The sequence below is a fragment of the Triticum aestivum genome, chromosome 5D, assembly GCF_018294505.1.
Source record: "Triticum aestivum cultivar Chinese Spring chromosome 5D, IWGSC CS RefSeq v2.1, whole genome shotgun sequence".
Taxonomy (NCBI): Eukaryota; Viridiplantae; Streptophyta; class Magnoliopsida; order Poales; family Poaceae; genus Triticum; species Triticum aestivum.
The window spans coordinates 249,083,957-249,156,045 of NC_057808.1; the positions used below are offsets into that span (position 1 = coordinate 249,083,957).

Below are 72,089 nucleotides of genomic sequence, written 5' to 3' on the forward strand. Positions count from 1 at the left end.
GTGATATGATGTGCTACAGTGCCGTCCACTTGCTCCATTTTTATGTAAGCAAGAGTCTACACTCTTACGTGGGAGGAGTGCGAAACACGGCGGATCTGATTTTGATCAAGGGATAAATGTTCCCTGCGAAATAATAGAGCACTGTTAGCGATTATAGCATGATAGTTAGGGCAACTCCAGCGCTGGCCCTCAAATTTACACCGGCATCCGTCCGAGGACACTGATGGATGCCATCCAATGCTGCCCGCATATCTTTCGACAACTATATGAACTAACCGGACGAAATTCGTGCAAACAAAGCAAATTTCAAATTGACCGGATGAAATTCATTACATTTCGAGAACTTTTCCTATAAACTGGATGAAATTCATTACATATTTCGCACAAACCGTACTAAAACCTACTGTAAACCTAATCTAAACGATCGCCGGGCCCCGACCACCATGTCCGGCCATGAACCCGAGAAAGCCGGCCATTGCCTTTGCCTCCTCCTTATCCGCCTCGATAACCTCCTCCTCCAGAGCACAAGATTTCTGCCTCCACGTCACCGTCAAGCGGCTAATCGGCCGCGATTTTTATCCCACCAAGCTTGGTGTCGACTGAGTGGAGGAGCAGTGGCCTCCTGGGACCAGAGCGGTGGCGACCTACCGTGTACTACTCTTCCTCGCTGCCGGCTGCGCCCGCGCACACGCGCCGGTTTCATGTTTGTGGCGGCGGAGGGCGGCCAGGGGGGCCGCGATCTCCTTCGTCTACTCCTGCGAGAGTACGTCCAAGAGAGCTTTGGAGCGCGCCCGGAGCGGAGCCATCGATGTCCTTCGTCTGCTCCTGCGACAGTACGTCCAAGAGAGCTTTGGAGTGCCCGGAGGCCATGGTTGGAGTGGTGCCAACAGAAGGTAGGGACCGGAGGAGAATGAGTGTGGGTCTTTGGCTATGGCTGGGAGCTGGGCTCAAGTTAATATAGCGGGCGAATGGCAATGAGCCATGGAAGACGGATGGACGGCTGGCACTGTAGTAGGTTCGTCGGCAGCCGTGGTGTCATTAACGCGGAGCAGTCGCTTGCACCGGGATGCCGCGCGGGTGGCCCTCTCTCGGCCGCCACGCTGCTGCAATGCCGGCGCCAATGAGAGGTCGCGTCGGGCGTGAATGCGGGTGCTGCTTCAGTGACTTAACCGCAGGTGCGTTGTCTCACTAACATGTGGGCCCAACGGGCATCAGGCCCGCATGTCAGTGACACACCAACTGCACCTGTAGTTAAGGCCGGTGAATGCGGCATTGACGTTCTAGAGAGACGGTGATCGTTTCAGGCGGAAAGCGCGCGCTAGCGATGGAAGGGGTTTTAGTAGGCCAGGGTGGTCAGACGCTGGCGTGGTGGTAAAATGTGAACTCATGGATGACGAGCCTTTGAAGCGTATGCGGCACGTGTTGACAACCAGTCGTCCATGCAACCGCTCTTGTCGCCAGCTAGCATTCCACGACCACCATTAGACACCACACAACCATACATAACTTACGAATAATGGACGAATCGATCAGACACACACTCGTGTGCAGCGGCACTATGATCGGTTGCTCACAATAGTACATACTCCGCACCATAGTACCCTCTCTAGCTAGGTTGTTTTATAGATTGTCGTTGTGATGGATGATATACATGAGCAAGGCACCGAGTCACGAGTATGACCGTTGGTGTTGAGCCAGGTGAATACATGCTCGGTGTTCGCGGAGGCCTCCAGCAAACGTCTAAACAGTAATGTCACATACGCATAATTTTGGTTTCTATTTCTTTCTCCACCGACAGGTAGGCCCGCATAGATAGATAGATAGATAGATAGATAGATAAAGAACACGAGCTGATGAGGTGCATGCGGACTGTTTGACTGGTCAACCAGACAAATACGGAGCTATACGCTGAGCCACTGACCGTATAATCACCATATCTTGTATACAATGATCAAAGTGAGCTATCAAGACAAGTTCAATGACTGCCAATGCATTTTACTCGGTAATAAATGACCAGGATTGAAGGGGAATCCAAATTTCCTTCGTCTTCTGTCCTTGAGCTCTTGACAAACCAATGCACTTTACGGTTGTCTGGCCACTCCACCCCAGAGTTGTCACCAAGCGTCGTTCATGCCACCGCGCCGCACACTAACCGGTAAGGAAGCGATGGCATCCCGCCGCGCCGAGTTCCTCGCCGCCCACGACCGCACACAGAATGGTAGGCAAGTGGTGGCATCCCACCGTGCCGAGTTCATCGCCGCTCGCGACCTCACACCTATGTGGGCGGAATTTGAAGCTGCCAAGGCCGAATGGGCGGTAGAGCAAGAGGCGGCCAAAGCCGCATAGAGGGAGCGAAAAAGTCAGAAAGCACTCAAGAAAAGAGAGGCCCGCCGCCACAAGAAAGAAGAGGATGCACGCGCTGCTGCGGAGAGGTCGGCAGAGATCCAAGCACGGTGGCGTGTCGCCGACAAAGCCGGGAAGGAGAACGACAGCGTCTGGCCAGCATGTGAGAAGTACTAGTACTAGTAGTTAGTGTGTGTGTCTATGTCGCCCGTACGTTTGTTTAATTAATTACGAGCATGTAACAGTACTACTAGTTACTACTGTAGTTTTTAGAGCAAGTTACCAGTACATTAGCCTAGACTCAATGGAAAAATTCCTATCCTATGCATCAAATGGCATCTCTTTCTCTATAGGAATTGAGATGCATGTCATCTCACTTCCTATGATTTTGATATTCCTATAAAATTCCTATGCTATGAACCAAAGGAGGCCTCTACTGGAGTAACTACTGTAGCTAGCAGTATTGCTGGTACAGTAGTTTTCTTCAAGAAGCGGAATTCAACGAAGTCATGATGGTTCCTTCGTCCGAGCAACTTCACATTGGGTAAGGTTGGGCCTGTGATTTGACGGCTCATTAGTAATTACCGCGGCGCGACGACCGGGGTGACTCTCCCTTGGAGTTCTGCGGGCATGGCAAGTGGACCAGGATGGTCGACGTCCCACAGTTGGCGAGCGGAAGTATTCTTTCCGATATCGAGGAGCAAGGAAACCGCGCGGTATAGTATCACTGGTGATTTATATTTATTTTTTATGTCTAATGAATGCTAGCGTTTCAACTCTTACGACGAAGGAGTGCCAAACACACGTCACGTGCTGGATGTCGCACACGTCAGCGAAAGGAGTGGGACATGAACAGCGTGGTAGAGCGTCTCCACTTCTGGGTCGGAGACCACACGTAGTAGTACTAGTGTACTAGTGGTATGAACGATACAAAGTGCGACCCGGAGAGAAAGACATGTCTAATTGGAAGGTCTCGGGGCATACACGTAAACAAATATAAAACCTAATATGTGCCTCCAATTAATATAGTAGTAGTAGAGTACTTAGTCACGTACTCCATAACATCACCAGGCGTTGCACGTACAACATTTAGTGGTAGTAAGAGACAAATGCCTATATGCCACGCATGTTCATACTATTTGTGCCTTTCTACTTCACTTACTGCGCTACGTTACACAGGTTTGCACGTCCACTCCTGCGTACATGTCCGTCTCGTAGTTCCAGTCCCACGTTTTCTTCATATAGATGAAATGATCCTTTCATGACACGTGCACCTTGATGCTAGATGTGTCGCGTGTTGGCAAAAGGATGAACAAAGCTCATGTAAAAAAATAGAGTGGAAGAACATAGATTCCCGACGACCGAGAGTGGAAGAACAAAGCTCGGGGTGGAGCGTCGGCACTCATAATATTTTATATTATTCAGCGATATAAAATCAACCAATCATCTCCACAGTGGACTGGAGAGTACGAAACACGGCAGCCCAGTGTAGTTACATCATACTAGTACATGGCTAACCCACGCTATCACCATATTTCTTGGCTTCCGTGCGACACCTATCTCTAGTAATCTAGCAGCCCGTATCGCTTCTCCCTCCTCGTCTCTCTCAAAGTGCGGCGGGCTGGCGTTTTTGCCGTCTATTGAGGTCGGTTAACTCATCACATGTTAGCGTGCCAAGAGCATTCTAAAAAAAATTCCTTTCACATTCTGTTTTCAAAAAGAAAAAATCATTTCACGTACGAATTTGGCTGTATGCTTTGAGCAACTTGCATGTCCTATACTGCTCCTGTTTGGATACTCTAACTTAGCTAGGGGTTAGACTAACTCATGACTAACCTTGAACTACCTGTAGCCAAAGAGGTGTTTGGGTGACAGGGTTAGATTGACAATAAATGCACTTGATGGAGAGAGAGAAGTGATTTTTCAGTGGTCCCAATGAGAACTATCTCCAGTTAGCACCTCTTGGGTGGGATAGTTTTTTTTGGTGGGTTCTGTGCAACTTGCTCCAATTTAAACCCTCATGCTTGGATACTTTAGGGCTATTTGAGCCCCAACTAGCTCTCTAACCCATGGATCCGAACATGGCCTATGGCCAGCCTCGACGCGGAGTAGTCGGTGCACCGGGAAGCGGCGCTCTCTCGGCCGTCGCGCCGCTTCAAAGCCGGCGCCAGTGAGAGGTCGTCTCCGCTCTGACCGGGCATTAATGCGGCACTGACGCTCCAGGGCGATGCTGACCGTTTCACGCGGGAAGCGCGCGCTGGCAAGGGAGTATAGGTTTTGAATCGTTTCATGTGTAGTACTGGTAGTTTGCAAAACTACTCAATTATTGCACTCAGTTTCCTAAGAAATTGTGGTAAAAACGCTACTCCACAGCCCGCTTCCCTTCTCCTTCCTCTTCCACCGCCCGCACACGTCCGCGGGAAGCGACCGGTCAACCCTTCTATAGGAGTGCTAGCACAAAAAGATGCATGCATGACCACTAAAATTTCCAGATTAAAGAGCCGCTCCGGCGGGAGTATGGCGTATGTTGTTATCTACGGCCAGGCCATGGCTACCAGGCGACGGCGACCAGAGAAGAGGCGGCGGGAGGGGAATGAATGCAGCTACTGTTTGGGTCCGCCGTCCGGCTTAAATAAATGCGCAGCATCACGTGTACCCGCGGGTGCACAAATTGTAACATACGTGTCTGCTTAGGTGGGCGTCACGTAACTGGTGTGTGTGTGTGTGAGATTCTGAGAGACAGAGTGCGTGTGTGCGACTCTACTCTTCGGACATGTACTCAACCTTTTGCATCGGGATATAAGTATAATGGTATTTACTTTAGCTAGTGATTTGCGTGGCCATGTTAACGTGGTTGTGTAAGAAAAATGTCATTTCCTGCTCGTGATTTGTGTTATATAATTACAAGCAAGATGCTTGTGCATTGCACGGAACATCAATATGCATTTTTTTACAAAACACATGTTGTGATTTACCCATGCAGGAGTAATCCCATGTGTAAAAACTAATGATATTTCGAGAATTTTATCGGAAAACTGGTATCTCGAGAATGTCATCGAAAAAATGAAAGATGAGAGATAAGGTGAGGAGGAGTGGAGCATGGTGGTGACTGGTGGTCGGAATGGGCGGAGGCATGGGGATGGACGGCGCCGGCAGGCGGCAGCGGCCACCATGCTAGATTGTTCCGGAGACTTCCTTTTTTAATTGCTCAGCAATGAGGTGTGGGAGATAAGGATGTGGAGAGAGGTGCGGCTATCTTTTGTAAAATTATCATAGTTTGCTTTCTATCTGTCAGATATAGATCAGGCGGTCTATATTACAAGATGGCAGGCACACCATCATCGCCAACTCGGTTTTTTATAAGGGTACAGATGATAAGTTTGCTAACTACTAAAGTGAAGTGGAATTTGTCCATGTTATACAAGTAAATTAAGATGATTGTTTATCATACGGGTAAGGGTGGATGAAGGGTGGTAGGAACAAATGCTCCGCCTAGAGCATGTGTGTGTGAGATGGAGTCTCAGTGTGTGTGTGTGTGTGGGAGAGAAAGAGAGAGAGATGGAGTCTTAGTGTGTGTGTGTCTGTGTGTGTGCGTGTGTGTGTGTGATGGAGTCTTACTGTGTGTGTGTGCGTGTTTGTGTGTGTGTGAGTGGGTGGGTGGGTGCATGCGTGCGTGTGTGTGTGTGTGTGTTTTTGTTTGTGTGTGTGTCGCGGGGTCCTCGGTGGCGGATGTAATTTAAGTGTGCATGGCTTCATCATAGAGAGGTGATGTGTATGGCAGAGGCCACCAATGATGGGGTGCGAGAGAGAAAATGCCCGTAGAGAGGGAAGAGAAGGTGTGTGCGCGTGAGAGTAGTCGACATCGAGAGAACGTGTTTGTTCGAGAGACACCGAGGAAGATTACTATATATCGATGGTGCATGTAGGCGGGAATTAAACGAAGGGATGGTCTTATTGGTTTCGGGGATATAGGGGAAGAGTGAGAGGGGGGTAGCTACAAGGAGATTATTAAGTGTGAGTGTGTGTTTTACCCATCCAGGCGGAAGTTATGTGCACACAAGAAGAGAACGATTCGATGTGGCATTAGGGTTGAGGGTAATTAACTACGTATGGAGACATAGAGACCTTCAACGTGCATGTGTGAGAGGTATACATGTATACGTGGGATGTGTGTGTGTGTGTGCGCGCGCGCGCATGGTCGAGATAAAAGAAAGAAGACATAAGTCATAAGCTAAGATCAACGACATGGGAGAGACGGATCGGTATGACAATATGCATGCATGCGAGAATGCTGGGAAGAAGGCCCGACAATTGAGCATGTGTTTTTGTCTTTAAGAGATAGTGGCGTGGGCTGGAGCATGCATCTATGGTGAGCAGAGGGAGTGAGGCACAATGATTGTGCAAAAGAGATCAACCTATAAATGAAAGAAGGTTGATGGAGAAACAGATAAATAGAAAGATAAAGATGCTAGCTAGTTTGCGTTAGAGATAGGAGTCGAGTGGATCACAAGGCTGAGTTATGGGTGGGGGTGTGAGAGAGATGAAGAAAGGGTGCATGTGACTCACATACAAACAAATATCGGAGAGAAATGAGATCCCGAGAGACGGAGTTTTGTGTCTGCGAGAGAGAAAGATATTTCAAAACGAGAGTGATAGCTAGATAAACATATGAGGGAACGCAAGATATCTCTAGGGAGAGAGAGTGTGTGTGAGCGACATACAAGAGAACAGTGGAGAAATATGAGACCCTGGGAGATAGAGTTTGTGTTTCTGTGTGAGAAAGATATATTTAAGAGGAAGAGTCGTAGGTTCTCATACCTAAGGAGCGAAAGACATCTCTGTATGAGGGGTGTGCGAGTGGCACATAGGGGATTAGTAGAGAGAAATGAGACCCCGGAAGACAAAGTTTTGTGTTTGTGTGAGAGAAAGAGATTCCACATGGAGAATCATAGTTAGAGACACATAGCAGGGAGCGAGATATACTTAGAGAGAGATAGAGTGATGAAGGTCGAGGGAGAGAGTACCGTCAGTGTGTTATGAAGATAAAAGATCATTGTCGACATACATGTAGCACGAGAGATACCCGAGAGACGATGAACGCGTATAGGTCTAGAGAGATAGTCCTATATAAGCATGAGTGATAGTTATATGAGACGAATATCTGGATTAAATGGGATTCAAATATTTAAACTGGAGATCACAACATCGGTAATATCATAATGCAAATTGGTGTATCAAACATGCATATTCATTTGAATTTGGGGACACGTGTAATGTTATATAGTTTATCAATATTGGTGATCCATAGATTCTTTAATTAGATACAAAGGATGGTTTATATGCAATTAATGTCTAAACGGGATTACACTATACGTTGCGTGTGTGAAACACATTATACATGTTTGAGAAGTAAAAAAAACCGCATGAAACACACATTAATTGGAGACAATTAGCGAGGAATGCATACATTAGATTTCAACATAAAGTGGTTTCAAATATTTGAAAATCCAAATTGATGGATACAACCTTATGAATCTGAGATCATGCCATTTGTAAACCATATTTATGTATAAAGGGTGTTGTGCTTTTGAAAGTATATATAAAAAAATGATGTATATAGAATTTTATTCCAATCGAAAATGGATCCCGCCCGAAAAAAATAGAATACAAACGGGATTCGAATTGAGTTGGCACGGTAAACATGCACTCTGCAAAATTTGAACGAAGCGGGGAAAGTCGCAGTAACCGCCCGAAACCAAAATCTGCGAGATGGAAATTACTACTGCCTATCCCTACCACGCAAAGCCTATCTGCTCGATTTCTATAGGTTTCGATAGGGGTAGGTTTGTAATTTCACTCAAACGTGACATAACCGCCTCTCACCCGGATTCATACACGGTGGCCGCCAAAACACAGTGTGTCCTCGGCCAAAATCGACTCCCTCCCCGATTCATACACGGTGGGCGCCAAAAACAAACTCTCGTCGGCAAATATTCGGTGTATGCGAGATTACCATCCTATCCCCAACCGACTAATATTGATGTGATGTAGGAAATTTGAAACGGGGGCTAAATTTGTAAATTTCCTCGCATTTGAGACAAGTGCGCCCTGAAGACATGGTTCCCCCTTCCTTTCCACCTCCATTTCCCCATTCGTACTCCGTGGGCGCCAAAACACCCTCTCCACCCCAGCCTCCTCCGTCCGCCACCCCATCCATCGCTGTCCTCCTCCACCATGCCGGAGTTGATACCCCGATGCCGCCGTTAATTACAAGAGATCGACCTCTCTCATCCACGGCTTCGGACCGGGATCCTTGCATCCCGTCCTCTCGCTTCATCCTCGCCGTCGTCCACCTTGCCGGCGCTGCTCCAACGACCGTCTCGTCCACCGCGCCCCGCCGCCACCGTCTACCCTCCTAGATCTGCTTCCACGCTGCCGACAGCCATCGCTACTGCAGCAACGTCAAATTCTCAGCAGATGCATACACGGCGCCGCACCAGAGGCGGTACTCTTTCGTATCTGCTCAACTTATTTATCGCAGCAAGAAAATAGATCGCCACTGCTTTACTCTGATTTCTTGTCCATCACTTACTTGCTAGTTGAGAACAAACATTGGTTGCGAAGTTGCCTTTGTCCGGTTTGCACCTTCAGATCCGCCATGGCATGCTCAACACTATACTCCCAATGCTTATGGTTTTCCCCTTTTATATTCCACACTAGTTAACTCACAGTAGACTAAATTTCAAAATTGGGTTAGTCAATTTTTCAGAGCTCGCCGGAGTTCGCCGGTGCGAACAAAGGGGCTCGGGTGGGGACTTTGGTTGTGGGGGGGCGGTGGTGGGGCCTCGCCGAACGAAGAAAACTCGACGCGGGTAGGGGCGGGGGTGGGGGTGGGGGTGGCAGAGGAACACATGCGGTGGGGGCCGGTGGTCCGGTCGGCGGCCCGTGCGGTGTTCTATATGGGAAGAATCAGAGACGAGGAAGAAGAAGGGTTAGGAGACGTAGGATCTTCATCCAACCGCCTGAAATGGTCGACCGACCCAAATGACAATAGTCACATGACTTGCATGCAGACATGCCTTCATATTCAGTACCATCATCGTACCTGCTTAGCACTGCTCCTGAATCCATCAAGCTAAACAACGTGACACTCATAATTCCAAACTTGTTGCTCAAGTACGAATCTGATATGATGCTGATATTACTAAAACGGATAACATTTAATTGGTCAGCTAATGTTCCTACTTTACTTTTGAAAAAGCACGTGCACCACATATGGAGAGACAGCAGGGAGTTGCTTTCTTAATGCGCTCTGGTTCATCATGTGTGGGCACTGCGCAACGAACATTTTATTATCCAAAATCTTCTTGCTCTTCTTTAGCATGTTCCTCTTCCATTCTTCTTTAATAAGTACTCTCTACATTCCTAAATACAAGTCTTTGTATAGATTCCACCATGGACTACATATGGAGCAAAATGAGTGAATCTACACTCTAAAATGTATCTGGATACATCTGTATGTGATCCATAGTGGAAATCTCTACCAAGACTTATATTTTGGAACGGAGGGAGTATGATAGTAGTAAAGTATGTTCCTTGTAGTGAAGATGAGCAGGGACATTTGCAGTGTAGAGGTCTATACGGTCAGTTGGTATGGACACTTTGAACTCTTCGGGCCTCTTTGATTCATAGGATTTTGTAAACATGGGAATAGGATTTGTAGTGGCCTGCCCACTTGAATCCTATAAGAATAGCAAGGAAATGCGGGGAGCTGTGTCGCCTTTGAGAGTTACACTGATATTAACAGTACCGCACCTTCAGTTGAAGAGAGCTGGTATCCGAAGCCTTTCTAGCCGTACCGGCAATACTAGCACATATATTCCAGCAAGTTCCACTTTGCTGATTTTACTCTGATGCTTACGGTTTTCCCATTATATCTAAACTATGATCTGTGTAGCTGCTTTGTGTCGCACTAGCAGCAGTCCACTCTTGAAGCTAAACACCGCAATGACTTACAAAATTGGCACCAAGGCATTGAGTGCCATTCTGGATGCAATGAAACTCATACGCTCCCCACCTGTTGACTCTTGTTCAGAATATGATGCTAATGACTCTTGTTCAAAATTGCCACATATAGAGAGACAGCATGGAATTGCATTTCTTTGGGCGCTATGATTCATCATGAGTGGGCAACCAACATTGTATGCAATTAAGTGGAACCTCAAGAATATGCTTCCTCTTCTGTTCTTTAACTTGTTCCTCTTTTGTTATTCTGTATTTAGTACGTACAATATGTTCCTTGTCAGGAAGGGGAGCAGGGACATCTGCAGTCAACAGCTGATAGAGCTGGCATATACTTGATCGATAGGCTTTCAATTACTAGTGGCAATACAACACCGTATTTTCAAGCCAGTTCCACTTTCCCGATTTATATATTGTGGTTATGGTGTACCCCTTTTATGTACACTATGATTTGCCTAGTTGTTATGTGCTCTTGTTATCATGGTTTGGCAATAAACTCTCTATACAGTATATTTTGAACCTACCATCTGCCAACTATCCTTACTTCTGGAGCCTATTTTTTGTGTACTTGTGCCAGATTATATAAATGCACGCACCATATTACAGCACACATGAGCTCTCTCATCAGAATCCAGTGATAGCACACAAGTGTTTACAGGGGCGCCCCTATATTAGAATATCCTTTGCATTACAAAGATAATCTCACAACTATTTATGTTTTCATGGTTCTCAGATATTATATGTAATTACAGTGAATATCAGAATCTGTGCATCAGAAGAATATTGTGGAACACTGCAATGACTTACAAAATTGGCACCAAGGCATTGAGTGTCATTCTGGATGCAATGAAACTCATACACTCCCCACCTGTAGATTCTTGTTCAGAATATGATCCTAATGACTATTCTAACCTCGAGGAGTCAAAGGCAGATGGCCTGTCATGTTCACCCATCAAGGTGCCTGCTCTAATTTGGCAAGGTTTTATTGATTGCGCGTATCTTGCATATGTTACCTTGCATTTCTTCTACTTTGTTGCACCGCCATCTGCTTAGTTTACTCATCATATATGACGAGATGCCATGCCCATCCATTATCAATACATATTCCATCTGTCATCATACCATGTTTTTCCACTCAAATGATGTTCGTGTGCATCAGACATCAAAAAGGAAGAGGGTGATTGCCGAACCTGAAGGAGCACCAGCAAAGTCCTTGAAAAACGTGGTTGTGCCGGAGAAATCAGACAGCACCCCACTTATATTGGTTGTACAACCAGTGACACAAAACGTAGGACCGACTCCAGCAGACTGTACCCATACTTCACTGGCCACACCACTAGCCCCACCACACAGGACCTGCACTCCAGCAAAAGGTATGCCGATTTCAGTTGCCATAGCACCAGCCGTACCACAGAAAAATCCCACTCCAGCAAAAAGTACAGCAAGTCCACCGGCCGAAGACCTATCCCAACTGTAGAGACGGCCAATTCCTGTAGATTGGAACCCCATTCTAGTTATTCCCAGTTTAAAAGACAATGCTTTCAATGTTGTTAGGGACTACGTGCATATATTCACATCATTGGAAGACTATAGTGAAGACAAACACCATTTTCACATCTTCCTGTCCCACTTACGTGTAAGTGCTATTATTCAAGGTGATTATTTTCCTGTTTTTTGCTGATTGAACACATCAATGATTTACATTACATTGTTGTAAGTAGGTGAGGGTGAATCTGGATAGTCATGACGAGCAAAGCTTGCTTGCGCTTTTCAAGGAAGCATTGCAGCAGTATTGGTGTTACCTGAGGAAATCACACTTTGATGGCAAGTCTATAAACGAATTTCTGGTGAAGTCTCCTGTGCTAAATTTAGAAGACATTGAATGGAAAAACCTTGTTATGCACTGGTCCCGTTCCGAGGATGAGATACCGTGTATGATATCGCATGACAATTTGAACTTCTACTTTTCCACATGTGCCTTACGGATCTTTTTTGCAAGAAATCTACTCAAAAAAGAATTCGGGTTTGACAAGAACGACAGGATATCGCAAATATGTTACCCGCTGCTTTGCTCTTGTTAGTACCTGTTGTCCTGTATCACTGTACTTGCATACATACCTGGTTCATTATGTGACAGCAGTATGCATGATAGCTTGCTTATCAATTGTTCGCTCCAAATTATCTGATCTGTATGAATGGTTACATTAGTGAAGAATATATCCAATGCCAATGAAATTTTTTAGCTCTGCATTGTTCTTGTAAGTACCCGCTGTCCTTTATCAGTGTACTTATATTGACAGGTAGTTGTTCATGTACCATCACTCTGCAGCTTATTTTCCTTTGCCCTCCATTTTCTACACATAAGATCTATATTTACTCTTACCATATGGTTGGATAACACCGATGGTACTGAAGAAGTTTAGCTCTGCATTGCTCTTGGTTGTACCTTTTGCCTGTATCGCTGTACTTACATTTATAGCTACTTGGTTATGTAGCATCACTCCTCATCTTATCTTAAATATTCTCCATTTTTTCTTATATTGTCACATCTATATTTACTCTTAACAAAATGTATAATAAAGGCAATGCTTATGAAGAAGATTCTATGGTAAACTTCTTGAATTGCCCCCCCCCCCATCAGCATGGACAAGGGCTTTATAGAGCCTGCCTTCACCAATAATGTAAGTTTGTCCTTCTCAAGCCTTCAAACTTTGTTGTGTATATTTGGTTAGGCATGACTGCAACAGCTGTTTATTTTTGGTGTTTGCATCAAATTGCATGTTTAAAGTTTATTATGTACTCCAGTTCATAAGCAAAAGTTTGTCCTTCTCAATTTAAGTTTTCAGTTGTACAACCAAGTTCCTTCTTCATACCATGTAAATTAAACTATACAGAGAAAGTGATCTTATTTTGCCAATCTGAAATGGGATAAATTGACAGCACACTAACCATCTATACTTATGTGTTCTTGATGTGTAATCCAGTGGTGTCGTGAAGCTGCCAACTCCTTCACAATGTCATTTCCTGCCATGTCTTGACCTGAACAATACCATATTGTGTTAATGCTATTTTAAACTGTGTCACTTTATTTGTCAGTAAGAAATGTGATGAATTGTCAGCACTGATACTTATATGTGCAAAACCTGTCATCTATTTGCTTGTTTATATTTCAGAGTGAGGAGGATATAAGTGTCCAACAAGTGCAGTCTCACCAACTTGCTCACCTGCTTGCGCTACAACTCCCGAGCAGGGCTAACCTTTCTTGAACTCTATTGAAGTGCTGTCGGTTTTGTATATTATTTTGTCGGCGTGTTTAGTTGCACTGGTGGCGATCTTTGATGCCCAATGTATGTAATCTGCTGTCTTCTTGTGCTTTATTATCATAGTGGCGAACTTTGATGCCCAGTGGATGTAATATGCTGTAATTTCTTTATTGTATATTCTAGGTTTTTTTCTTATTCATGATGCTGCAGTTATTTTACTGTATATATATATATCCTGTCTTCGCAGTAAACCGGCCAAACCGTAAAATTACGGTACATAATCGGGCCGTCATGCAATTCACCATGTATGATCCGCATCATGGGCCCCGTCATCTTGGTCCGTTAACAGGCCTAAATGTAAACTGGCCCACTAGTAGATTCGGGAAATTAATCGGCCGAGTAAACCGTCGGCCCTATTTTCCCAAGAAAACTCAATGGGCCTTTAGGAGGCTGAAAAGTAGGTTGGGCTTGAAATGTGCCGAACAGCTCACGGGCCGGCAGCAGGCCGAAATAGACCCCGGCCCATGAATGTGCCAATCAAATCATGGGCTTATAACAGTCCAAAATTGTCTCGGTCCTTGTTTGGCCCAATCAGATTATCGGCTGCGAGCAGGCCGGATGCAAACCGGGCCGTAATTAGGCCCAACTATATGACGGGCTTTTAACAGGCCAAAATTAATATAGGGCTGAAATGTTAAACGGGCCCTTAACAGGCCGAAACTAATATTAGGACAAATTACTAAATGGGCCTTTAGCAAGTGGGCCCAAAAGCATAGCGTCCAGTTGACAGGCCGAATCTGATATGGGCCATAATTTAGCCCAATCCTCTTAAAGGGCCGGACCTGATCTGGGTCGTAATTTGGCACAGAACGTGGTAGGCTTTTAACGGGCCGGATCTCATATGGGCCATTATTAGGCCCGGAACGTGGCAGGCCATTAATGGACCGGATCAAATATGGGCCGCCATTTGGCCCAAAACATGGCAGCCAGTTAATGGGCCGGCCTACTAGGGTCCTCAAAATCTTGTGGGCCTACAGCTGGGCCGACCCATTAATGTCAGTGAAATCTCGTGGGCCTTTAGCTGGGCCGACCCATTATGGTCCACAAAAATCTTGTGGGCCTTCACCTGGGCCGGCCCATTATGGCCCGCAAAAATCTTGTGGGCCTTTACCTGGGCCGGCCCATTATGGCCCGCAAAATCTTGTGGGCCTTTAGCTGGGCCGGCCTATTACGGTCCGCAAAATCTTGTGGACCTTTAGTTGGGCCGGCCCATTATGGTACGCAAAATCTTGTGGGCCTTTAGTTGGGCCGGCCCATTTAAACTTTATGGGCCACTTTTGGGCCGGTCCACGTGTTAACATATCATAGGCGCATCTCACCCATTGGATAAGTGACACCTGTGCCAACAAGGAGCTGACACGTGTTTCCTCCAGCCAATGATGATTTTACACGTGGAAAATCCCCATTGGTCAGGGCTGTTAACGGGTTATTGGATCAAAAACCGGACCCGATAGCTTAACGGCGTTCCGTTACGTTGGATGCCACGTGTCGGTCACCCTTGACGAAAGCACTTCTGTGACGCGTGATTTATCGTCATGGAAGTGAACACTTCCGTGATGATAATTTTGGTAATGTCATGGAACACTTCTACGACAGCACAGGTATGACTATCTTGATTCTGTCATAAATTTGTCATGGGTGTACATGCATGACAGAAAACGTGACCTACTGTGACAAACACGTATCATCACGGAAGTGTATTTTTTTGTAGTGGTAATGGTGTGTCCGAACGTCGTAACCGCACTTTATTAGATATGGTGCGATCTATGATGTCTCTTACTGATTTACCGCTATCATTTTGGGGTTATGCTTTAGAGACGACTGCATTCACGTTAAATAGGGCACCATCTAAATCTATCGAGATGACACCTTATGAATTGTGGTTTGGCAAGAAACCCAAGTTGTCGTTTCTTAAAGTTTGGGGCTGCGATGCTTATGTGAAAAAGCTTCAACCTGATAAGCTCGAACCCAAATCGGAGAAATGTGTCTTCATAGGATACCCAAAAGAGACTGTTGTGTACACCTTCTATCACAGATCCGAAGGCAAGATATTCGTTGCTAAGAATGGATCCTTTCTAGAGAAGGAGTTTCTCTCAAAAGAAGTGAGTGGGAGGAAAGTAGAACTTGATGAGGTAACTATACCTGCTCCCTTATTGGAAAGTAGTTCATCACAGAAATCAATTCATGTGATTACTACACCAATTAGTGAGGAAGCTAATGATGATGATCATATAACTTCAGATCAAGTTACTACCAAACCTCGTAGGTCAACCAGAGTAAGATCCACACCAGAGTGGTACGGTAATCCTGTTCTGGAGGTCATGTTACTTGACCATGACGAACCTACGAACTATGAGGAAGCGATGATGAGCCCAGATTCCGTGAAATGGATTGAGGCCATGAAATCTGAGATGGGATCCATGTATGAGAACAAAGTGTGGACTTTGGTTGACTTGCCCGATGATCGGCAAGCCATAGAGGATAAATGGATCTTCAAGAAGAAGACTGACGCTGACGGTAATGTTACTGTCTACAAAGCTCGACTTGTTGTGAAAGGTTTTTGACAAGTTCAAGGAGTTCACTACGATGAGACCTTATCACCCGTAGTGATGCTTAAGTCCGTCCGAATCATGTTAGCAATTGCCGCATTTTATGATTATGAAATTTGGCAAATGGATGTCAAAACTGCATTCCTGAATGGATTTCTGGAAGAAGAGTTGTATATGATGCAACCAGAAGGTTTTATCAATCCAAAGGATGCTAACAAAGTGTGCAAACTCCAGCGATCCATTTATGGACTAGTGCAAGCATCTCGGAGTTGGAATAAACGTTTGATAGTGTGATCAAAGCATATGGTTTTATACAGACTTTTGGAGAAGCCTGTATTTACAAGAAAGTGAGCGGGAGCTCTGTAGCATTTCTAATATTATATGTGGATGACATGTTGTTGATTGGAAATGATATAGAATTTCTGGATAGCATAAAAGGATACTTGAACAAGAGTTTTTCAATGAAAGACCTCGGTGAAGCTGCTTATATATTGGGCATCAAGATCTATAGAGATAGATCAAGACGCTTAATTGGACTTTCACAAAGCACATACCTTGCTAAAGTTTTGAAGAAGTTCAAAATGGACCAAGCAAAGAAAGGGTTCTTGCCTGTGTTACAAGGTGTGAAGTTGAGTCAGACTCAATGCCCGACCACTGCAGAAGATAGAGACAAAATGAAAGTCATTCCCTATTCTTCAGCCATAGGTTCTATCATGTATGCAATGTTGTGTACCAGACCTAATGTGTGCCTTGCTATTAGTTTAGCAGGGAGGTACCAAAGTAATCCAGGAGTGGATCACTGGACAGCGGTCAAGAACATCCTGAAATACCTGAAAAGGACTAAGGATATGTTTCTCATTTATGGAGGTGACAAAGAGCTCGTCGTAAATGGTTACCTCGATGCAAGCTTTGACATTGATCCGGATGACTCTAAGTCACAAACCGGATACGTATTTATATTGAACGGTGGAGTTGTTAGTTGGTGCAGTTCCAAGCAAAGTGTCGTGGCGGGATCTACGTGTGAAGCAAAGTACATAGCTGCTTCGGAAGCAGCAAATGAAGGAGTCTGGATGAAGGAGTTCATATCCGATCTAGGTGTCATACCTATTGCATCGGGTCCAATGAAAATCTTTTGTGACAATACTGGTGCAATTGCCTTTGCAAAGGAATCCAGATTTCACAAGAGAACCAAGCACATCAAGAGACGCTTCAATTCCATCCGCGATCAAGTCAAGGAGGGAGACATAGATATTTGCAAGATACATACGGATCTGAATGTTGCAGACCCATTGACTAAGCCTCTCTCACGAGCAAAACATGATCAGCACCAAGACTCCATGGGTGTTAGAATCATTACTGTGTAATCTAGATTATTGACTCTAGTGCAAGTGGGAGACTGAAGGAAATATGCCCTAGAGGCAATAATAAAGTTGTTATTTATATTTCCTTATATCATGATAAATGTTTATTATTCATGCTAGAATTGTATTAACCAGAAACTTAGTACATGTCTGAATACATAGACAAACACAGTGTCACTAGTATGCCTCTACTTGCCTGGCCTGTTAATCAAAGATGGTTAAGTTTCCTAACCATGGACATGAGTTGTCATTTGATGAATGGGATCACATCATTAGAGAATGGTGTGATTGACAAGAGCCATCCGTTAGCTTAGCACTATGATCGTTTAGTTTGTTGCTATTGCTTTCATCATGACTTATACATGTTCCTATGACTATGAGATTATGCAACTCCCGAATATCGGAGGAACACTTAGTGTGCTATCAAACGTCACAACGTAACTGAGTGATTATAAAGATGCTCTACAGGTGTCTCCGATGGTGTTTGTTGAGTTGGCATAGATCGAGATTAGGATTTGTCACTCCGATTGTCGGAGAGGTATCTCTGGGCCCTCTCGGTAATGCACATCACTATAAGCCTTGCAAGCAATGTAACTAATGAGTTAGTTGTGGGATGATGCATTACGGAACGAGTAAAGAGACTTGCCGGTAACGAGATTCAACTAGTTATGATGATACCGACGATCGAATCTCGGGCAAGTAACATAGCGATGACAAAGGGAACAACGTATGATGTCATGCGGTTTGACCGATAAAGATCTTCGTAGAATATGTAGGCACCAATATGAGCATCCAGGTTCCACTATTGGTTATTGACCGGAGATGAGTCTCGGTCATGTCTACATAATTCTCGAACCCATAGGGTCCGCACGCTTAACGTTCGATGATGATATGTATTATGAGTTTATGTGTTTTGATGTACCGAAGGTTGTTCGGAGTCCCGGATGTGATCACAGACATGACGAGGAGTCTCGAAATGGTCGAGACATAAAGATCGATATATTGGAAGGCTATGTTTGGACACTAGAAAGGTTTCAGATGAGTTCGGGCATTTTCTGGAGTACCAGGAGGTTACCGGAACCCCCCCAGGGGCTTAATGGGCCTATATGGGCTTTAGTGGAAGAGAGAGGAGAAGGCCAAGAGGAGGGGCGCCCCCCCCAAGCCCAATTCGAATTGGGAGGAGGGCCGACCCCCCTTCGCTTCTCTCCCTCTTCCCCTTCCTTCCCCCTCCTAGTTGGACTAGGAAAGGGGGGAACCTACTCCTAGTTGGAGTAGAATTCCCCCCTTGGGGCGCACCCCTTGAGGCAGGTCAGCCCCCTCCTCCGCTCCTTTATATACGGGCGAGGGGGCACCCCATAGACACACAAGTTGATCTTAGCCGTGTGCGGTGCCCCCTCCACAGATTTCCACCTCGGTCATATTGTCGTAGTGCTTAGGCGAAGCCCTGCGTCGGTAACTTCATCGTCACCGTCACCACACCGTCGTGCTGACGAAACTCTCCCTCGGCCTCAGCTGGATCTAGAGTTCGTGGGACGTCACCGAGCTGAACGTGTGCAGATCGCGGAGATGCCGTGCGTTCGGTACTTGATCAATTGGATCGCGAAGACGTTCGACTACATCAACCGCGTTACTTAACGCTTCCGCTTTCGGTCTACAAGGGTACGTGGACACACTCTCCCCACTCGTTGCTATGCATCTCCTAGACAGATCTTGCGTGATCGTAGGAAATTTTTTTGAAATACTGCATTCCCCAACAGAATCATCCTAGGTTTTCATGACTATCTTGAAGTATATGTCTCTTTTAGACATTTGATGTCACTTGCCTTGCCTAAAATCCTCTCTATGTTCTTGGCTAAACAACTTAATCATGGGCATGTCAATATTTTGATCTACCACTTGGACTTGTCCTATGGTCATGTTCGAAAATTTTCATCCCATTGTTTAAATTGCCTTATCTCTGTTCATACTTTTTGACTCCTTCTCATCGGTACCCTTATCATGTATCTATTTCAGTCGATCGCCGGCAAGGTTCCACCGACTCCGATGAGCATGCTCGACCTAAGAAGAAGAAGACCACCACTAAGAAGAAGCGTCGGGCACCATCCCCAAGTCCGTCGGCCTCTGATCCGGATGATGAGGACTATGTTGGGGAGGAAGAGGATGACATTCCGCCAAGGCATTCTGTTGGTCAATCCAAGCATGGCACTAGGAGGGCCCCTGTGCCTCAAGTCCGTGGTGCTGCAATGCCCGTGGTCCATGGTCGTCGTATCTCAATGGAGCTTCCTTTCAGCGGGGACCGCCCCACACACGACTTCACCATCATGGGGGCCCGTCCATATCTTGAGTTCTGCCGGGATACCAACCCATATGAGATGGTGGCTGATGCCGAGGATCCTCGTTTCCATACTCGTATGCAACAAGATCTTTACTCGAGTTTCGTCCATGGTCATGGACTTGCCCCTCATAAATACCTGGATCTTCAGTTCATGCGTGATCATCCTGCCATGTTCCCTGACGACACGGTCAAGATCATTGATGATATGACTCTAGGTCAAGCAATGACCTTCAAGTGTGATTGGAATGAAGCTGCCATCCTTCAGTTCTATGCCACCTGCTTCTTTGGGCCAGACTACACTCTCACATGGATGACTGATAACACTGTGTTGAGCATCACCTATGACCGTTTTGTTCAGATTTTGGGCTTCTCCGGTGTTGGTCATCACATGAACAGTATGGATCCTCGCTATAGGCCCAAAGGGATTGATGCTTGCGTGGCTCTTCTTAAGCCCATCTCTGAGCTCACTCCAGAGAATGTGAATATCCACCCAATGAGTCATCCATTTTCCGATCTCCCTACTACATTCTCTATTAGTGTGTGCTTCGCACTCTCTATCCTAAGAAGGGAGATCGCTCCAGGGCTCACAACTACTGCATTGGTCTGATGGTTCGTATGCATGATGCACCTACTGAGCCTCTTGACACCGCCCACTATATTTGGCATGAGATCCGTCTCTCCAGCTTTATTCAGACGCATCAATTCCCACATGCTCCATTCATTCAGGCCATCATTGATCACACTACATTTGAGGTTGCTAAGACCGTTGTGCATTCCATTTGGAAGCCTCCTGTTCATATGCGCATGGCCGCTCCTGCACCGGCTGCTGCACCTCGACCACCTAGGAAATCTGCTGGTGTCTCAGCCCACGGGTTCCTCCGTGCCTTCTTCCTCGACTGCTCCTCATGGTCGTCTTGCCTCGTTCTTAGGCAAGGCTTAGTCTGCTATCATGAAGGCAATCACTTTCAACTGTCAGCAGAATCATGATGTTCAGAAGCGCCTCATCATCTCCAAGAATCAGCTCAAGCAGCACCTTCGTGATCGTGGGAGTCCTGTGAGTGATGACGATCCAATTCCCGCAGCTCCGTCCTCTTCCACCTTTGGTTTCCCGTCTAGTGACAAGTACGCCGAGTTCTTTGATGGTGATGATGACATCCGCCAGGAGTGACAGAGTCCGTCTAGTTCTTCACCCCTTTTTTACTTGTTGTCGTCAAAGGGGGAGAAGTAGTATCTTAGTATGGTCATGCTATATGTTGGCTATTTGTGTTAGCTATTATTCAAACTTGTTATGTTGCTACTTATGGTACTATGTTGTTATCGTTTGAGACTATGTTGTTATCTTTGTGGCTATGAAATGATTGAGTCTATGGTTGTTATGGTGGTTTCATATGTGTGTATCTCACTTTTATATCTTTTTGAGCTACATATGCTACCATGAGAGTTTGTGTTGTACATCCTAACATATTCATCTCTTGCACACAATGAGGGGGAGATAAAAGCAAATAGGAACATAAACATATTTTGTATTTTGCTCTCATGATTGTCAATGCTAAATTTATTTGTTGCATCTATGATACTACATGTATGATTGTCATCAACAAACAAAAAGGGGGAGATTGAAAGTGCAATCATGCCCTTACGTCATGTTTCCATGTTGATGACAATATACATGTAGGAACTAACTATGTTTGTCGAGTAAATCTCAGGTGTTAGTCCCCGGTTCATCAAGGTGTGTGGATCAAGAGCATACGAAGTGATTTTACTCAAGGATGAAGTATCAAAATGATTACATATTTGTTTTCTTGAATATAGGATCCCACACTATTAAGAGGGGATCGAGGGTTAGTTAAAGACTTGCTCTTGCCACAAACCTCCTTGCCAAATGCTTTGGATCCATCTTTATATTGTCTGACATGTTCTGTCTCTGGGCTGCCGGATGTCCGGGCTTCACGCCGGATGTCCGGGCCTCATGCTGGATATCCGGACCTAGCTATCCAGAGAGCACTTTGTCCTGGTGCTGTTTGCCGGATATCCGGCCCTCTATGCCGGATTTCTGGGCTCTCCTTGCACCCCGGATTTCTAGGCTTCCCTGCGGGACGTCCGGCCTGTGCTATCCAGAGAGCTTTTCAACATGGTGAACTTGCCGAATGTCCGGCCATGTGCCGGATGTCCGGGGTTTCCTGGTATGCCAGATGTCCAGGCTTGGCCCCCGGATGTCCGGCCCCTCTGTTTTTATCTCTGCTTCTGCTCTGTTCTTCAACTACCCCGCCAGGCCGGATGTCCGGCCCTCTTGCCCGGATGTCCGGCCTGCCCGTTCACTTGCACTACAACAGCCACATTTGTGCTCACACTATATATAGCCCTCCTCCCCCACGGGAGAGGGTTGAGCATTCACTTTGAACAAACCCTAGAACACATTTCACTCTCTCTCTCTCACTCTTCCACACCAAATCTTAGATCCCTAAGGGATTTGAGAGCATTTGAGAGAAGTTGTCCGACCAAGTGATAGATCCACTCCTTCCCCTTCTTTGCACCAAAGGAATTCGTGATTTGAGCAAGTCTTGAGCTTTTCCCCATCGTTCTTGTTGCTCTTGGAGGTTGGAGACTCCTAGGCGGTAGGAGTATTTCGGAGAGGAATCGATCATTGTGATTACCCCCGGAAAAGTTTGTGAGGGTTTGGAGACCACCCCAAGGTCTACCACTAGTGGTTGAGAAACGCCTTCGTGGTGTTGTCTCAAAGGGAGAATAGGGTGAGCCTTCATGGCGTTGGTGTGCCATCGTGGTAACATCCACCTCTCTAACGGTGACGTAGCTTCCCTCCAAGGAAGTGAAGATCGGCATACATCCTCGTCTCTCGGAGTTGCGGTTATCCCTAACCCTAACTCACTACTTGTGGTTACTTGTCTCTTAGCACTTACTTATATCATATTGTGCTTGCTTACTCACCTAGTTGTGTTACTCGTTTATCTTGCTTAGCTCCTAGCCTTACTTGCAATTGTTAGGCTCACTTTCATATTCCGCATTATTGCCTAAAATTGCTAAGTAACAATTAAAATTTGTAATTGTACCTATTCACCCCCCCTAGTTCCATCTCGATCCTTTCACATGGATATAAAAAGATAGATCTGATCATAAACTCAAAGTTCATCCGATCCCAACAAACACACCGCAAAAGGAGTTACATCATATGGATCTCCAAGAGACCATTGTATTGAGAACCAAACGAGGGAGAGGAAGCCATCTAGCTACTAACTACGAATCCGAAGGTCTACAAAGAACTACTCACGCATCATCTGAGAGGCCCAATGGAAGTGGTGAACCACTCCGTGATGGTGACTAGATTGGATCTTGTGGTTCTGGACTCTACGGCGGCTGGAGATGATTTTCGTCGGCTCCCCTAGGGTTTCTGGAATATTGGGGTATTTATAGAGTAAAGAGGCGGTCCGGGGGGCACCCGAGGTGGGCACAACCCACCAGGGCGCGCCTGGGCCTCCAGGCGCGCCCTGGTGGGTTGTGCTCCCCTCGGAGCAGCCCCCAGGTGCTTCTTCGGCCCATTGGTTGTCTTCTGGTCCAAAAAAATCTCCAAAAAGTTTCACTGCGTTAGGACCCCGTTTGGTATTGATTTCCTGCGGTGTAAAAAACATGTAGAAAACAGCAACTGGCACTTGGCACTATGTCAATAGGTTAGTACCAAAAATGATATAAAATGACTATAAAATGATTATAAAACATCCAAGATTGATAATATAACAGCATGGAACAATCAAAAATTATAGATACGTTGGAGACGTATCAACCGACGATCGAATCTCGGGCAAGTAACATACCAATGGATAAAGGGAATAACGTATGTTGTCATAACGGTTCAACCGATAAAGATCTTCGTAGAATATGTAGGAGCCAATATGAGCATCCAGGTTCCGCTATTGGTTATTGACCGGAGAGGTGTCTCGGTCATGTCTACATAGTTCTCGAACCCATAGGTCCGCACGCTTAACGTTTGATGACGATTTAGTATTGTATGAGTTATGTGATTTGGTGATCGAATGTTGTTAGGAGTCCCAGATGAGATCACGGACATGACGAGGAGTCTCGAAATGGTCGAGAGGTAAAGATTGATATATAGGACGATGGTATTCGGACACCGGAAGTGTTCCGGAGGGTATCGGTAGGGTCACCGGAAGGTGTTTCGGGTACCCCCGGCAATCCTATGGGCCATATGGGCCTTGTGAAGGAACACACCAGCCCACAAGGGGTTGGTGCGCCCTATAAGTCTATAGGAGGAGGATAAGGAAAGGGGGAAAGGGAAAGGAAAGTGTGGATTACGATTCCCACTTCCATCCCTCACCCCCCTCTTTCCTTCCCCTTCATGCATACATGGAAAGGGGGGCGCAGGGCAAGGCAGTGCCCCTAGGGGGCGGCGGACAACCCTAGGGCGCCCTTGGCTGCCTCTTCTCCCCCTCCCACCTATATATATGTGTAGAGGGGGCGCCTAGAATACACGCTAACAATTGTTAGCCGTTTGTGGCGCCCCTCTCCACAGTTTACGCCTCCGGTCATATCTTTGTAGTGCTTAGGCAAAGCCCTGCGCGGATCACTTCACCATCACCGTCACCACGCTCTCATGCTGACGGAACTCATCTAGTTCCTCGAAACTTTGCTGGATCTAGAGTTTGAGGGACGTCATGGAGCTAAACGTGTGCAGAACTCGGAGGTGTCGTACGTTCGGTGCTTGATCGGTCAGATCTAGAAGAAGTTCGACTATATCAACCGCGTTGTCAAATGCTTCCGCTTTCGGTCTATGAGGATACGTGGACACACTCTTCCCCTCTCGTTGCTATGCATCTCCTAGATAGATCTTGCGTGAGCGTAGGAATTTTTTTGAAATTGCATGCTACGTTTCCCAACAGCCCTACCCCTTGGTTTATATAGATACCATGGCTCTAGAGTTACATGTAAGTCGGCTACCTATATGGTAATCGTATCGTAGACGACCTCTAAGTCTTGGAGTATGCAGCAAGTCTTCCGGAATATTCCTTCCATGTGCCATGGGCCTACTGGTGAAGCGCCGGGGGGGGTCCTCAGCTCGGCCCACCTAGCGGGGAGACGTCATGATGAGTGAGCCCTAGTTCGGGACACCATCAACGTCAACCACGATCAAGGCACAGCCGGACGACTGAGAGAGTTGGGAGACACCCGACAACGACCTAATATAGCTCGGGGTCAAGTGTCGCGTAGAAGAGGCACTGCCGCCATCGACCACCGCTCTAGGCTTTGCACTTGTGGCGCCGATCGGCGGTGGCGAGGAAGGAAGGAGGCCTATGGAGGCGGTGGTTGATGCGCCACCCGAATCGAGCGACGCGGGGGCCTCGCTCGTTTGATGTCCGTTCGTGGTCCTTTGAGTAACTTTTTATTAGAAACACAGTATAGAAGCAACACTCACATACAACGGGACTAGGAAGGGCCATGGCTTCTCCAAACATGATGAATTCTTTTGAAGACCCAAGAATCAATTTATAATGAGTATGTGAAGTGCAGCATTTTAGCAAGCAAACAGTGTGAAATAAACCTTAAATTTGTAATTTGAACCTGAATTGTACCATGTTTTCAAATTTATAAAGATGGATATGACATGTAGGCCCAGTGAGAGAAGCATGTGATCCTGATCGACCTTTTCCCAATTCGACAACTAAATGTTTAGCAGAAATCAACCAAGGATAGACCGTGATCTGAAAGTACAGGGTGACAATATTAGGGATTTTGACTTTAGAGTTTGATTCAGACTCAAGGAATTATTTCAGACATTTTGACTTTATCACAAAATGAAAACATGTATTGCCCACAAAATATCCCACCGAAAATTGAGATGCATTTTCTAAAACGTACTCGTAGCTACTTAAGCCCTCCTATACAATCTTTGGCTGATTAAGCATTGCCCTATTCAACTATATGACCTGATGCTGGACAATGGGGCAGCCGGCTCTATTTTCAGTATGGATTGTCTGGTGTATTAGCTATTGTAACAATTAAATTAGAATCTAGTACCTGATGCTGGACATAACATTGCCCATGGTTCTCAATGAAAATTCGTGAGCCTTAAACTCGAACAACGCACATATTTTGTTTAAACAGCTCGACTGCAATAGATAACTTCATCGCAAACAATCATACAAAGATAATCATCTGCTATTTGCGGACAATTTACACACAGTTTAGCCTGCCAAATTGTTTGCGAACTACAACAACATTGGACACGATTGACACCAAGATAATTGTCCATGATGCATCTTATTTCGCAAAAAATAGATTTTATACACGGGGTGCGAACCTTACAAGAATTGCACACGATTATGCTTTGTGGGCCGGTTTTTTTCGAGAGTACGCCAAAGGCGTACCTTACTTTTATAGAAGAGAAGAGCAACGAACAATGTACAAGAGAGTTAAAGATGGAAGCGGACTTCCATCGAGGACGCACACCCTACCACACCCTACAAATTAACCTATGCCTACACTCTCACAAAATGTGCCATAGCCTCCTCCTCCCAAGCCTGCCAGCCTCCACTCTTTGAGCTCCGCAATGATGGCAAGGGCCAAATCTGACGCCGTCATCTGTTGATTAGTCCGATGGAACACTCTAGCGTTGCATTGCTTCCATAAATCCCAAGTGGTCGCAATGATCACCGTGTCGAAACCACGCTTGGAGCCCTTCCTGAATTGAGCTCTCCTTGCCAGCCACCACTCCAGCAAACACTCCTCCGTCTCTGGGATGCCGCCCTGTAAGCTCAATGCCTCGAAGATGTAGTGCCACACTTCTCTAGCGTAAACGCACTGAGCAAGAATGTGTTCCGCGTTGTCCTCCTCTTGAAGGCATGTGTAGCAGGCAGAAGGGGCGTCCTGGAGGCCATGCCTCGCTCTTCTATCAGACGTCCAAATCCGGTGTTGTACTGCCAACCACACGAAAATTTTGCACTTGAGGAGGGCCCAACTCTTCCAAATGCATGAGGCGTAAGGGACCCTCTCAGCACCCAAACAGAGCCTATAATACGTGGACTTGGAAGTGTATCTGCCAGAAGGGTCCACCGGCCAGGAAAAGGAGTCTTCACTGGAAGGGTCACGATTGACCGTACTGATCGCAAGGTTGAGGTGTAAAAGTTGCATGTGGCCACCAAAGTTAACCTCGCCGGCAATGTCAAGCAGCCATCTCGCATTCTCTAAGCCTTCCTCAACTGTGCGGCGGTTGATCATTCTTGTGTCCACCAAAGCATGGATGTAGGGTGCAATATCTTTAACCGCGAAGCCATGGATCCATCTATCTCTCCAGAACAGAACTTTATTGCCCAACCCAACCGCAATATGCACCATACTGTCAAAGACCGCACGAGCCTCCTTGTCCACAACCATGGGTAGCCCTTGCCACGGCCTCTCGGGATCCGTCCACCTCAACAACTCCCACCTCACTCTCAAAGCCAAGCCTTGCAGCTGAAGGTTGCGCACGCCCAAACCTCCAAGACAAGTAGGTTTACAAACCGAATTCCAAGACACCAAGCACTGACCCCCATTCACTTTCTCTTTGCCGGCCCAAAAGAAAGAGCGCATCCATTGATCTAACTCTTCGAACACCCAGGATGGGGCCTCCGTGACCATGAAGTGATGGATGGGCTTGGCTGTGATCACGGATTTGACCAGCACGAGATGTCCAGGGCGGTGCAACAGCCCCCTTTGCCAGGCCGGGGCAAACATTTTGGCTTGATCGGTCATGGGCTGCCACTCTGCCCTCAAGAGTTGTCTAATAGCCAATTGAAGGCCAAGATACTTGCATGGAAAACTGCCCAACCAGCATTGCAAAAGAGACTCGACCCGGTCCCGATCGGTGTTGCTTCCGTGAATCATGATTGCTAGTGACTTCTGATAGTTGACCCGTAAGCCAGAGGCGGCACCGAATGCGTGTAGCATGGATCTGACGAACGTGAGGTCCAGCACCCGGGGCTTAACGAACAATGCCACGTCATCTGCGTAGATCAACACTGATTGGTGAGCAGCGATGCCAGTGAAGCTACTAAAGACTCCAAAGCTCTCGGCCTTGATCATGATTCTCGACAGCACGTCCATGGTGATCACGAAGAGCAAAGGCGAGACCGGGTCCCCCCGCCTAAGGCCCTTAGCATGAGTGAAACTTCTTCCGAGAACCCCATTGACAATCACCCTGGTACTAGCCGTCCTGAGCAGAATCGAGATCCATGTACACCACTTATGGCCAAAGCCTTTGCTCCTCATCACCTCGAACAAGAACGACCAGTTTAGCGAGTCGAAAGCCCTTGAAATATAGAGCTTTAGGAACACACTAGCCTCCTTACGAACGTGGATCTTCCTGACCACTTGCCTAACCAGAAGATAGTTATCGTGCAAGTGTCTACCACATATGAAGGCGGACTGATTCGCCGTGACTATCTCTTTCATTCTTCTTCGGGCTCTATTCACAAGCAACTTAGCAAAAACCTTGGCCACACTATGAGGGAGGCTGATGGGGTGGTAGTCCCCCACTTCCTTGGTGTCCAGCTTCTTCGGAATCAACACAATGTGAGCGCGGTTAAGCTTACCATAGCCTCGCCCTTCTCCCACGTAAAGCTTTAGGAGCACCACCATCACGTTGTTCTTGATCATGGGCCAAGCTTTTTGATAGAAAGCAGCGCTAAACCCATCCCGCCCTGGCGCCCGTTTCGGATGCAGCTCCATGATAGTTTTCCACACCTCATCCTCTGTGAAGATCGCATCAAGATCCAAGAGATCATGCACAGCCATGTCAAGGCAATCCATGTCGACATCTGCTTCCCTAGCAACGGCGTGACCCAACAACTGCTCATATGCTTCGGTAAAGATCTCCTCCTTTCTTTCGTGCTGGGATATCAATTCTCCATTTATGTCTAATATGAGGGATGAAATTTTTTGACCTCCTTCCATTTGCCACAGCTTGGAAGAGTTTAGTATTTGCATCGCCCTCACGGATCCATCTCAGACGGGAATGTTGTCTTTCAATGGTACGTTGAAGGGAGGCAAGCCCCAAAACCGAATGCTTGAGGGTTCTCCTCAACCATCTCTCCCTCCAATTCAGCACCCGGACCTCCATGGCTCTATCCAGCCTAAGTATGATGAAGTTTGCCACAGCCATCTGAGCTTTGATGTTCACAGTCTTCCTTTGGCCCCAGGCTTGAAGGGCGGATGCGGTGTTCCTAAGTAACATGTCAAGCCTCTTGAAGGGGTCGACGATAACATCCTCACACACCCACGCATCTTTAACAGCCTGCTCAAATCCTTCCAGCCGAGTCCAGAACATCTCAAAATGAAACCTACGCTTCGGGCAGAAAGGGGCCGAAGTGGAAAGATCGAGCGGCGCGTGATCCGAGATGTTAGTGGAGAGGGCTTGGAGCAGCACATCCAGGAAACTGAGATCCCAATCGACAGAGACAAGCACCCGATCGATCTTGGTCATAACCACTTGTTCTCTCTCATTGGACCACGTGAATCGCCTACCATGCATATATATCTCTTTGAGCTCGTTGTTATCCACAAACGATTTGAACTTCCTCGTCATGCTCCTATTAAGGTTCGAATTGCTTTTCTCCTCGGCTCTAATGATCGTGTTAAAGACTCCAAGCACCATCCAGGGGCCCGGAGACACGTCCCTTCTTAGCTGGAGATCCACGAGGAACTGAGTTTTTAGCTCATCCCCTTGAGGTCCGTACACTGCCGACAACCACCATTCGAAGCCATCTTTGTTACGCACCAAGCCCGAGAGGAAGTTAGTATCCCGAGTGATGTTGTGGATAACCAAGAACGAACTATCCCATCCCAAAAGAATACCCCCCTAGTGTTCGAAGCAGGCAAGTAGGCGAAACCATCAAAAGATGGTCCGATGCATTGCATTACCAAATAAGAATCAAAAGCTTCAAGCTTGGTTTCTTGAAGACATACAAAATTTGCCGCGACCACAAACTCCCTAACTGCGTTTCTTTTGGTGGGGTTGTTGAGCCCTCTCATGTTCCAACAAAGAACTTGAGGGTTCCAATCCATGATAACCAAAGGCACACCCACACCAACGACGACAAGCAACTCAAGCCGTGCCCAACAACACCGTAGTGCCGGAGCTCATCTCAGGAGCCGGTGGTACCTCCTTACCAAACAGTGCCGCGATCACCCTCACATGTTGTTCCCTCAAAGGAGAGTTGAAGAGCTCGGCCAACTCCGTGATCATGTCGTCATTGCCATCCAAATCCTTCGGAACCAGCCCTAGCGCTCGCATAAGCACGTTCTCAGCCTGCGTGGCCTTGGACTTCCCAGCCGAAGCCCTCTTGGCGCTGCATATCGTCCTTCAGGGGGTGAAAGTCTCGGCTTCCGGCCTCAGAGAGGACTGCACCTCAAGAAGAAGCGGAGGGGCCAACTTTCTAACCAGAGCGTTACAGAACCACTTAAGCTTCCCGAAAGCAATCACCTCATGGGGTGTCATGCCCCCATCTCCCTCCAGAATCAGTGTTTGCATGGCCTGTTAACGTTCAGAATCACCTGAACCATCGCGCGATCCTGAGAGTGCGCCACTTGTAACTGCATGTCCACACATGCAGGGGAAGCCGCCCCAATCATTTGGCGGGTCCTCCTGCTGCACCGAGATCGCCACCGAATTTGTCTTCATGCCCGAGCCAATCAGCAGCTCCAGAATCAACGGCTCGTCCACCAAAGCCTCCGCACCAGAGCCCACTGCATCCACTAGCGAGCCATGCGCCAATCCAGAAACCGCGGGCGGGTCCACCACGATCTCTCAAGGGGGCATGACAGGCACGGAAGCCGAGCCAGGGGGATGGACACATCGGGTGGCCCCACGAGTCTCACAGACCACGCCAGGGTGGGGTCCAACAGATCCTGATCCACCTCGGGGCCCGCCTGCTGCGTCTGTGGAGAACCGCGCACCAGCAACCCAGACTGACCCACCATTCCACACTTCATCGTATCCGCCTCCTTGGACCCCACTAACGGAGCCTGGCTAGTGGGCACTGCTACGTCTTGAGCTTGCGTTGGTTTTCCTTAAAGAGGAAAGGGTGATGCAGCAATAGTAGCGTAAGTATTTCCCTCAGTTTTTTAGAACCAAGGTATCAATCCAGTAGGAGGCTCCTCAGAAGTCCCACGCACCTACACAAACAAACAAAGAACTCGCAACCAACGCAATAAAGGGGTTGTCAATCCCTTCACGGCCACTTGCGAAAGTGAGATCTGATAGAGATAATATGATAAGATAAATATATTTTTGGTATTTTATAATATAGATTGGAAAAGTAAAGATGCAAATAAAAGTAGATGGCAAACTTATATGATAGAAGATAGACCCGGGGGCCATAGGTTTCACTAGTGGCTTCTCTCAAGATAGCATAAGTATTTCGGTGGATGAACAAATTACTGTCAAGCAATTGATAGAAAAGCGAATAATTATGAGATTATCTAGGCATGATCATGTATATAGGCATCACGTCCGTGACAAGTAGACCGACTCCTGCCTGAATCTACTACTATTACTCCACACATCGACCGCTATCCAGCATGCATCTAGAGTATTAAGTTCAGAAAGAACATAGTAACGCATTAAGAAAGATGACATGAAGTAGAGGGATAAACTCATGCAATATGATATAAACCAATGTTTTAAATAGCCGGCTATAGCTCCGCTATAGCCCGCAATATAGCCTTTTCAGCAGGGTGCCGCTAAATGGTCCCATGTACAAATAGCCCGCTATAGCCTGCTATAGCCCGCTATAGCTCCGCTATAGCTAATTTTGAGGTCCGCCGCTATTTGACAATAGCCCGCTATTTAAAACATTGATACAAAGCCCATCTTTTTATCCTCGATGGCAACAATACAATACGTGCCTTGCTGCCCCTGCTGTCACTGGGAAAGGACACCGCAAGATTGAACCCAAAGCTAAGCACTTCTCCCATTGCAAGAAAGATCAATCTAGTAGGCCAAACCAAACTGATAATTCGAAGAGACTTGCAAAGATAACTTAATCACACATAAAAGAATTCAGAGGAGATTCAAATATTTCTCATAGATAAACTTGATCATAAACCCACAATTCATCGGATCTCGACAAACACACCGCAAAAAGAGTTACATCGAATAGATCTCCAAGAAGATCGAGGAGAACTTTGTATTGAGATTCAAAGAGAGAGAAGAAGCCATCTAGCTAATAACTATGGACCCGAAGGTCTGTGGTAAACTACTCACAACTCATCAGAGGGGCTATGGTGTTGATGTAGAAGCCCTCCGTGGTCGATTCCCCCTCCGGCGGAGCGCTGGCGAAGGCTCCAAGATGGGATCTCGCGGATACAGAAGGTTACGGTGGTGGAAATAGTTTTTCGTGGTCGCCTCTGATGGTTTCGGGGTACGTGGGTATATATAGGAGGAAGAAGTAGGTCGGTGAACGCCCGAGGGGCCCACGAGATAGGGGGCGCGCCCACCAGGGAAGGGCGCGCCCTCCACCCTCGTGGCCTCCTCGATCGCTTCTTGACGTGCACTCCAAGTCCTCTGGATCACGTTCATTCCAAAAATCACACTCCCGAAGGTTTCATTCCGTTTGGACTCCGTTTGATATTCCTTTTCTTTGAAATACTGAAATAGGCAAAAAAAACAGCAATACGGGTTGGGCCTCCGGTTAGTAGGTTAGTCCCAAAAAATGATATAAATGTGTAAAGTAAAGCCCATAAACATCCAAAACAGGTAATATAATAGCATAGAACAATCAAAAATTATAGATACGTTGGAGACGTATCAAGCATCCCCAAGCTTAATTCCTGCTCGTCCTCGAGTAGGTAAATGATAAAAATAGAATTTTTGATCTGGAAGGCTACCTAGCATAATTCTCAATGTAATTTTATTTATTGTGGCATGAATGTTCAGATCCAAATGATTCAAAATAAAAGTTCATATTGACATAAGAAATAGTAATACTTCAAGCATACTAATCAAAGTAATCATGTCTTCTCAAAATAGCATGGCTAAAGAAAGTTATCCCTACAAAATCATATAGTCTGGCTATGCTCTATCTTCATCACACAAAGTATTTAATCATGCACAACCCCGATGACAAGCCAAGCAATTGTTTCATACTTTAGTAATCACAAACTTTTTCAATCTTTCACGCAATACATGAGCGTGAGCCATGGACATAACACTTATGTGGAATAGAATGGTGGTTGTGGAGAAGACAAAAAAGGAAGATAGTCTCACATCAACTAGGCGTATCAACGGGCTATGGAGATGCCCATTAATAGATATCAATGTGAATGAGTAGGGATTGCCATGCAACGGATGCACTAGAGCTATAAATGTATGAAAGCTCAACAAAAGAAACTAAGTGGGTGTGCATCCAACTCGCTTGCTCACGAAGACCTAGGGCATTTTGAGGAAGCCCATCATTGGAATATACAAGCCAAGTTCTATAATGAAAATTCCCACTAGTATATGAAAGTGACAACATAGGAGACTCTCTATCATGAAGATCATGGTGCTACTTTGAAGCACAAGTGTGGTAAAAAAGGATAGTAGCATTGTCCCTTCTCTCTTTATCTCTCATTTTCATTTTTTTAATTTTTTATTTGGGCCTTCTCCCTTTTTTTCTTTGGCCTCTTTTCCTTTTTTTCAGTCCGGAATCTCATCCCAACTTGTGGGGGAATCATAGTCTCCATCATCCTTTCCTCACTTGGGACAATCCTCTAATAATGAAAAATCATCACACTCTTATTTGTTAACAACTCATGAATTACAACTCGATACTTAAAACAAAATATGACTCTATGTGAATGACTCCGGCGGTGTACCGGGATGTGCAATGAATCAAGAGTGACATGTATAAAAGAATTATGAATGGTGGCCTTGCCACAAATACAATGTCAACTACATGATCATGCAAGGCAATATGACAATGATGATGTATGTCATAATAAACGGGATGGTGGAAAGTTGCATGGCAGTATATCTCGGAATGGCTATGGAAATGCCATGATAGGTAGGTATGGTGGCTGTTTTGCAGAAGATATAAGGAGGTTTATGTGTGATAGAGCGTATCATATCACGGGGTTTGGATGCACCGGCGAAGTTTGCACCAAATCTCAAGGTGAGAAAGGGCAATGCACGGTACCGTAGAGGCTAGCAAATTGCGGAAAGGTAAGAGTGCGTATAATCCATGGACTCACATTAGTCATAAAGAACTCATATACTTATTGCAAAAGTTTATTAGCCCTCGAAGCAAAGTACTACTACGCATGCTCCTAGGGGAAGGGTTGGTAGGAGTTAACCATCACACGATCCCGACCTCCACACATAAGGAAAGCAATAAAAGAACACCTTATGCTTCAAATTTGTCACACAACGTTAACCATACGTGCATGCTACGGGACTTGCCAACCTTAACACAAGTATTTCTCAGTTTCACAATTACTCAACTAGCACAACTCTAACATTACCACCTTTATATCTCAAAACAATTATCAAGTATCAACTTTTCATGATATTCAATGAACTCAATATGGAGGTGTTTATTGTATCCATCTTAGATGCCTATTATATTAGGACTAATTTCACGATTAAAGCAAATTACCATGCTATTTAAGACTCTCAAAATAATATAAGTGAAGCATGAGAGATCAATAATTTCTATAAAATAAAACCACCACCGTGCTCTAAAAACATATAAGTGAAGCACTAGAGCAAAAACTATATAGCTCAAAAGATATAAGTGAAGCACATAGAGTATTCTAATAAATTCCGATTCATGTGTGTCTCTCTCAAAAGGTGTGTACAGCAAGGATGATTGTGGTAAACTAAAAAGCAAAGACTCAAATCATACAAGATGCTCCAAGCAAAACACATATCATGTGGTGAATAAAAATATAGCCCCAAGTAAAGTTACCGATAGACGAAGACGAAAGAGGGGATGCCTTCCGGGGCATCCCCAAGCTTAAGCTTTTGGTTGTCCTTGAATTTTACCTTGGGGTGCCTTGGGCGTCCCCAAGCTTAGGCTCTTGCCACTCCTTGTTCCATAATCCATCAAATCTTTACCCAAAACTTGAAAACTTCACAACACAAAACTCAACAGAAAATCTCATGAGCTCCGTTAGCGAAATAAAACAAATTACCACTTTAAGGTACTGTAATGAACTCATTCTTTATTTATATTGGTGTTAAACCTAATTTATTCCAACTTCTCTATGGTTCATAAGCTCCATTACTAGCCATAGATTCATCAAAATAAGCAAACAACACACGAAAAACAGAATCTGTCAAAAACAGAACAGTCTGTAATAATCTGTATCTAACGCAAACTTCTGTAACTTAAAAATTCTACCAAAATAGGAAATCCTAGATAATTTGTTTATTGATCTACTGCAATTGTAATCAGTATTTTATCACGTTCTGGTGATTTTTAACAATTGTTTTCGTGAACAGAAAGTTTCTGGAATTTTCAGCAAGATCAAATAACTATCATCCAAGAAGATCCTATAGGTTTCACTTAGCACAAACACTAATTAAAACATAACAACAAATCTAAACAAAGGCTAGATCAAATATTTATTACTAAAAAGGAACAAAAAGCAAGAAACAAAAATAAAATTGGGTTGCCTCCCAACAAGCGCTATCATTTAATGCCCCTAGCTAGGCATAAAAGCGAAGATAGATCTGAGTATTGTCATCTTTGGTATGCAATCCATAAGTGGCTCTCATAATAGATTCATAAGGTAATTTAATCTTGTTTCTAGGGAAGTGTTCCATGCCTTTCCTTAACGGAAATTGGAATCTAATATTCCCTTCCTTCATATCAATAATTGCACCAATCGTTCTAAGGAAAGGTCTACCAAGAATAATAGGACACGAAGGATTGCAATCTATGTCAAGAACAATGAAATCTATGGGCACATAGTTCCTATTTGCAACAATAAGAACATCATTCATTCTTCCCATAGGTTTCTTAATAGTGGAATCCGCAAGATGCAAGTTTAGAGAACAATCATCAAATTCACGGAAACCTAGCAAATCACACAAAATTTTTGGAATCGTGGAAACACTAGCACCCAAATCGCACAAAGCATAGCATTCATGATATTTAATTTTAATTTTAATAGTAGGTTCCCACTCATCATAAAGTTTTCTAGGGATAGAAACTTCTAATTCAAGTTTTTCTTCGTAAGATTGCATTAAAGAATCAACGATATGTTTGATAAAGGCCTTATTTTGACTATAAGCATGAGGAGAATTTAGCATGGATTGCAACAAGGAAATACAATCTATTAAAGAACAATTATCATAATTAAATTCCTTCAAATCCAAAATAGTGGGTTCCATACTATCTAAAGTTTTGACCTCTTCAATCCCACTTTTACCAATTTTTGCATCAAGATCTAAAAACTCCGAATTATTGGGACGCCTTTTAACTAAAGTTGACTCATCTCCAGTCCCATCATTATCAAGATTCATATTGCAAAACAAAGATTTAATAGGAGACACATCAATAACTTTTAGATCTTCATCTTTATTCTCATAAAAACTAGAAGAACACGCCTTTACAAAGCAATCTTTCTTAGCACGCATCCTAGCGGTTCTTTCTTTGCACTCATCAATGGAAATTCTCATGGCTTTGAGAGACTCATTGATATCATGTTTAGGTGGAATAGATCTAAGTTTCAAAGAATCAACATCAAGAGAAATTGTACCCACGTTCCTAGCCAATTCATTAACCTTAAGCAATTTTTCTTCAAGCAAAGCATTGAAATTCTTTTGAGAAATCATAAACTATTTAACACTAGTCTCAAATTCAGAGGGCATCTTATTAAAAGTTCCATAAGAGTTGTTGTAGGAATTAGCATAATTATTAGAGGAATTACTAGGGAACGACCTAGGATTAAAGTTTCCTCTATACGCGTTGTTACCAAAATTATTCCTTCCAACAAAATTAACATCCATAGAATCATTATTATTCTCAATAAAAGTAGACAAAGGCATATCATTAGGATCAGAAGAAACACTCTTATTAGCAAACAATTTCATAAATTCATCCATCTTTCCACTCAAAACATTAATCTCTTCAATTGCATGCACCTTTTTACTAGTAGATCTTTCAGTGTGCCATTGAGAATAATTAACCATAATATTATCTAGGAGTTTAGTAGCTTCTCCTAAAGTGATTTCCATAAAAGTGCCTCCCGCGGCCGAATCTAAAAGATTTCTAGAAGCAAAATTCAATCCGGCATAAATTTTTTGTATAATCATCCATAAATTCAAACCATGTGTAGGGCAATTACGTATCATTAATTTCATTCTCTCCCAAGCTTGTGCAACGTGTTCATGATCAAGTTGCTTAAAATTCATAATATCGTTTCTGAGAGAGATAATCTTAGCGGGAGGAAAATACTTAGAGATAAAAGCATCCTTGCACTTATTCCAAGAGTCAATACTATTTTTAGGCAAAGACGAAAACCAAGTTTTAGCACGATCTCTAAGTGAAAACGGAAATAGCTTCAATTTAACTATATCATTGTCCACATCTTTCTTCTTTTGCATATCACATAAATCAACAAAGCTATTTAGATGGGTAGCGGCATCTTCACTAGGAAGGCCGGCGAATTGATCTTTCATGATAAGATTCAACAAAGCAGCATTAATCTCACAAGATTCAGCATCGGTAAGAGGAGCAATCGGAGTGCTAAGAAAATCATTATTGTTGGTATTGGAGATGTCACACAATTTAGTATTGTCTTGAGCCATCGTGACAAACAAGCAATCCAACACACAAGCACACAAGAAGCAAACGAAAAGAGACGAACGAAAAGAGCGGGCGAATAAAAAGGCAAGGGTGAAGTGGGAGAGAGGAAAACGAGAGATAAATGGCAAATAATGTAATGCGAGGGATAAGAGTTTGTGATGGGTACTTGGTATGTCTTGACTTGTGCGTAGACTCCCCGACAACGGCGCCAGAAATCCTTCTTGCTACCTCTTGAGCACTGCGTTGGTTTTCCCTTGAAGAGGAAAGGGTGATGCAGCGAAGTAGCGTAAGTATATCCCTCAGTTTTTGAGAACCAAGGTATCAATCCAGTAGGAGACCACACGCAAGTCCCTTGTACCTACACAAACAAATAAGAACCTTGCAACCAACGCGATAAAGGGGTTGTCAATCCCTTCACGGCCACTTGCAAAAGTGAGATCTGATAGAGATGATAAGATAATATTTTTGGTATTCTTATGATATAGACTGAAAGTAAAGAATGCAAAATAAACGGCGCCAGAAACAGCTAGTTGACGGGAGATTATTATGATGGAAAATAGACCCCGGGGCCATAGGTTTCACTAGTGGCTTCTCTCAAGATAGCATAAGTATTATGGTGGGTGAACAAATTACTGTCGAGCAATTGATAGAATTGAGCATAGTTATGAGAATATCTAGGCATGATCATGTATATAGGCATCACGTCCGCGACAAGTACACCGACTCCTGCCTGCATCTACTACTATTACTCCACACATCGGCCGCTATCCAGCATGCATCTAGAGTATTAAGTTCATAAGAACGGAGTAACGCATTAAGCAAGTTGACGTGATGTAGAGGGATAAACTCAAGCAATATGATATAAACCCCATCTTTTTATCCTCGATGGCAACAACACAATACGTGTCGTTTCCCCTTCTGTCACTGGGATCGAGCACCGCATGATTGAACCCAAAGCTAAGCACTTCTCCCATTGCAAGAAAGATCAATCTAGTAGGCCAAACCAAACCAATAATTCAAAGAGACTTGCAAAGATAACAAATCATACATAAAAGAATTCAGAGGAGATTCAAATATTGTTCATAGATAATCTGGATCATAAACCCACAATTCATCGGATCTCGACAAACACACCGCAAAAGAAGATTACATCGAATAGATCTCCAAGAGAATTGAGGAGAACTTTGTATTGAGATCCAAAGAGAGAGAAGAAGCCATCTAGCTAATAAGTATGGACCCGAAGGTCTGAGGTAAACTACTCACACATCATCGGAGAGGCTATGGTGTTGAGGTAGAAGCCCTCCGTGATCAATGCCCCCTCCGGCGGAGCGCCGGAAAAGGCCCCAAGATGGGATCTCACGGGTACAGAAGGTTGTGGCGGTGGAAATAGGGTTTCATGGTGCTCTTCGATGTTTCCAGGGTATATGAGTATATATAGGCGAAAGAAGTCGGTCAGGAGAGCCACGAGGGGCCCACAAGGGTGGTGGGCGCGCCCAGGGGGCAGGCGTGCCTCCCTGCCTCGTGGCCTCCTCGGTTGTTTCTTGACGTCCACTCCAAGTCCTCTGGATCACGTTTGTTCCAAAAATCACGCTCCCGAAGGTTTGATTCCATTTGGACTCCGTTTGATATTCCTTTTTTGCGAAACACTGAGATAGGCAAAAAACAGCAATTTGGGCTGGGCCTCCGGTTAATAGATTAGTCCCAAAAATAATATAAAAGTGTATAGTAAAGCCCATTAAACATTCAAAACGGAATACATAATAGCATGGAACAATAAAAAATTATAGATACGTTGGAGACGTATCACCCTCCTCCGACTCCCTCGGGGTAAGAAACTGCCCGCTAGCATGCTGACTAGGCAGCAGCACCACATCCTGCCGTTGCGGTCCCCGTGGCAAGACGCAAGTCGAGGCACGCGGTGGCGAGGCAGCTGTGGTGGCGCCCTCCCGATTCAAAATACCGTCGCTATCTCGAGCGGTCACCTCGTCCCGGCCAGTCGCCACACCCAAACGGTCAAAAGCAGATAATCGAGCTATCAGCCTGTCCTGAACCAAGGCCGCTGGCCCACCTGACACGCCCACATGTAGCACCGGATCCAATGGAGGAAGCTGCCAGGCCGCCGGCTCCCGGCCACTCGCCACGACTGCGGCGAACGTCCGGCCACCTGCCGCATCCGCACGTCCGCGCGATTTATCCCCGCGCACGTCTCTCGCCCCAAACTGCCAGTCGCACTGGCGCGTGGTGGCGCCTCCACCCATGTCCAAATCTGAGCCGGGAAGCCCGCTCTGCCCACTGCCCGAGGAGGCGCCGGTGAGGATCCAGGGCTCCTCCCCGTCGGGGAAGGTGGTGCCCGCGGCCAGATGATTCAACACCCTGTACTGCAGAGTCTTTGGCTGGAAAACCTCCCGATGCTCCTCCGGCTCCGGCACCGCCAACCATTTGCGAGTAGGAATCGCCTCCGGGTCCGCTGTCCAGGCAAGCAGCTTGAAAGAGGCCAGGTCAGACCGCGACGAAGTCTCCAACGCGATAGACTCGATGAAGCACGAACCACCCAGAAGACTTTCCACCACCTCGAGCTCCCATGCGTGGGGGGGATGCCTTCCAACTCCAAGCTGACCCTGGTCCGGAGCGCCGCGAACACCGCCTGGTTCTGTCGAATCCACCTCCTGAACGCAAGCCTGATCCCTCTGAACTCTAGCACCGGCTGCAAACCCACACTGGCTCGATCCTCCTGCCTCGCAAACACCACCAAGAAATCCTCCGGCATGAACGGGCACTCTATCCGGTGAGATACCCCGCTTCTCGTGCAGCGCCTGCAGAACCAACTCTGGCGAGAGCTCCGACCTGTCTCCACCGAAGTACACGACCATGGTGTTCTGAAGACGCCCCTCAAGCTCCACCATAGCCCTCGAACGCCTGACAACACAGAGCTCAGCCGGCGCCATCTCCAAATCAGGAGCGACCTCCAAACGAGGATCCGGCGGGAAGGGCCAGACCGCCGGCGCCGCGACGCCCGGAAGTGACGATGAAGGAGGTGGCAGCGCACGCGGCGCCGACTGGCTCGGCCTTGACGGACCCGAGCGCGCTCCCACGCGCGATCCTGAAGCGCCTCTGGCCACCTTGGCAGCGGCGTCGCGCCTGAGCTCCTCCACCGGCGACGGACTGCGCGGCCTCTTGCACTGGCTGGCGACATGACCGGACAACCTGCATCGGAGGCACACCACCTTGTTCGTGCAGTCCTTCAGGAAATGCCCCTTCTCGAGGCACTTGAAACATCTGTCCCGCATCTCCGGCGAGACCTCCTTGCGGCCGGGCAAAGGGCGCCGGGGAATCTCCACCGACGGCCGCTCCTCGAGGCGGCGCTTCCAAAGCGTCCTCTTTGAGGCAGGCGCTTCCTACCATGGCGAGATCCGCCGCGACGGGCCGCCCGCGAGACCCTCCTCCGGCCGAGCTGCGGGGACCCCGTCCCCAGCCGAGCTCTCCGACGCCGACGCCGACGAGAGGCCAAGACCAGAGACGACCGGCCGCTCACCCTGGAAGGCCGAGGTGACGGAACAAGGACTGGATCCCATGGCGCGCGCGGGGGGGGGGGGGGGGGGGGGTGCGCGAGGAGAAGAGGAGCGCACCGCGCGAGGAAGAGCAGGGCGGGTGGCCGCCGGAGCGGCTAGCGGCGGTGTGGTGGACGCCGGCGTCGGAGTGACGCACGGCGGGGCGGCGGGATTGCTCTCGCTCTCTCTCCAAAACTCTTTTCCCCAGTCGATTTTTGTGGGCCATTTGAAAACCCCAGAACATCATAGACATTTTCTCACTGGTTAGCGATGGATCCTCCCTATCCCCAACCACTCGAGCACATGGTTCCGGAAAACTATGTGCGATTGAGGGTCCAAACCGTATGAATAGCCCTAAATTGTAGTAGTGACTCCTACTAAGTTGATGCATCTCCATCAAAACGTAGAATAGCTCGTGTCCGTTTTGGTGAGGAAGAGTCCACATCTTGACGAAAAATGTGTCCATTTTGACATGGAAATACCGATTGTCGTGATCCACCGTCAGTTTCACACCACCCTTTCTGCAAAAGCCTTCATGATATACAGTTATATTGTGCTCCATGGAGTTGTGGTGGTGGTTGACTTTTGATTTATATGTTGGTTGGCTCCCATGCTTTTTGTAAAAAAAAATCCTTAATATGAATCAGATATGAAGTACTTTAGGGTGTTTTCCTATTAAAAAAATGCTCTATTCTCACACACTGCAATATTTATGGGAGAACACATTTACATATGTGATGATATTACTGTTTCAATGCCCATATGGGATAAATAATGCAATAATACAATTCTGTATGTCATGCACTGATGCACAAATGGACAACAAAGTAGTGTATACTTAAATTAGATGGCCAAATCTTATTTATTTTAATGGTTTGTGCAAATTATACGTTTGCACCAAATTCCTTTTGATGTACACACACCAGAATACAATTCTGACTCCCCTACGTGCGCGGTTGGGGTTTCCTTCCTCTTAGGCAATTGCGATCGTCTTCGAGTCCAACCTACATGTGTTCGGCCTGAGGTCCGGGATCCCCCTCGTCCTTCTTGGCCGGTCCTCCTGACCTCCGCCGAATGGAGATCCCCTCTGATGCTCACGCCGTCACGAGCGGCGCGGCGTGGCGACCGCCAAGGTGAATCTTGGTGACTTTTTTGATCAACTTGATCTTAATGACGAAGAGTTCGATGATGTTGTGGTGGATGAGGATGACCCAGAGATCAGCGATAGTGTTTGGTGCTTGGCTCTAGCTAGGGCTCATACTCAGAAAATCTTCGGCCAATCTGTGTTCTATAGAGACACGAGAGCGGCTTGGAATCCGGTGCAAAGTATAAGGTTCCGCCCTGTCGGACCTAACTTATTTGCAACTTATCGAGTTATTTTCCATTGTAACGATGCCTTGGAAGAGGAGATTCATGCATTGATGCCAGGAATGGTCCTGGCTATCCAACATACAACACTTTCAATTATGGTTCAGTCAGATTCTTCTAAAGCACTATCAGTTCTATCAAACAATGCATTGGTTCGTTCGGTATATGGGCATTTAGTTTAAGAAATTAAAGAGTTGATGTGTAATAGGGAGTTTTGTTCACAGAAGATTCACCGTAGTTAGAATAGAGTTGCGGATTGGTTGGCCAACTATAGCCGCTGCGGATTTATCCTTGCTGTCGGTTTCACCTTGTATTGAGGATTTGTGGCCTCTGAACTGTAACACTACTACAATGCAATAAAACTCCCTTTACCCCACAAAAGAAAAACATACACCAGAATACAAATACCCATGATTATGTTTTTCATTTTTTTTTGCAACTTGTTAGAAAAAGAGATAAGGCAAAAAAAAAAAAGGAATGCGAATCAATCCATGTTGGAGTTAAACATTTTTGTCCTTTGCTTCAGGTAGTTGACAGGCGTGTGAGTGCTCCCCTAGCTTTTTTCTCCCTCCCTTCCTCCAATGGCCACCACCGCATCCAAGTACCCCCAGCACTACGACGACGATGAGGATGACGACGACGAATTCGAGGACGACGACGACGATGACGATCCCTCCCGCCCGCTTCCCGCCGGCAGCGCGGAGGATCGCCTCGAGGCCGTTCTTCGCCGCCTCACGGCGGACGAGGTCCGGATCCGGGTGCACGACGTCACGATCCGGGGCTGCGCCCGCACGCGCCGGGCCGCCGCGGAGGCAGCGGTGGGGCAGGACCTCGCGCGCGCCGCTACCGTGCCGGAGCTCCTGCGTGCCGCCGCAGCGGCCGGCGAGCGGCTCCGTCGCCTCGGCGCCTTCGAATCCGTCTCCATCACCCTAGACACCGCGCCACCGGGGGTCCCTGCGGACGCGAGAGGCGGCGCCGTCGTCGTCCTTGTCGACGTCACCGAGGCTAGGGGCCGCGCTGCCGGCGGGCTCGGCGTCTTCGCCAACACGGAGGTCCACACCGATCTCAACGAAAATGTCTTCCTTCTGTTGAACTGGGCTGACTTGCACGATTGCTTGATTTATTAACGTCAGACCAATACCGCCTTAATTCAATTTAGGGACGAGAGTCTAATTTAGCCAATTGAGGCATTCAGCTAAAACATTAGAGAATGGAGTACTTGAAACTGATTTGTATTTAGCTTCTTTTCTCCCACAATGATTAGATAATGCTTTCCCTTCGTATTGTAGCCTTTATCTAGAAGGTATCTGCAGTGTCTTGGGTGATGGATAGGAATGAGACAAATTGAGGTGTATGTGTGAATGTGTTTTGTTTCAAAAGAATGGAGCATGCAGTTCTTGCATTTACTTTGGGAAAACGAGAAATTGTTCTTATTCAGCAAAGGAATGGACTGTGATTGTTCTTGCGTCGACCTGCTACATGCACTTTGTGGCGTCACACTGTAGTTTTGCTAACATTTCCTAGTTTTTGCACACACAAATTATAGGTTCCTTTTAATGATTTCCTGTTCTAGCCCTTTGTGTGGAAGCCATGTTTATGTTAGTACAGCCATGGCCCACTGCATAACTGGGTGTAGGTTTGTGTGGGTCCGGGGTGGGGGTTGTGTTAATCATGCAAGGGTATTTCTAACGATCTCTTCTGGTAGGGAGTAGGATGCCATGGTGGTTATTATCAGCTGTACTATCCCAATGCATCCTTGAAGTTACTCATGCCATTAATTTCTCCCCCTTCAAATCTCTTGCAGACAAGATCATGCTCAGTTGAAGGTTCACTGAGGTTCAAGAATCTATTTGGATACTGTGAGACCTGGGATGCATCTGGTCTTCTTGGTTTAGATCAGACAATGGAGCTCAGTGTTGGAGCCTTAATACCGAGAATTGGATCAATACCCACTCCACTGATGGCTCAAGTGTCATTTCTCTCTGAGGACTGGTTAAAGTCCTCACTCAGAGAACACCTGATGGGGGTTTCTGTTGGGTTGCTCTCCACGATGAACCATAACCTTGCTTACAATCTCTCATGGAGAACTATAATTGACCCAGCACGGTTGTCCTCCAGTTCCATAAGGGACCAGTTAGAGCATAGCCTACTATCCTCTATTAAATATACATACAAAATTGACCAGAGAGATTCAAGCATAAGACCTACACGTGGATATGCTTTTCTTTCATCTTCTCAAGTTGGAGGTCTTGCCCCAGACAGCAAAAACACGCGTTTTGTTAGACAGGTATGTCGAAAATCTTTATGTTTGTAGTCATACTTTGTATTCCATTTCAGGATGTAGATTTTTTGTCCATCCTTTTCAATCTTTGCTCCTGCTTGACAAAATCAGCAACTTTGACTTTGAATGGAATAGTCTCCATCGTTATTTTCTAGTACTAGAATATAATGTGGTATACATTAGGGAAAATACTATCTTTAGCAACTGAACCTATTCAAACGGAAACATCTAGAAGTAGCAAAAACATACATTTTCAGTTGTCATTAGCATGACTAATTTTTATTCACCCTGCATTAGGAATTTGATCTTCGGGTAGCTATGCCACTGGGTGTGTGGAATGGTGCTCTGAATGCCGGAGTGGCTGCTGGGGTCATCCATCCATTGGCCACAGGATCAACATGCTCTATCTCATCACTTCCAGAACGCTTTTACTTGGGCGGCAATAGGTCTCTTGTTTGCCGCTTGGGTGGACCGTCATCACTATTGGGCTTCAAGTCAAGGGGGCTAGGACCAACAGACTCACAAGCCTGTGCCCCCAAGAATTCTGAAAATGCTGCTCCCATTTCTCCTGAGCTAGATGCACTGGGAGGTGACATAGCAGTCACAGCCTTTGCTGATCTTTCATTTGATCTACCTCTGAAGCCACTCAGGGAGCTTGGGATTCATGGCCATGCATTTGTCTCAGCTGGGAACCATGCTAAGTTCACAGAGCGTGATATCAGAAGATTTTCCGTTACCGAGTTCCTAAAAACGTTCAGGAGTTCTGCAGGATTTGGTGTGGTTGTGCCAACCAGATTGTTTCGCATAGAGGTTTGTGCTTGGCATCCCTCATCTGCATCATTGAAGTAACTGGTGAAATTACATTATTTTGTCAATGATACACAGTATAACATATTAGTTTTTTGTACTGAATAAGTGTTTTCCTTTTTTTTACCAGATGAACTACTGCCACATCCTAAAACAGTTTGCTAATGACAGGGCGAAGACAGGCATACAGTTCAACTTCTCTTCGCCCTAATTTATTTTGCTACACCTTTCTATGAAGATGAATATTTGTATTAATTTTTCTTAATATGACCCCACTTGTCATTTTTTTCCCAAGAACTTGCAAGCCTCTCTAGAAATTCACAAACTGTAGGTGACGATGAATTCTTGTCCTGGCTTGTTGATTAATTGTTGTGGCCTGTAAAGTCTCGAATCTGAATGAAAATAAGAGATAGAGGGATTCAGTTTTCAATGCTTATCAACATGCTTCTGGAAGTGAGAGAAATAGTGATGTGTACGGAGAAAGATTGTACAGTGTGTGTAAATATTTTCCTGGAATCATGTTTTGGAAATTCTTATGAATTGACTGCTGGCTATCTTACCGTTGTGATTGCATAGGCAGAAATAGACATCTACTATGATGTTGGTCATCTTGCCGTGTAAAACATTAGCCGATTTTCTTTTTTGGTGTAGAGTAGAGGAGAAACACAGGTCATTTTCAGCTGTTACGGAACAACTTTATTGCTGATCTCAGACGGAAGAACATATACATGTGTATCCAGACGGACAGCAGATTCAGATTTCTAAGAGGACGGCGACATCTCTATCCAGGTGCTACGTACATCTCTCTTTTTCTGCAGTTGCAGGTAAGGCAGCTGCCACCCTGTTTGACATAATATGCCACGGGTTTGGTGAACCTAAACATTGCTGATTATGTTTGGCGTACTGTTGATCGAATTCTCCTTTTTGTCACAGTCAGTACCTGCACCCTTAACTAATTTCTTATTGCTACCATATATATTCTTTCTTTGTGGAGATTCTTTTACAGTTTCTGTTTCAGTCTACCTCTTCTAAGCTTCTTGTTTCTTTGCAATATCAGCCTGCATGAAACAGATAAATTTATGATTCTGCTTGATGATCTAATTAATTACAAAGTAAATCAGACAGATTAAGCAAATGGACTATTATTGCAGCTAGGACGATTAGCTGTCCAAGTTAGCTGGTCTTTGAAACTGGGATGATGAGGAAAAAAGAGGATTCTTTAATGTAGATCGAAAAGGCTAGTTCCGATTTGCTTTGAAAAGAATTTAGCATGGAATGGAATTAAGGATTCGCTTTGTACCATGCAAGTGTCAATAATGACAATAATGCAAAACGGAAAACTGGACATGCTTTGTTATGTCATTCATTCATATAAAGCTATATTGTCATTCTCTGAAAAAAAAACATAGCTCTATATGCTCTACACGTGCATGTTTGCTGAGATTTTGTCCTTTCATTTTCTTGAAATGATTTTGTCTGGTGGTCAATAAGTTTTGTTTACTTAGAGATCGAAATGCATAAAATATAGGAGAAAATCTGAAGGAGTTTAATCAAGAAGCACCAGTACACCTATTGGACTACCTGTACTATTTGCACTGCTAAGTAGTGGTATATCTGCCAGAGATGTCACTTTTTAAAATTTTGTTAGGGAAGAATGAAGAAAGAGAGTCAAAAAGAAGAATTTAATTGTGTACAAGTACCGTAAAGGTAAAGTGCTATCAGTTTATTGAACACCATTCAACAAAAAGTTTGATTAATAAAGTGTCCAATGCGTGTCAGGGTTACTACACTATATGTACTACAGATTATTGTCCTTTAGTTATGTCCATAATACATCTGGAGTACTCCCTTCATAAAGAAATATAAGAGCATTTAGATCAAATAGTGATCTAAGCGCTCTTATATTTCTTTACAGAGGGAGTATGGAGGTGCACTTGGTTTGATTTGTGCCCACAGGTCTTGGGGAAATTTGGTACTCTAGTACCAGATGCAAATACACTAATTTGTTCAAACCACGGCACTTTGTCAGGGTTGTTTATGGGTTGAATGTGAATGTTAAATTCAAACTTCATTAAAAAAAATATGGAAACGCTAAAAGTCTGACGTCAGATTTTTAAGCATGGCAAGTCGAACGTTTTATGACAAAAATATGTTGTTGCGAGGATAGCAATTTTCTTTAGCGAGCAAGGCAATTCCTTACAAAAAACTGAACATGGCAAAGGATTTGCCATGTTTGCTAAAGGAATTTGCCATCCTCGCAACAACATAATTTGTCATCTCGGACGTTTGATTTGGCATATGCTTAAAAGTCTGACGTTCAATTTGTAGTGAAATCCAAAAGATAAGAAAAGTTGATGATTATTGACCAACTAGCAGTTTGTATGTCCAAGCTGCAGCATGGAAAGATGAGATGTGGATGTTTACGTGCATGGCATCGCCTGCAGCTCTCTAGTTGGTCAATTGGAGAACCCACCTATCTAGCTCCTTGTTCTCTGGTCCATGTTATATTATTGCTTAAACATGGTTGGCACATGGAAGGTTATATTCTTGTAAGCGCTCTGGCTATTTCCTACTAGTATAGCTTCCTAGTAGTGACCAAACTGCATGCAGTACTGCTGGTCCAGTCCAATATATATGATGATGCCAACAAGTCGTGAATGATGAACTGGATGTACGTACATCCATGGGTCATGGTGTAGGCGTACGTTCAACCTCAAAAGGCATGTAGCTTCTCTCCAACCTAGTTAGTTGTACGTCCTATTCCAGTTCTGAAATGTATGTCTTCATGGGATGAGTGGTCAAGCTTTTGGAAGTTTGACTGCTAAGATCTGCCGAATTGCATCGATAAATCCTCTCTTTGAAAATAATATTGCATTGGGTGTGGCTATGTCTCAGTCGACTGAGATTTAACCAAGTCTTAGTCAAGTGACATAGCATGCGAGAGAAAATGAAAAAACTAAGAAGAAAATTTTGCACGAATCTCAATGTAAGATCTCATGGATATAGTATCTACTGAGAGTTCGTTCGTTAAGTCTTAGTCGACTGAGACTTACAAGACTGTATCGTGCAAAATCCTTTTGTGCTACGCAATTTTTGTTGCTTATCAAAACGTACCGCAGCAGTCAGAGATTGTAGCCAAGCCTTGCATTTTGAGGACATACATGAAAAAGTCAGAAAGCGACCGACATACATTTCTAAATACAGGGAAACAAGAGTACATGTGCTTCATCAATTCATTGCTCTTCTCAAAACATGGAGTACCGCGCTGACATGTATGTATGTACACATATAAATCAGTATCAGGTTTGATGGACACATGTACCCCAAAGATGGCAGCGAGTGCATGCATGGAAACCCATGGGCGTGCACTCACACGTACACATATGTGCAGTGACTTTGTTGGACATGCTAGAAGTTTGTTAGTCTTGGCCTCTTGGGGGTACTTGTCTCCTCCTCTCGTTTTCACACCCACTGGTTAGCTGGAGACCGCAGAAAGCTACAGGCCAAAATGCAAGTTAGGAGCCCAAGACTTTGGGCAGTACTTAACTTTAATCACTAGCCTCTTAGCCGTGCCTCCTTTTTTCTCAAGGAATTATTGTCCCCTCTCCTCTCCTTGGCTAGTAGCACTAGCAGCTAGTGTTAGTGATCGACCAGCACGGCAGCACGTACTGGTTAGTTTTCCTTTCCCCTTTTCCGATCGACAGGAGCCGGCAGTACTGGCCGGTACTGTAAAGTTTTTGGGCGGTTATAACTGCATCTTTCACCCTCTCCAGATCGATCTATCCATCTATCTATCTCCCCTTTGCAGATGTAATGTATATAGGGTCTGTCTAGGTGTCACATCTAAGTTGATGTCCACTCTGTTTGTGGTCTTTTTTTTGTCCTAGTTTTTTTTTGTTTCTTGTTGCTGTATTATATACTTGTGGGAGATTAGATGTGACATCCTTAAAAAACATCTAGATGTGAATTAGACAAACTGATGTATATATGCTTCCTTCCAAGGGCCAGCCACCCGCATAAATATGAGTGAGATCATCCCTTGCTATATCGTCTCATACACGCCAGCTTAAATTCCCATATGCATCTTGACAAACCTTTCTAGATAGATAGGCAGATAGAACTGAGCCGTGACCTCACCATTAATTTGGCCCCTCTCTCTTTCTCCACACTACTGATCACTGCGATATCACCACTGACCAGATGGAGGCAGCGGCACCAAGGTCCTTGTCAACTAGCTACTAGATCGTCCGAGGCACGGCCGGTCGTCCGTTGATCTATCTCCCATGGAGGCGAGCAAGGGAGGCGATGGGAGCTCGGGCGCCTCGCCGAGCAACGATGACAGCACGGTGGAGGAGGAGGGAGCGAGCCGTCAAGAGCAGGAGGACGCCTGCAGGGGGAACTCTTTGTCGTCCTCGTCGGTGCGCCCCTACGTCCGCTCCAAGAACCCGCGCCTCCGCTGGACGCCGGAGCTCCACCACTGCTTCGTCCGCGCCATTCACAGGCTCGGCGGCCAAGACCGTAAGGCTTCCTCATTCAGTTACCATCATCTTATCCCATGTTAACTCCGTGTTTTGTGGGTGTATATATATAGGTGCAACTCCGAAGCTCGTTCTTCAGTTGATGAACGTCAGAGGGCTTAGCATAGGCCATGTCAAGAGCCACCTCCAGGTCTACGTTAATCAATTATTTAAACATCCGTGTGCAACTTAGGTTTTCTTTCTTGTCTGATGATGATCTTTCCCTGCCTGCTTTGTTTACTAATTAATGAACATATGTGTCCTCTTGCATGATGTCGTAAATTCAACCATCTTCAGATGTATAGGAGTAAGAAGATTGATGACTCAGGCCAGGGTATGTTGTGGGAGTAAAAATGAATGATTTTTCTTTCCTTGCTTTGGTGTTTTTCTGATCGATCTGATAGAATTTATTTTTGCAGTCATAGGTCATCTCCCCTTGCCCCATGCCTTCCATCATCGCCAGAGTGGCGCCGGCACCATGTTGTCAAGGTAGTTGGATCCATTAATTTTGTCTACACACCTTCAATCTGTTGCGTGGGTAGCAAATCATGCAAGCAACCAGTCCTTAGCTAGCTTCTTGATCTGACTGATCCCGTTGGTAACTATGAACTAGGTTTGGTGCTGCTGCATGGCCTCCATGGAGAAGCTTCCATGAACCATATTGGGCCCATGGTCGCCCCTTTCTTGGATCCAAGACCTACAACTCTTTGGAAGCTGAAGCCGAGGCGGCTTTCCTTCGGTCCCGAGCTCAACATGTAGCTCGGGCTGCATCTAGCAATCCGGGATTGATGATGCAGTCAGGCTGTCCATCTCGGAACGATCATCATACCATGAACCACCAGCCTAAACGACTGCTGCAACTGACAGTGCGCAATGACGACGATACCCATGTTCTTCTTGATCTTGATCTCGGTCTCTCGCTCGGTCTCCCCGTGCCGATGAGGGAGGCGAAGCGGAGGAGATCGGGCTGCGGCTGGGTGAAAGAAGGCCCTGATGAGAAAGGAGCCGATGAAGAACAAGTGGATGAGACCAGCACTGCCACTATGCTATCTCTGTCCTTGTTCTCTCCTAGGGATGCTCCTAGGAAGATGAGTAGTACTAGTGCTAGTGATCATGCAGTAGATGAGCATGCTACAAGGAGGGCAAGTACTCTTGATCTCACCATATGATCTACACAATGTGGTGATATCTCGTGGTACTTGTCCATACATACATATGTTATATATTATGTAGAGCGAACATATATACCTATGTTTTACCATACATATTATGTTATCTTCTAATTAATGTTTGTTGGTTTATAGGTGCATCTAAATTAATGAAGATATGTCCTCAGGAAAAAAGTCGTATGTTATTACGCTGGCTTTTCGGAAGATTTTTCTTTCCATTTTAAATCTAACAGTTAGTTTGAAAAGTTAAACAAAAAATCGTCCTAACCTAGGGCAGCCCAAGAGGATCCACCATCGTGATGATCGGACATGGTTTAGTTGATTTGAATCACGTGATCACTTAGAAGATTAGAGGGATGTCTATCTAAGTGGGAGTTTTAAGTAATATGATTAATTAAACTTTAATTTATTATGAACTTAGTACCTGATAGTATTTTGCATGTCTATGTTGTTGTAGATCAATGGCCCGTGCTACTGTTCCTTTGAATTTTAATGCGTTCCTAGAGAAAGCTAAGTTGAAAGATGATGATAGCAACTACATTCACTGCAACACATATAAGGTAGTTAGTCATCAGGTTAAGTAAGGGTTCGCATGCTATCAGTAAAATATGTTGATGAAAAATAAGCACATTGCAGATTTATCAGATTAATTCAAGCCACATGAAAAACCCATTTAACCAAACCAAGCATGATTAAGAATAAGGAAATATAGCACTTGTATATGTTTCTCATGTATTAAGTGCAGCCAAATTCGATTTATTCCCCCCCCCCACCCCCGCACACACACACAGAAAGGAAGCATCATCATCAATATGCAATTATGCACGGTGATCTCATGCTTCACCATGTATAGTATAACAAGACAAAAGTGATTGTATTGATATAAATACAAAAAAATTCAAGCAGCCACAATAGCCAAGTCACCTATGTTGTCAAAGAGAGCCATAACTCACAACTCATCCTCCCACTCGAACATGAAACTGTAATTTAATTTTGTCGTCTTCCAAACAATTAGATAACCACCAAGTAAAACACATTAAGCAGAAAACGACCGATGATTCGAAGGATCATTAGCCCAAGTAGCATCTGAATAAGCCTAAAGTGAGAGAGAGAGAGAGGGGGGGGGGGGAGAGTTCCACGAAGATATCGTAGAATGCGAAGGAGGTGGCTGTAGTAAACCTAATTGGGGGCAGAGGTGTAATGTGGACAAGGTAAAAAATATCCAGACTAGTGATAGCAACATAGACAAGACACCCAACAAGATGACGATAGCTCGCCGGATCTGACAAATTTCATAAGCCTGGAGGTGGACAATGAGCTCCATTGGAGTCTCAACAATGCACTCATCAATAAGATCGGCACAAGCAAGAAGATTCTAAATGTATTTTCTCTTGAGAAATAAAGAAGCCATCAGACATAGAAAAAACCTCAAACCCAAGTAGAGAAGAAATCAAAGATTGCACAGAATAAATTGTTCATTAAGATGAGTCTTCACAAAGGCAATGTGCTCGGAGTCATCTCTAGTGATGATCAGGCCAACGACATTGAGAAGAAGAAGAGTCTAACCACATGATGATCGATGTACAAAGAGTGTAGAGTCATGATCACTCGCTGAAAAACCAACAATAGTGACCACTACGGAGGAGGATCTCTCAAAACCATACATGAGGGGCTTGTTTAAGTCCATATAAAGAGCAGCAAAGATGAAATGTCATGACACGAGGAACATAATGTTGGGGAACGTTTCATGGAAAACAAAAAAAATCTACGCACACACAAGATCTATCCATGGAGATGCATAGCTACGAGAGGGGGAGAGTATCTACATACCCTTGTTGATCGCTAAGCGGAAGCGTTTATCAACGCGGTTGATGTAGTCGTACACCTTCACGATCCATACCGATTAAGCACCGAATGCACGGCACCTCCGCGTTCAGCACACTTTAGCTCGATAGCATCCTCGCCTTCTCGATCCAGCAAGAGGGGCGAAGTAGTAGATGAGTTCCGGCAGCATGATGACATGGTGACGATGGTGGTGAAACTTTTCTACCGGGCTTCGCCAAGCACAACGGATTTGGACGGAGGAGGAACTAGAGGGAGAGGGGCCGCCACAGACGGCTTGGAATTGTGGTGTGTATTGCCCCCTCCCCTGCTTTCATATATATAGGTGGACAGGGGGAGGGAGGCTGCCTAGGGCGCGCCCCAAAGGGGGCCGGCGCCTGCCCTAGCCGCGCCCCCTTCCTTCTTAGGCACGTGGGGGGAAGGCAGGAGGGGAGCCCCCCCCCTTTTCCTTTCCTTGAGCGTGGAAGAGAAGGCAATAGGGGGCTAGCCCTCTTCCTTCCTTCCCTAGGGCCGGCGGCCAAGAGGTGGGGCGCGCCAGCCCCATGTGGGTTGGTGTGCTCTCCCTCCTTGGCTCGTTTGGCCCAATAAGCTCCCGTGGCCTTCTGGAACTCCTTCCGGTGAGCCGATAATACTCCGGTGCATTTCGAAACCTTTCCGGAGACCAAATGCTATCATCCTATATATCAATCTTTACCTCCGGACAATTCTGGAGCTCCTCGTCATGTCCATGATCTCATCCGGGACTCCGAACAACATTCGTTCACCAACTCACATAACTCATATAGTACTATATCTTCAACGAACGTTAAGTGTGCGGACCCTATGGGTTCGAGAATGATGTAGACATGACCGAGACGCTTCTCCGGTCAATAACCAATAGAGGGACCTGGATGCCCGTATTGGTTCCTACATATTCTATGAAGATCTTTATCAGTCAAACCTTTATGAGAACATACGTAGTTCCCTTTGTCTGTCGGTATGTTACTTGCCCGAGATTCAATCGTCGGTATCTCCATATCTAGTTCAATCTCGTTACCGACAAGTCTCTTTACTCGTTCTGTAATACATCATCTTGTAACTAACTCCTTAGTCACTTTGCTTGCAAGATTCTTGTGATGTTGTATTACCGAGAGGGCCCAGAGATATCTCTCCGTCATATGGAGTAACAAATCCTAATCTCGATCCATGTCAACTCAACAGACACCTTCGGAGATACCTGTAGAGCACCTTTATAATCACCCAGTTACGAAGTGGCGTTTGATAGCACACAAGGTATTCCTCCGGTATCCGGGAGTTGCATGATCTCATGGTCGAAGGAATATGTATTTTACATTAAGAAAACAATAGCAATAAACTGAAAGATCATATGCTAAGCTGACGGATGGGTCTTGTCCATCACATCATTCTCCTAATGATGCGATCCCATTATCAAATGACAACTCATGTCTATGGTCAGGAAACCTTAACCATCTTTTGATCAACAAGCTAGTCTAGTAGAGGCTTACTAGGGACTTGGTATTTTATTATGTATTCACACATGTATTTAATTTTCCAATCAATACAATTAGAGCATGAATAATAAACCTTTATCATGATTAAGGAAATATAATAATAACCACTTTATTATTGCCTCTAGAGCATATTTCCAAGAGTCTCCCACTTGCACTAGAGTCAGTAATCTAGATTACATAGTAATGAATCTAGCACCCATGGAGTCTTGGTGTTGATCATGTTTTGTCCACGAAAGAGGTTTAGTCAACGGGTGTGCCACATTCAGATCCGTATGTATCCTATATACCTAAATAGTTTATCCCCACTAACTCAATTATCTTGACATGCAACTATGCCAACTCATCATGCCATCATGCATGCTCCACTAAATTTAATTCTTTCAACATGCAACTATGCAAACTCACTATGCCACTATGCATGGGAAAAGACCCAGCTTAACATGCATCATGCATGTTACTCCCTCTGTTTCTTTATGTAAGGTGTATTATTTTGGGCACGGTGACCAAGGCGCACAATTATAGAGGTGTTAGGACAAAAGTACCCTCGGCAGATTTGTTGGTTTGTGGCAAGTAAATCAGTGAGTCAAGGAAAGTAAGAGATACATTCAATCAAGAGAGAGGTAGTTTCCTTATTTTGATACAAGGAGAGATACAAGAAATCAGGAGAGAGATACTTTCCTCTTTTCGAAGGGATAAAAAGGGAATTATGAGGATTTAGAAGAAATGCACCTTACATTGTGAAATTTTATCAAAAAACAAATACACTTTATATAAGGAACGGAGGGAGTACTTATATTAAATAAATTTTCTACGACTGTATAGTAATCAAATATAGTAAATTATATGTGCTTGAGTTTCAATTCTCATATTGCTAATCAGAATACTTAAGTTTCACACCGCCAAATCTTACAGAAATTGTCGCATCCAATTCCCGCTGCAATGCTCGGTATCATCTCTAGTTTTACAAATTTCTATGTCTCCATCCTTGACCTTTTCACGAATGGAGTTGAAGCGTCGCTTGATGTGTTTGGTTCTCTTGTGAAACCTGGACTCCTTGGCTAAGGCAATAGCTCCAGTGTTGTCACAAAAGATTGCCATTGGACCCGATGCACCGGGTATTACACCCAGATCGGATATGAACTCCTTCATGTGCTGCTTCCGAAGCCGCTATGTTCTCCGCTTCACATGTAGATCCCGTCACGACGCTCTGCTTGGAACTGCACCAACTGGCAGCTCCACCATTCAATATAAACACGTACATATTCGGTTTGCAGCTTAGAGTCATCCAGATCTGTGTCAAAGCTAGCATCGACGTAACCCTTTACGACGAGCTCTTCGTCACCTCCATAAATGAGAAACGTATCCTTGGTCCTTTCAGGTACTTCAGCATATTCTTGTCCGCTGTCCAATGATACACTCCTGGATTACTTTGGTACTTCCCCGCCAACAAACTTATGGCAAGGCACACATCAGGTCTGGTACACAACATGACATACATTATAGAACATATGGCTGAGGCATAGGGATTGACTTTCATTCTCTCTCTATCTTCTGCCGTGGTCGGACTTTGAGTCTGACTCAATTTCACACCTTGCAACACAGGGAAGAACCCTTTCTTTGACTGGTCCATTTTGCACTTCTTCAGAACTTTGTCAAGGTATGTGCTTTGTGAAAGTCCTATTAAGCGTCTCGATCTATCCCTATAGATCTTGATGCCTAATATATAAGCAGCTTCACCGAGGTCTTTCATTGAAAAATTCTTATTCAAGTATCCTTTTATGCTATCCAGAAATTCTATATCATTTCCAATCAGCAATATGTCATCCATTTAAAGACATTATAACTGTGCACTTTTTCAGCCATCTCAGGCTATTTGCGTTTGTATCCACCGGATCTTCAGTTTTGGTCTTTCTTGATCGTCCGATTACCTCTGAACCCCTTGTACTCGCTTCCTTCGCTACGACTGAGTGCTATCAGTGATGGGCCGCTGCACGCGTGACAATTTTGGAAGCCTGCTATGAAATTGGGCCTAATGGGCTTCAACCCAGCCAAAAACAGATGCATCTATACCGTCCTTTCAACCCTAAAAAATGCAGCTCTCCCCTTTCTTCGCAGGGACGAAGCCGTCGCCTGGCGGCAGATGCTGGGTAATGGCGACTGCGTTGACGGAAGCAACCCGATGGCATGTCATGGCCACCACGCTTCGGGTCCGATTGACACATGGCCCCTCACCGGTCGACCGACCGGCGTCTTGGCCGGTGATGCCACGCGAAAGTGGACCGGGAAGCGAACATCTGGCTATTGATTGAACTTCACTTTCCATTGATTCATTGAGGTATTAATTAGGGATGATTAATGGAAATTGATGAATGGGCTAAACTAGAGATTATTGCAGGTCAATTATACATATGTCGTTTCGTGTTTTGCCTTTAATCTACGCACGCCCATATAATCTCCACCGCATCGATGTTCCTTCCCTGCTCCCCTCACTTCTGCAACCATTCTCCTGTAGCCTTGGTTGATGGTTCCTTTCTACACCCCCTCTTCTGTTATTCTTCATCAAATCCAGTTTTGGAATTTATTTTGTTGATATTGTTCTTTCTACTCACAAACAATGCAGGTTCGCCTGCGAATACGCTCCTCTACAACACCTCTCCTTTGTTCAATTCTGCGTGCGGATTTCCCAAGGTGCACCTTTCTGAAATGATTCCCCTTTGGAGTCAAATATTTGAATCGCTCGAGCAGACTGGCACAAACCGCTTGTTGGTAGAGGCGACACGGGGTTTCTTTCACGTGGACGGTGCAGAGCAACATTGGTTCCACATCTTGTATTCTCAGCACCCCACAAGGATTCACTCAAGTAAGAGTTAAATCCTATTTCTAGAGCATTACAATATATTCTACTTTTCATTACCACTATTGTTTCCTAATTATTGCAAGTCAGTGATATTTGAGTGAAGAAAGGGACATATACTGTACAAATTTATGCCCATCACGAGCTGCTTGACATCTGATGCCAGTTTTTGTTGCTTATGTTCTTTGGCTATGGGGATGTACTAGCTTTCTGGTATCCTAGCATTGGAGTGAACTTTGCACATGAGCAATTGCTACTACCGGTGGAGATGTGTCGTGGTGGGTGCACGACAGATGCCAAGGGATGGCCAAAGATAGGAGGAGGCTCGAGGGCACTGGTGGGTTCCAGAGGTGAGGTTGGCATGAGCGAGCGCGGGACGCAAGACATACCCAGGTTCGGGGCTCTCCGGAGAGATAACACCCCTAGTCCTGCCGAGTGTGGTTTATATGTTACAGTACAGAGTTGCTCCTGGAGCTGTATGAAGGAAGAAGGAGGGCGGACCAAGGCTTAGGCTGCTCCCTCTCCTCCGGTGTTGCTTGCTAGGTGTGTGAGTGGGTGGATGGGTGAGTGTATTGCATTGCCCGTATGCATGAGGGCTCCTGGGGGGTTTTATAGGTCAACCCCTGAGGGGTACAAGGGTAATGTTACAAGGCCGTAGGGCCGGGTTGTCAGTGTCCGGGAACCCGGTGCTGGGACCCGCCGGGTAACAGGTTTCGCCGGGTTCCTCGGGCGCGGGCCCCATGCGCGTTGGGATGCTGCGCGCTGTCTTGTCGGTCGTCAGGGCGTGGCTGAGTCGAGTCGGCTACAGTGGCGCTCCGTCAGGTCGCCGCTTGCTGGCGTCATGGGTGACGATGGGTGCACTGTTTCCACACCAGCCCTAGTCAGCGGGTAGGTGGGGGGCACTGTTGCCTCGTCCGATTGGCTAGAGGCATGGGCGGGGCACTCTGGCTCCGGTCATCAGTTGGTGGAGACTCGTCCCATCGTATGTCTAGGATGGGACGGTCGCTGACCCTCAGCCGGGTTGGAGAACATGCCAAGGGCGGTGCTGGCTTGTTGGGGAAGTCTCGAGTTTGGTTGTTGGGGCCGAGTTGAGGAGTCTGGCCGGGTTGGAGAGCTTGGCCGGGTTGAGCGACCTGGCCAAGTGCGAGCCGGATTGAGGGGCGATGCTGGCCCCGTTGTTCTTGAAAAGGATCCGGGTTCCGTTGCCTGCCTGGGGTTCATGCCCCCGACAGTAGTCCCTGAAGCTGTGAAGGTCCGCCGTCTTTGGATGGGAGGGCCTTCACAGTCCCCCCCCTTGCGGAGGCGAATTTGGTGACCGCCGGGTCAGGCAACACCCACTGTGTGCCCGCTTCCGGAAGCCGGATCGCGGCATCCCGCTCATGGCGGGAAACCGAGGAGTTCGACGAATGTTGGGAAATCTTTCGGACCTCGCGCGGCCGCCACGTGGCGCCTGGAAGCCAGAGGGGCCTGACAGGCCACACGCGTGACAGGACGGGGCGACGCCCTGGGGCTCGCCACGGCACACCCTTGGCCAACGCGCGCGGATTTATTGCGGCGTCCGCGGGTCGGTTGCCATTCTCCAGGCAGTTACTACGTGTGTACATGCACACTTGTTGCGGGGAAGTGGGAGGGGCGAGCGCAAACGATCCCACTTCACCACGTTTCAAATCGTGGCCTATAAATTGGGGGCGAAGGGAGCGGCGGAGATCATTCATGCCCACGCTTCCCTGCCTCTTCATCCTCCCTCTGCTTCTTGCGACCGCCGCTAGCTGCGACGCCCGCTGATTCGAGCAGAGCTTCATCGCCATCTTCTTTCTTCTCTCCTCCGCGCTCGCGTGATGGCGCTGCCGTCAGGCTCGTGGATGGGATCGACCATCACTCTTGACGACATCGCCTATCTCCGCGACACCAGGTGCCTGCCGGGGGCGGCGGAGGTCGAGGCGCGCCTCCCGTAGGGCGAGCGGGAGCCGCGGCCCGAGGGCTCGTAGCGCGTGGTCTTCCTCCCGCACTTCAAGCGCGGGTTCGGTCTTCCCCGCGAGCGGCTTCTTCCGCGACATTCTGGAGTTCTTCGGGCTCCAGCCCCATCATCTTGGCACCGGCGCCATTGTGCAGCTGTCGGGCTTCGTCACCCTCTGCGAGGGGTACCTGGGGTTCGAGCCCTCGATCGACCTCTGGGTACGCTTCTTCTCCCTGAAGCAGCAGGGGCCGAAGGCCGGGGAGATGTCCGAGTGCGGGGCCGCCGTCATCACCAAGCGGTCGGGCGCCGACTGCTCGAGGATGCCGCTGGAGGATTCTGCCAAGAAATGGCAGAATTCTTTCTTCTACGTTCGCAACCTCGGCGCGGACCGCATCAATCCGCCGTTGTTCATCAACTCGCCGCCGTGGGGGAAGCAGAACTGGGGGTACTACCCCAAGTACCCATCGCAGGAGGTGCTCAACTTGTGCGAGCGGGTGTCGGTGATGAAGGAGCGGGAGAAGCTCACCGGCACCGACCTCATCACCGCCTTCATCGTCCGACAAGTGCTGCCGCTGCAGTAGCGCAACCACCTCATCGGCCAGATGACCGGCCTCCAGGACCCCAACCGCATGGCGAACACGCGGCTGGCAGCAGACCAGGTCGCGCGCCAGGTCAACGACATCTCCAAGGCCAACCTGAGGGTTGACTGGGAGTTCGGGAAGGCCCCGTACAACCATGCGAACCCGGCACCGTTGGTGAGTCCCTGGTCTCCGTACTTCGCTGTTGCTTATCTTCTTGTTCGCCCCGACGCGACGTAGGAGGTGCTTCTGAATGCCATCCGGCATCCTTACGACCGGGCGCGGGCGCAGGTGGTGCGCGTTGCCTCGGAGGAGCCCGAGGCCCATGGCGGAGGGGAGGTGGCGGCCACCGGCGCGGGTGCGGGGCCGGTTGTGGAACGGTATTGGGGGTGCTGACGCGGGCCGTTGGTGTAGCAGTGCCGGGTGGAGGAGGCGGCGGCGCGGCCGGAGCCGGGTCGTCTCGGGGAGCGGCGACGGCGAGACGGCCGCATGGGAAGGACATCGTCGCGCCACAGGCCCCGACCGCGAAGCGCGCGGCAGACCCGGCCGAAGGTGCAAAGCCGCCCACCAAGAGGAGACGCGGCGCTCTGCAGGAGAGGGCGGCGAGGCCCGTCGTTCCCATGGTGCCGGGGTGAGTGCCCTTTTTGTTCGAGCCGAGTTGCCGAGCGACTCTGCTTGACTTCGTGTACTCATTTTTGTCTTGTGTTTTAGGTCGCCGATCTCGTTGGCACTGGCGGCGGCGGACGCGGCGTCCGCTGAGGGCGCCACGTTCCGGAGGAGCCGGTCCGGCACCGTTGACCGGGACAAGGAGGAGGAGCGGGCGGACCCGGACTTTGGCCTGGACCCGGCCGACGCCGATGGCCTGGCCTGGCGGGACCGGAACCGGGCCGAGGCGGAACTGGAGGCGGCGTCGACCCAGGCCTGGGTCAGTGCCGCGGCGACGTGGGCACGAGCCGGCATGGCCGGAGATGCCGGCGGGGACAGTGGTGGCGGCGACGGTCTTCGTGTCATCGTCGGAGGGGAGCACGGCCAAGGCGGCCGTGCAGACGTGATGGACCTCGACCGGGAGGTCGTGGTTGTTGGGGACGGCACCCCGCCGTGGACCGACATGGTCGAGCGGGCGGGGGTCGATGGAGGCGGCGGTGAAGCCGTCTTGGGGGAGGCGGCACGGATGGCGCCGGAGGGAGCGTCCCGGACGCCGGCGAGCGAGGCGCCGCGGGTGGTGGAGCCTCAAGCCACTCTGCCCATCGAGCCGGCGTTGTTGCCGGAGAGGGCGCTGGAGAAGGTGCCGGCATCAGGGGAGGCGGCCGGTGGAGAGCACGCCCTGGCGCTCAGGCCCGGAGGACGCCGGGTCGCCGGGCCGCAGCCATCACGGAGCGGGACCAGCGAGGTCCCTTCGGACCTCCAACCCAGGAGGAGGCGGCGATGGCCGCCATGACCCGTCGCCTGCGAGGGCGGACGGACCGGATCCAGGCCTTTGCCTAGGCCGAGGTCGAGGCGACGCAGGAGCTGGAGCGCGCCGTCTTCGTAAGTTTTCATTTGCGTTCTGCTTTTCTCTTATCGTTGCTTCTCCTTTGTGGGGGCGCGCCAGCGCACCCACTGGGTGTAGCCCCCGAGATTCGGGCCAACTGCGTAGCAGTTGGGTCGAATCTTATCTTGCTGGCTTGCGTTGATCGTTGCCTTCTGATACGTCTCCAACGTATCTATAATTTATGAAGTATTCATGCTATTTTATTATCTGTTTTGAATGATTACGGGCTTTATTATACACTTTTATATTATTTTTGGGACTAACCTACTAACCGGAGGCCCATCCCATATTGCTGTTTTATTGCTTGTTTCAGTATTTCAAAGAAAAGGAATATCAAACGGAGTCCAAACGGAATGAAACCTTCGGGAGCATGATTTTTGGAACGAACATGATCCGGGAGACTTGGAGTACAAGCCAGGGAAGCTTCGAGGAGGCCAGGAGATAGGACGACGCCCCTTCCTTCCTGGGCGCGTCCCTGTCTCTTGGGCCCCTCGAGCGTCCCCCGACCGACTTCTTTCACCTATATATTCCCGTATACCCTAAAACCATCAGAAACGAAGATAGATCTGGAGTTCCGCCGCCGCAAGCCTCTGTAGCCACCAAAAACCTCTCGGGAGCCCATCCCGGCACCCTGCCGGAGGGGGAACCCATCACCGATGGCCATCTTCATCATCCCGGCGCTCTCAATGACGAGGAGGGAGTAGTTCACCCTCGGGGCTGAGGGTATGTACTAGTAGCTATGTGTTTGATCTCTCTCTCTCTCTCGTGTTCTCTCTATGGCACGATCTTGATGTATCGCGAGCTTTGCTATTATAGTTGGATCTTATGATGTTTCTTCCCCCTCTACTCTCTTGTAATGGATTGAGTTTTCCCTTTGAAGTTATCTTGTTGGATTGGGTCTTTAAGGATTTGAGAACACTTGATGTATGTCTTGCCGTGCTTATCTGTGGTGACAATGGGATATCACGTGATCCACTTGATGTATGTTTTGGTGATCAACTTGCGGGTTCCGCCCATGAACCTATGCATAGGGGTTGGCACACGTTTTCGTCTTGACTCTCCGGTAGAAACTTTGGGGCACTCTTTGAAGTACTTTGTGTTGGTTGAATAGATGAATCTGAGATCGTGTGATGCATATCGTATAATCATGCCCACGGATACTTGAGGTGACAATGGAGTATCTAGGTGACACTAGGGTTTTGGTTGATTTGTGTCTTAAGGTGTTATTCTAGTACGAACTCTTGAATAGATTGATCCGAAAGAATAACTTTGAGGTGGTTTCGTACCCTACCATAATCTCTTCGTTTGTTCTCTGCTATTAGTGGCTTTGGAGTGACTCTTTGTTGCATGTTGAGGGATAGTTATATGATCCAATTATGTTATTATTGTTGAGAGAACCACTAGTGAAAGTATGAACCCTAGGCCTTGTTTCCTACCATTGCAATACCGTTTACGCTCACTTTTATTATTAGTTACCTTGCTGTTTTTATATTTTCATATTACAAAAACCTATATCTACTATCCATATTGCACTTGTATCACCATCTCTTCGCCGAACTAGTGCACCTATACAATTTACCATTGTATTGGGTGTGTTGGGGACACAAGAGACTCTTTGTTATTTGGTTGCAGGGTTGCTTGAGAGAGACCATCTTCATCCTACGCCTCCCACGGATTCATAAACGTTAGGTCATCCACTTGAGGGAAATTTGCTACTGTCCTACAAACCTGTGCACTTGCAGGCCCAACAACGTCTACAAGAAGAAGGTTGTGTAGTAGGCATCACCTTCTGCAGCAACTGGACTCCTACCGGGCCAGTGTCTTCAACCGGCTCCTCGAGACGCACCGGCGTCTCAAGGAAAAGCTCGCCGCCAGGGAGGAGGAGCTCTGCGTTGCGGCAGGTACTTCTCTTTCATGCTCTTTTCTAGTGGGGGCGCGCTAGCGCACCCACTGGGTGTAGCCCCAGAGATTTGGGCCAACTGCGTAACAGTTGGGTCGAATCTTAAAATAGTACTTTGTTACTGAGTTCTTCTTCTGCAGCTGAGGTGCTTTCTTGGAGGACCCGGCTGATTCGGGCCAGTTTTCACTATGACCGGCTTGTTGCAGACGCCGGCCGGCTTGGAGCCAAGGTGGAGAAGGCGAGGGCGGAGGCAACGGGAGCCCAACAGGTGCTCGACGAGGCCAGCCGGCTGCAGGAGCAGCTGGCGGGCGACAAGGGCCGCCTCGAAGCCGAGGTGGAGCACCTCAAGGCGGAGGCCGCCAAAGTTGTGGAGGCGCAACAGGCCCTTGCCGAGGCGGACCAGCAACGCGGCAAGCTGGCCGACGACAAGGGACAGCTCCAGGCCGAGGTGGAGCGCCTGAAGGTGCTGGTGGCCATGGCGGAGGAGACCCGGCAGGGGGAGACCCAGCGCCGCGAGGAGGCCGTGAAGGCGGCCGAGGACAAGGACGCCGAGCTGAAGGCGGCCCTTGCCAAAGGTCGCTGATCTGGAGAAGACACTCCAGGAGCGCGACCGCACCGTCGCCCGGGAGCGGCGCGGTACGTTGCTCGAAGCGCAGCACCTTGAAGAGTCCTTCTCCAGTAAGTGCTTTCCTTTGGTTTCGTTGTTGCCGGGTTGGGACCCCGGCTTTTCTTCCTTGGTGATTTTCTTCTAACTTGCTTTTCTTTCCGACAGGGACCTTCCCAGAGACCCGTCAACTGGCGGAGGAGGCGTTCCGCTTTCAGCGCGACCCGCAAGGGATCGTCGGTTCTCGGACTGACCCGCGGGTGGCCTGGACCTTCTCGAAGATCGTGACCGCCGCCGAAGCCCGTCTGCGAGTCTTGAGCGAGCAGATGGGGTGGCTCTCTAAGGCCGGCACGGCGATGACGGCGGCCTTCTGGCCGGGTTCCGTTGCGTCGAACAACTTCATGTGGCTGGCGCGCTGGTTGGAGGCGGGTCCAGAGCGGCTCCATGACCGGCGGGTTTCCGCCGCTCGTGCTGGCACCGAGATGGCGCTCAGGTTCGCGATGTCTTGGCATCCAGACCTGTCGCTGGACGCGCTGATGGGCCAGTGAGCCGGCTTGGAGAGCCAGCTGTAGGCGGAGACCGGCCGGATTGCTGGACGAGCCAGCTACATCGCCAGGTTCGCCTTCCATGACGAGTTCCGGCCGGAGTGGGCGAAAGACGGCGGAGTCATGCCTGCTGACGACTACAGCTTGCTTCTGGATGACCCGGAGGGCAGCTATGAGGAGATGGGCATCTACCGCGACGCGGACGCCGGGGAGGAGGATACCGGTACCTCAGCGCATCCGGGAGCTGCGCGGTCCGGCGATGGGAACGCCTGATTTTTAACTTAGTAAAAATTTCTATTAGGTAGCGGGTCCACCCACCCACTGGGGGTTAACTGGGTGTAAAGAACTCTGGCCTTGGGCCTGTTTGAATTTATGATGTATGCATTGCGTGAATGTTTGCGCCTTTGCTTTTCGTTTTTGGAGCCGTTTTCTTGCTACCTTCCCCCTTTGGGTCCCCCCCCCACCGCGAGTCTGACGGCCGAGGCTCCGGTCCGTGACAAGGGGTTCGGCCTTTGAGAGGAGCGCGCAATACTTAGGCTTTCGAAACGTTGAGCATGAGCGAAACACCCACTGGGCCGGCTGGCGGCAATCCGGCGGGGCCGGGTTGGCGAGTAGCCGGTCGTGCGGCAACTTAAGGTGGTGAGGCCGGGTTGAGCGACCCGGCGGTATGCAGGAACTTCGTGGGTGCCTGTGCCTTTGCTTTCCGTTTTTGGAGCCGTTTTCTTGCAACTTTCCCCCTTTGGGTTGCCCCCCCCCCCGCGAGTCTGACGGCCGAGGCTCCGGTCCGTGACAAGGGGTTCGGCCTTTGAGAGGAGCGCGCAATACTTAGGCTTTCGAAACGTTGAGCGTGAGCGAAACACCCACTGGGCCGGCTGGCGGCAATCCGGCGGGGCCGGGTTGGCGAGCAGCCGGTCGTGCGGAAACTTAAAGTGGCAGGGCCGGGTTGGGCGACCCGGCGGTCCTTGACTTAGTGTTCGTGGCGTGTTGGTGCTTTTGGTCTCATGTGCTTGCCAGCCAACAGCTGAACACCGGTTCTGCGTCTTAGGGCGAAGTGAGAGGCCGTGGAAATCCAACGCGTCAGGAGCCGCTAAGGGGAACAGCGGGTGGCCAAGCCGGCCAGCCCCCGAGCCCCCGGGTCGAGCGAGTCGAGCCGGTGGCCGGGTTGGCTTAAGAGTAAAGTAATGCACAAATGTAGGAGACACAATAGCTTGGTCGCAAAAGGGGCAGCCCTCGAGCGTCGTTCGGGGACCCCATAGTTTTCAGATGATTACAAAAGGCAGTGATACATACATGCACACGGCTAACTGTAAAACGGGCGGAGGAGCTCTGCATTCCATGGCCGGGTTGTTTCTTCACCGGCGGTGTCCCTCTTGCGCTTGTTTGTCTTGCGGGCGTCGATGAGGTAGTACGCGTTGCGGTCGCACAGGGCCTTGCTGACGATGAAGGGGCCCTCCCAAGGGGAGGACAGCTTGTGCTGGCCGGTCTGCTCTTGGACGAGCCGGAGGACGAGGTCTCCCTCGCGGAAAGCGAGGGGCTTGATCTTCTTGCTGTGGTAATACCTCAGGCCTTGCTGGTAGATGGCTGAGCGACTGAGCGCTAGGAGACGTGCTTCTTCGAGTAGGTCGATGCCGTCCTCGCGAGCTTCCTTTACTTTGGCTTCCGTGTACATTGTGACGTGCGGCGAGTCGAGCTCGACGTCGGTCGGGATGACGGCTTCTGCTCCGTAGACGAGGAAGAAAGGGGTGAACCCGGTCGACCTATTTGGCGTAGTGCGGAGACTCCAGAGGACGGCCGGAAACTCGTCAAGCCAACTGCCGGGTGAACGGATGAGGGGCTCGACGAGTCGCGGTTTGATGCCGGATAGGATGAGGCCGTTGGCCCGCTCGACCTAGCCGTTGGACTACGGATGTGCAACGAAAGCCAGGTCGAGGCGGATGCCGGAGACGGAGCAGTACTGCGCGAGCGCGCCCTTGGCGAAGTTGGCGTCGTTGTCCGTGATGATGCTGTTTGGCATGCCGTAGCGCACCGCGATGTCTTGGGCGGATCGAACGGTCGCCGGCCCGTCCAGCTTTTTGATCGGCCTTGCTTCGATCCACTTGGTGAACTTGTCCACCGCCACCAGCAGATGCGTCATGCCGCCTCAAGCGGTCTTGAAGGGCCCCACCATGTCGAGTCCCCAGACCGCGAAGGGCCAGGCGATCGGGATGGTCCGGAGTGCTGATGCCGGCTAGTGGCTGCGCTTTGCTGAAGCGTTGGCATCCTTCACACTTGAGGACGAGTGACTCCGCGTCTTCGAGGGCCGTGGGCCAGTAGAAACCATGGCGGAAAGCTTTGGCCACCAGGGAACGCGCAGCGGCGTGGTGCCCGCACTCGCCTTGGTGTATGTCGAGGAGGATCTCGATGCCCCTGTCCCGCTCGACGCAGCGCTGAAAAACGCCTGTGGAGCTGCGCTTGACGAGCTTGTTGTTGATGATGTTGTAGGCGAACGCTCGGCGCTACACTTGCCGGGCTTCGGTCTCGTCCATGGGGAGGACCCCGTTCTCCAGGAACTCCGAGATGGGCAGGGCCCAAGATGGTGCCGTGACCACGGCGAAGACGGCCACTACGGCGGGTTCCGGGGCGGTAGCCCCCGAGCCGGGTTCAGCAGCCCCTGGGTCGGGGACGGCGGTGGCCGGGTCGGCTGGAGCAGTCCCCGGGCCGGGTTGAGGCGCGGCCGGTCGGCTGGGGCAGTCCCCGGGCCGGGTTGAGGCGCGGCCGGGTCGGCTGGGGCAGTCCCCAGGCGGGGTTGAGGCGCGGCCGGGTCGGCTGGAGCAGTCCCCGGGCCGGGTTGAGGCGCGGCTGGGTCGGCTGGGACGTGGATAGACTCAGAGTCCGGAGACAGCTTGACGGACGGCTTGTGCAGATGCTCGAGAGAGACGCCGGACGGAATGGACCGTCGGGACGAGGCGATCTTGGCGAGTGTGTCGGCCGCCTCATTCTCTGCGCGCGGGACGTGGAGGAACTCACAACCCGCGAAGAATCCAGATTGCTTTTGGACGAGGAAGCGGTAGCTTGCCATGTTGGAGTCGTGGGCGTCCCACTCGCCGGAGCACTGCTGCACAACCAGGTCCGAGTCGCCGAAGCATAGGATGCACCGGATGCCGAGTTCCTTGGCGAGCCGGAGGCCGTGCACAAGGGCTTCATACTCGGCGACGTTGTTGGAGGCGACGAAGTGGATCTGCAGTGCATATTTGAGCCGGTCTCCCTTGGGGGAGGACAACACGATTCCGGCCCCCAGGCCGAGTCGCATCTTCGAGCCATCGAAGTGCATGCGCCAGTGCGTCGAGTCCAGTGGCGGCGGCAGGTAATGGGTCTCGGTCCAGTCGACGAGGAAGTCAGCCAGAGCCTGGGACTTGATCGTGGTGCGGGGCTCGTAAAGGATGGTGTGGCCGGCTAGCTCGAGCGCCCACTTGGCGACCCGGCCAGAGGCATCCCGGCACCCGATGATTTCACCGAGAGGGGCCGTGCTGACCACGGTGACGACATGCTCTTGGAAGTACTACTTCAACTTCTTGGCGGTGAAGTACACGCCGTAACCCATCTTCTGGTAGTGCGGGTAGTTCTGCTTCGAGGCGAAGAGCACCTCGCTCAGGTAGTAGACGGGACGTTGGATGGCTTGGACCTTGTCCTTCTCTGGTCGCTCGACCACCATCAACGTGCTGACCGACCGCGAGGTTGTGGCGATATAGAGCAACAACGGCTCCTTCTTGGCCGGTGCGGCCAGGACTGGTGCGGTGGAGAGCATGCGCTTGAGATCCCGGAAAGCCTCATCCGCCTGGTCGTTCCATTCGAACGACGTTGTCTTCTTCATCAGCTGATACAGGGGCAGCGCCCTCTCGCCCAGCCGGCTAAGGAACCGGCTGACCGAGGCCAAGCAGTCGGTGAATTTCTGGACATCGCGCAGCCGAGACGGCTTGCGTATGTGCTCGATGGCCTTGATCTTCTCCGGGTTCGCCTCAATGCCGCGCTTCGAGACAAGGAAGCCGAGTAGCTTTCCGGCCGGGACGCCGAAAACGCATTTTTCCGGGTTGAGCTTGACCTTGTACTCGTGCAGGTTGGCGAAGGTCTCCTTCAAATCGTCGAGGAGCGTGAGGTGCTTCATGGTCTTCACCATGATGTCGTCCACGTAAACGTGGATATTGCGGTCGAGTTGTGGCAGCAAGCATTTCTGCATGCAGCGCTGGAAAGTGGCGCTGACGTTCTTCAGGCCGAACGACATGGTGATGTAGCAATACGCCCCAAAGGGCGTGATGAAGGACGTCTTCAGGGCGTCAGCTGGGTCCAGCTTGATCTGATGATAGCCGGAGTAAGCATCCAGGAAGGACAGGAGCTCACACCCGGCGGTGGAGTCAATGACTTGGTCGATTCGCGGGAGGGCGAACGGGTCTTTGGGGCAGGCCTTGTTCAGGCTGGTGTAGTCGATACACATGCGCCAGGTCTTGTTCTTCTTCAGGACGAGGATTGGTTTGGCCAGCCACTCGGGGTGAAACACTTCCATGACGAAGCTGGCCGCCAAAAGCTTGGCAAATTCTTCACGGATGGTCCTTCTCTTCTCTTAGTAAAAGCATCGTAGGGGTTGACGGACAGGCTTGGCGTCCTTGCGGATGTGGAGTTTGTGCTCGGCGTACTTCCTCGGGATACCCGGCATGTCCTTTGGGGTCCATGCAAAGATATCCCGATTCTCACGGAGGAAGTCGACGAGCTCGCCTTCCTATTTGCTGTCGAGGCGGGTGCCCACGACAACGTACTTGCTACAGCTGGGGTCTTCCGGGTTCAGCTTCACCTTCTTGGTTTCCTTGGAGGGCTTGAACGCGGCCTCGTCGGCCGGCTCCTTAGCCGGGACCTGCGCGGCCGACGCCTCTTGGGCCAAGGCGACGATCCAGTCGAGTTGGCACCGCTCCTCGGCTACGACCAGCGACTCGGCTAGCTTGGCGCCATCTCGGGCGCAGTCCAGGGACTTGCGGTAGTCGCCGGTGACGGTGATGAGGCCCTTCGGACCCGGTAGCTTCATCTTCAAGTAGGCGTAGTGGGGGGCCGCCATGAACTTGGCGAGCGTGGGCCGGCCCAGCAGTGCATGGTACGCGCTGGACAGGTCCACCACCTCGAACCAGATAGGCTCGTGTCGGAAGTGGCTGCTATCGCCGAACAGGACGTCGAGCCGGATCCGACCGATCAGAGAGCAGGAGAGGCCGGGAACGATGCCGTGGAAGATCGTCCAGGTCGGCTCCAGGTCTTTGGCCTCAAGGCCGAGCTTGGTTAGGGTGTCGCGGTAGAGGATGTTGATGCTGCTGCCGCCGTCGACGAGAACCCGGGAGAACTTGCACGTGCGCCGGGGCACGACGATGGTGGGGTCGAGGATGAGGGCGTAACCACCCGGGTTCGGCATGATGGCCGGGTGGTCCTCCCGGGTCCAGGTGACCGGGCGTTCCGACCAATGCATGTATTCCGTCTTGGCTGGGATGACGGTGTTCACCTCCTACTGAAGGAGGCGCTCGCTGCGCTTGTCGTCGCCGAGACTGGTCAAGACGACGTAGGTCGCGTTCTGAGCCGGGTAGGGGTCGTCGCGCATCACGCCGCCGGCTGGAGGCGGTGGTGGAGGCGGCTGCCCTGCTCCCAGAGTCGGAGCGTGTGCGTGGACGGCCTTACGCTGCTGTGGTGCTTGCAGGGAGTGTCGAGCATCTCCTCGAAGCTCATGGCGGGCTGCCATGTCGTTTTGCCGGTGTTCTGGCGTTTGGCGGCCGGGTCGGTCGCGGGCGCCTGCTCGGCGGCCGCAACGAGCCGGTTGTCGTAGAGCTGGGCCGGTTGATCGACCTTGCGCTTGTTGTTCTGCTGGTTGTGCTGCTGCCGGCTTCCTTCGCTGGCTAGCTTCGGAGGGGGAACCGGCTTAGCTTTGCCGGCTTCATCCAGTGCCACCTGGATCTTCATGGCGGAGTCGGCGTTGGCGTACTTATCCGCCGTCACCATGAGCGCGGCCATGGTGGCCGGCTCGGAGCGCAAGAGCTTGTGCTTGAGGAGGGTGCCATCCCGGCACCTGTTGACGAAGTACTGGATTGCCTGGACTTCGTGGACACCCTTGCAACTGTTCCGGAGCTCGGTCCAGCGTGCGAGATATTCGCGGCCAGTTTCCGCCGGCCCCTGCACGCACATGGCAAGCTGACTAGGGCGGCCGGGTCATTTGTAGGTGCCGGTGAAGTTGCGCATGAAGGCTTGCTCGAAGTCGACCCACGTGTTGATGCTGCCAGCCGGCAGACTGTTCAACCAGGTGCGGGGCGACCCCTGGAGCATGAGAGGCGCGTAGCGCACGGCGAGGCGGTGGTTACCGCCGGCGATGCCGATGGCGGTGGTGTAGTCGGTGAGCCAGTCCTCCGGCTTCACGGTGTCGTTGTACTTGGGGGTGTCGCAGGGGAGCGTGAACCCTTTAGTAAAGGGCTCGCCCCGGATGCGTGGCCCGAAGCATGCAGGCCCGACCGGGCCGATCTCCTCCAGCTCCTGGGAAAGAGCGAGTCGGTCGAGGCGGTGACGGGCCTCGGTGTCGTCGACGGCGCGCGGGCCCAGATGCTCGGAGACCGCACCGCGGGGGGCCGGGTCGACCGTAGTCGGACGTCGGCCGGGTTGGAGCAGGGGGTCGAGGCGGCGCCGGGCCTCGGAGGCCGGCTCATCGCCCAAGCCGCCGGCAGCCGTCGGGGTTGGGTTGCTGTTGGGAATCGTAGCATAATTTAAAATTTTTCCTACGCTCACCAAGATGCATCTATGGAGTATACTAGCAACGAGGGGAAAGGAGTGCATCTACATACCCTTGTAGATCGCGAGCAGAAGCGTTCCAATGAACGTGGATGACAGAGTCGTACTCGCCGTGATCCAAATCACCGATGACCGAGTGCCGAACGGACGGCACCTCCGCGTTCAACACACGTACGGTGCAACGACGTCTCCTCCTTCTTGATCCACCAAGGGGGAAGGAGAGGTTGATGGAGATCCAGCAGCACGACGGCGTGGTGGTGGATGTAGCGGGATGCCGGCAGGGCTTCGCCGAGCTTATACGAGAGAGAGAGGTGTTGCAGGGGAGGAGGGAGGCGCCCAAGGCTGTAGGTTGCTTCTCTCCCTCCCCCCCTTTATATAGGCCCCCTGGGAGGGGGGGCGCCGGCCACAAGCCATCTAGGGCAAGGGGCGGCGGCCAAGGGGGGTGACTTGCCCCCCAAGGCAAGTGGGAAGCCCCCCCCACCCTAGGGTTCCCAACCCTAGGCGCATGGGGGGATGCCCATGGGGGGGCGCCCAGCCCACTAGGGGCTGGTTCCCTTCCCACTTCA

The 72,089-nt window shown here is 48.5% G+C and overlaps 2 protein-coding genes across 2 annotated transcripts; both read left to right on the plus strand.

Moving 5' to 3' along the window:
- The first annotated feature begins 43,176 nt into the window (after window positions 1-43,176).
- Window positions 43,177-46,171, plus strand: LOC123120501 (SAM50-like protein SPAC17C9.06). The gene is made up of 4 exons (XM_044540511.1): window positions 43,177-43,699; window positions 44,452-44,934; window positions 45,226-45,738; window positions 45,866-46,171. Exons 1-4 carry the CDS (start codon window positions 43,229-43,231, stop codon window positions 45,944-45,946), a joined length of 1,548 nt encoding a protein of 515 aa, XP_044396446.1. The 5' UTR covers window positions 43,177-43,228; the 3' UTR covers window positions 45,947-46,171.
- Window positions 46,172-47,651: 1,480 nt separating this feature from the next.
- On the plus strand, window positions 47,652-51,606 carry LOC123120502 (transcription factor LUX). Its single transcript, XM_044540512.1, has 5 exons — window positions 47,652-50,253; window positions 50,327-50,403; window positions 50,550-50,586; window positions 50,672-50,741; window positions 50,866-51,606. The coding sequence occupies exons 1-5, from the start codon at window positions 50,019-50,021 to the stop codon at window positions 51,419-51,421; spliced, it is 975 nt and encodes a 324-aa protein (XP_044396447.1). The 5' UTR covers window positions 47,652-50,018; the 3' UTR covers window positions 51,422-51,606.
- The last annotated feature ends 20,483 nt before the right edge of the window (window positions 51,607-72,089 follow it).

Excerpts from the sequence above, each read along its gene's own strand:
- LOC123120501 (XM_044540511.1), top strand. The coding sequence starts at position 43,229 with ATGGCCACCACCGCATCCAAGTACCCCCAGCACTACGACGACGATGAG. Across the intron at positions 44,935-45,225 it reads ACACGCGTTTTGTTAGACAG|GAATTTGATCTTCGGGTAGC; the intron begins GTATGTCGAAAA and ends ACCCTGCATTAG. Across the intron at positions 45,739-45,865 it reads CCAGATTGTTTCGCATAGAG|ATGAACTACTGCCACATCCT; the intron begins GTTTGTGCTTGG and ends TTTTTTTACCAG.
- LOC123120502 (XM_044540512.1), top strand. The coding sequence starts at position 50,019 with ATGGAGGCGAGCAAGGGAGGCGATGGGAGCTCGGGCGCCTCGCCGAGC. Across the intron at positions 50,404-50,549 it reads ATGTCAAGAGCCACCTCCAG|ATGTATAGGAGTAAGAAGAT; the intron begins GTCTACGTTAAT and ends AACCATCTTCAG. Across the intron at positions 50,587-50,671 it reads GATTGATGACTCAGGCCAGG|TCATAGGTCATCTCCCCTTG; the intron begins GTATGTTGTGGG and ends TTATTTTTGCAG.